Raw genomic sequence first — 64226 nt, 5'->3', positions numbered from 1 at the left:
CTTTATTTGCACCATGTTCTGCAGTACTTGGACCTGCAAAGCATTTATAAATTGTATCAGACAAATGTTGCCACGAATAATCAATACTTGCACAACATGAGATCCCAATGCATATACAGTATACGTATCTATCAGTGCAGCTCTGCACCATTACACTGCTACCACAAAAGCAACTGTAACTACAGTATGCATACATGTTAAATTTAAAAATGAGCCTTAATATCTCTGTAAAGTAAGAAATGGAAAGGCCAGTTTTCAAGTATTGGATTGCATTAGATTGCACAAGTACACATAATGCTGAGTGAAGAGTTCAGCATCCATGTAACACCCTATTTCTTATGAATGTATCAGAAAAGAAACATGACAGTACATCTGTACCTTTTTGCTGCAGAGCGAGCTGCCTTTTGGTCTCAACGCTCTGCAGGGTGGCAGCCAGGTTCCTGGGCAGGCTGCGTGAGCTTTCGGCGCTCAGAAGAGGGCTCTTAAAAGTAAGATGGAGCAGGAAATATGGTCAGATCTTGCGCCATGAGGGAGAAGTGAGTCACTATTGAAGGCATCCCTCCACGGAGATGAAAAACGAGTCTAACTTCGAGCTTGTGTTGCGGCCCAGTGTTGCTGCTCCCTGCTGCAGAGTAGATCCAGACTTGGCTTGATGAGGAGACTGCCCAGGATCACTGTCAAGCTTGGAACGGAACACCTGAAGATGGAGCACAAAACTGGATAAGGAGTTGTAGTTCAGAAACTTGAATATACTGTAATGTATTCGGAATCCACTGTGATAATTGCTCCACCACGGATGAGATGTGGTTAAATAAAATAATGAATCCATATTATAGAATCCACATGTGCATTTTACGATCAAAGAAGCCTGCTGACATGACTGTGTGGTTTAACAAATAGCACTTTGATGCTGCAATCACATACTGCTGAAGTGAACTGCAGTAGCAAAAAAAGAAGCACTGGCACCACACACCCACCCGGCCGCACCCGCGACCACAATCACACCTCTGACTTCTGCATTAACCATTCATGAACAGGATGTGAGACGCATCTTCAAACAACAAAAGATTAACAAAGCGGCAGGCCCGGACCATGTGTCCCCATCCTGCCTCAAAGTCTGCGCGGACCAGCTCGCTCCAATCTTCACTCAGATCTTCAATAGATCTCTGGAACTGTGCGAAGTTCCATCCTGTTTCAAACGCTCCACCATCCTTCCAGTCCCCAAGAAACCTGCAATCTCGGGTCTGAATGACTACAGGCCTGTCGCTTTGACATCTGTGGTCATGAAGTCCTTTGAACGTCTCGTGCTGGACCACCTCAAGAGTGTCACAGGTCCCCTGCTGGACCCCCTGCAGTTTGCCTACCAAGCAAACAGGTCTGCAGATGATGCAGTCAACATGGGACTGCACTTCATCCTAGAACACCTCGACAGTGCAGGGATCTACGCGAGGATCCTGTTCGTGGACTTCAGCTCAGCGTTCAACACCATCATCCCTGAACTCCTTTCATCCAAGCTTCTCCAGCTCAGCGTCTCACCTGTCATCTGCCAGTGGATTTACAGCTTTCTGACAGGCAGGACACAGCAGGTCAGGCTGGGGGAGGCCACCTCATCCACACGCAGCATCAGCAATGTGGCGCCCCAAGGTTGTGTCCTCACTCCGATTGCACCTCAGCGAACCCGACTGTCAAACTCCTGAAGTTTGCAGATGACACCACTGTCATCGGCCTCATCAAGGACAGTGACGAGTCTGCATATCGACAGGAAGTGGAGCGGCTGGAGCTGTGGTGCGGCCGAAACAACCTGGAGCTGAACACGCTCAAGACTGTAGAGAGGATCATGGACTTCAGGAGGCATCCTTCGCCACAGCTGCCCCTCACGTCGTCCAGCCGCCTTGTGTCAACCGTCGAGACCTTCAAGTTCCTGGGAATTACAATCTCTCAGGACCTGAAGTGGGCGACTAACATCAACTCCGTCCTCAAAAAGGCCCAGCAGAGGATGTACTTCCTGCGGCTTCTGAGAAAGCACGGCCTGCCACCGGAGCTGCTGAGACAGTTCTACACAGCGGTAGTCGAATCAGTCCTGTGTTCTTGTATCACAGTCTGGTTTGGTGCTGCTACAAAAAAGGACAAACTCCGACTGCAACAGACAATCAAAACTGCTGAAAGGATTGTCGGTACCCCCCTACCCACCATTGAGGACTTGCACGCTGCCAGAACTAAGACAAGGGCGTGCAAAATCCTCTCGGACCCTCCGCACCCCGGTCACCAGCTCTTCCAGCTCCTTCCCTCAGGTAGGCGCTACCGATCAATGCAAACTAGAACTAGTAGACATTCCAACAGCTTCTTCCCTCTTGCGATCAACTTCTTAAACACCTAACCTATAATTCCATTACAACAAACTGGCAATTTTTTTTTACTTGAGTTCGTTGTCACATTTCTGTGGGGCCAATTATGTACTACTCGTGCACTCACTGTCGTTGTCTCGCCATGCTGCACTATTTGCATATACTGGCCACTCATGCCAGAGTAGCATCTGCTCCATTTGCACACTGATTGAGGAGTATCGGTAAAATTTGCACAACCAACATTGTCCCAGATTATCGCACTAATCGTCACTTTAAACCGCATACACTCCCTGAAGTCTCAGCGCCCCTTGCACAATGGTCATTGCACCGGTCTATTGCAATATTAGTTATTCGAACTGCTCTAAGTGCGAGAGGACTCTGCATCTTTTTGCACAATTGTTTTTTGTCAATGTCTCTGTCTCCAAAGTGTTCTGTAAATTGACTGTCTGTTGGACTAGAGCGGCTCCAACTACCGGAGACAAATTCCTTGTGTGTTTTGGACATACTTGGCAAATAAAGATGATTCTGATTCTGATTCTGATATTTGTGTGCTTGTATTTCTTTTTCTTTTTTTTTTTTACCCCAACACAGCAGATTGTGAGATGCCTGCCGGTAATTGATTTTCATTGTTCCCATGACAGTGACAGCATTCTATTCTATAACCCCCTATTGACAAGCTTTGATAGGTGTTGGAGAATGTTGGCGAATAATTAAAGGTAAAGGCAATGAAGAGTGAGTTTTTATTGGCCAGGGTGGGAAGTTGTTGTTTTCATTGTTTATTTTCGGCTGCAAACCAAACAGACACAATGGGAGTCGTACTGTGAACAGGACATTAATGATGCAGAGAATGATGAGCAGAGCGGAAGCTTCACACGAGGAGGGTTTGATGGGTTACCTCTGTTGAGCTGCTGGGGTGCTACTGACAGACAGGGGAGGGGTGTATGTAAGAGGGAGAGGCTCTTAACAGTGAATTCTCGGTGGAGAGAGCATCTTCACATAAAATGTCAGATACTGTGCAACTCCTGTTTTGATAATTAAAGGTAAAAGTCAAAACAAAAGAAGATGCACAAGTTCTGTTCTGGCTTTGTTGACTGAAATAAATCTGGTGATAGAGTGAAGTAGTTATTTCAAGCAATGGAAAGTTAGACTGCACTTAAAAGTACACTAACAAACCAAATGAATGAAAGAATCATTTGTCACCAAAGCAAAGCTGTCTGACATTTGAAGGTCAGAGTCACTCCAGTGTGTGAGTGTACCTTTTCACTGGATTACTACAACACTAGTAATTAGATTTCGTGTAGTGTCGTGTTTCGAGAAGTTCTCTTTCCTTGCTGACAGTTTTTGGGTGTTACTTCAGCCGTTGTCAGAGCTGTCACGCCGAAACTGTCAGCAAGGCAAGAGAACTTCTCTTTACAAAAAAAGTAGAACAGTGATTCTTACTTCTCGCATGGCTGTAGAGGACTTTGGGAAGCTCTTTCCTCCAGTTAAACTGTGGTACCTTTGTTCCAAATCAGATAGCCTCTCCTTCTCCTGTATCACAAAGACAAATCTTGTAAAGCGATTCCTAAACATATTCTACAGGCCAATGAATAAAGTGCAATGCATTCAAAACTGTAGACATTATTTTTTGCAATTAGCCAGCATTTGAATCATGAACCTTTTGGCGCATTTGCAGCGTGATGGTCCTGTCTTTGGCGAGACGCTCACATTCCTGAGATGCCTGGAGGCCCAGCTGGTTGGCCTGGTTCTCCAAAGCACACACTTTCTCCTGAATAAGCGCAAAATAATGTCATTGGAAGCTACAAACAAAACAAAACAACATAAACTTACGACCAAGTATCTGAATTGGTTAAAGTATGAAAGAACAAATTTAATTGTATTCACTTCACAATACACTTGCTGCTGTTGCACATAATACCCGCTTCCAAAGCTTCTCCATCCTAACAAATGACCACATGTGACATGATGGCCACATGTGACATGATGGGTAAATCACCACCAAGCCATCCATCCATCCATTTTCTGTGCCGCTTATCCTCACTAGGGTCGCGGGCGTGCTGGAGCCTATCCCAGCTATCTTCGGGCGAGAGGCAGGGTAGACTCTGAACTGGTCACCAGCCAATCGCAGGGCACATACAGTGGGTACGGAAGGTTTTCAGACCCCTTAAATTTGTCCCTCTTTGTTATATTGCAGCCATTTGTTAAAATAATTTAAGTTCCTTTTTTCCTCATTAATGTGCACACAGCACCCCATATTGACAGAAAAATAACAGCCATAAGTATTCAGACCCTTTGCTGTGACACTCATATTTAACTCTGGTGCTGTCCATTTCTTCTGATCATCCTTCTACACCTTCATTGGAGTCCAGCTGTGTTTCATTATACTGATTGGACTTCATTAGGAAAGCCACAAACTATATAAGACCTTACAGCTCACAGTGCATATCAGAGCAAATGAGAATCATGAGGTCAAAGGAACTGCCTGAAGAGCTCAGAGACAGAAGGCAAGGCACACATCTGGCCAAGTTTACAAAAAAAACTTCTGCTACACTTCAGGTTCCTAAGAGCACAGTGGCAGCCATTGAAGGCTCACAGTCACAAAACAAATGCAGCATTTGTTTTAAAAGAGGGGAGTATGCATATGTTTTTGCTCATATGAAAACCCATGAAAAGACAGCTGTTTCTCACGGAGGTATGTTTCTGTTTCAAATCCAGTATAATCCATGTATTTTATGTGAATTGAGCTATTTTTTCTTGGTAGGCAAATGATGCCAAAATGAAAATGAATGTTTTCTTTTTAGTATTTAATACAACTCCAATTCCAATGAAGTTGGGACGTTGTGTTAAACATAAATAAAAACAGAATATGATTTTCAAAACATTTTCAACCTATATTTAATTGAATACACTAAAAAGACAACAAAGACAAGATATTTAATGTTCAAACTGATGAACTTGATTGCTTTTAGCAAATAATCATTAATTTAGAATTTTATGGCTACAACACAATATTTTATTCCACTGGTTTTAAACCACAAAATAATCCTGAAATGGGAAAATAACACCAACAGGTTGTTGCAGCCATAAAATTCTATGTTAATGATTATTTGCTAAAAACAATAAGGTTTATCAGTTTGAAGATTAAATATCTTGTCTTTGTAGTGTATTCAATTAAATATAGGTTGAACATCATTTGCTAATCATTGTTTTCTGTTTTTATTTAACACAACGTCCCAACTTTATTGAAAAAAAATTGCCAGTTGGAGTCAAGTTTTTTTTTTAACTTACTCCACTGGCAATTTTGTTTGTACTTATTTCAAGTCAAAATTAGCTTGAAACAAGTGAAAATTGTCTAAAACCAGGTTACTTTTTATGTGATGAGTCTTATTTTAATTAGTTTTGACCATTGTAACATTACTGCTTCTGTAAATTCCCACTGTGATTCTGAGCGTACGACACGAGAGTGGCTTGATGTTGGTGTCTGTGTTGACCATGAATTTGTCAGTCGACAGATCTGGCATGAATGTGCCAGTTTGTAGCAAGCAGAGGAGGACATGGAACTGCTTCTAGCTGAGTAGGATGGTCATGATAATTGAAGGTTGTTGATCCTCAGATAGTGACGTTTACCTTTTATCAATTGTCTGAAAACCTTATGTCTTCCTTGCCTTTACTCTTCCTGTGTGGAAACCAAATTTGACAAGCTGACAGGCTGTTAAATCCTGTCTGTCGATATATGATGTACTGATGTAATCTGTATTGAAAAAAAAAAATACATAAAAATATAGTGTATAGAAGAAGGTGCCAAGATGGAAGTAGACTTGAAATGAAACACTATGACACTTTTTTTTTTTGCTTTGTCAATTTTATTACATGACTGTTACATTTCAAATTGTATGGTACTGTAGTGATGAATTTTATCTACTTATAAAATGGTACGGCACCATTCTAAATGCGCCCACTCACATAGCATTCATTTAATCAGTTATTGGTACCTTGCATTATCCTCCACTTTGAGTTAAAAACATGGATTTGTCAATCCTATTAAAACTGTTACACAACACAGTCTGATTTTCTTGGGTTCAGTGTATTAAAAGTGTTAACACATTTCCAGTGTTGAGGTGAGGAAACAATATTTTTTTAAAAGAAAGGAACACACAGAAAAAGGAAAAGAACATCATTTGCAATCACAGGGATTCCCTTAAAATCAATTCACCAATGGAAAAAAAGTCACATCTATGTTTGATGAACATCGAGTCTTCCAGATGAGAATCTGAGTAGTCTCCTCTATGTTCATTTAAACCTCGTTGACACCTGCAAAGCAAACACATTTCAATTACTATATATGGTCTCCCAGTATGTATTGCATAACCCTAACCAAAAGGATCCCCCTTTCAACTAGCATTACTATTTGAGTTGATTGAAATTAAATTTTGAAATAGAGTGAAATCTCTTGAGGTCAAACAATTGTTTCCAGGTCACTCGTTGACTTCCAATTTGTTGGACTTTTGAAACTATTTCCTACAGGAAACAATACAAATGATCTGATAATCCGTTTAACTGTCACCATAAAACCTTGAATAACTATAGGTTGTTTTATTACCGTTTTAATATAACTGTCATAAAAATGCAAAATACTTGATATTGATGTAGTCAGAACACATACAAAAATAATACGTAAAGTAACAATGTTAACCACTGTCCAACTTGAAGTGTATGGTTTATGGTTAAGCTGTAGGTTTTTGTGTGTGTGTGTATGTATGTGTGTGTGTGTGTGTGTGTGTGTGTATATACACACACACACACACACACACACACATAGAGACATTTTTGGGGGGGACAAGTGTTGCAAAAAGCCAAATAAAAAGCAAACCACATTATCAGAGCTTATTCTGAATTGAGGTCATGCTTTTTCCTCAAGTTGTGTCAAATTACTTTTAGACTTCAGGATTTGAATTTCCACTAAACCAAGCGTAAAACTAAATCAATGTGACTTACGCTCTGCACAGGGGGACGTGTACTCTGTCACGGCCACATCACCTGCAAATAAGATAAGATAATAGTACTTTAAACTTTTGGATACAAGTATGTTCACTTTCTTTTTTCTGCAAAGATTAAGTCACTGGTTGGTAGCAGCAGAGTAAAACAAGCACAATTTTCAACTATATACAAGCCAGTGTTATGACATGAAAGGGGACGATCATAACAGGAGGATCTTACTTGTCTGGTAGTAGTCGTACACTTTGACCACAGCTGCTTTCAGGTTCCTGACAGGCACGTCTTCCTCCAGTGTGACGCTGTAAACCATCGCCTCACCTTTCTTCAGCTGAAAACACAAACCACACGCCAATGAAGCCGCGTTTCGACCATATGGACACAGTTCAACTCGCCATGACACACCATCTCTGATCGGGTATGCGTTTCTACTGCAAGGTGTGTAGGTGGGAGGGTTATAACTGCATCCTCCAAACGAATAGTGTGGCTTCTGAGCAGTACACAGTAAATTGAAGGAAACCGTTTTTTGGGCTCTATTTTCAAATCTGACGTTACGGGTGTGCGTAACTGTACGCCAAGGGCGGGCGGGTTAGACCAGTGTTAGTAATTTGGTAGACCAGCGCAACCTTGGGGATCCTAGAAGGGCGGGCTGCGCCACTGTGGGCGAGTCTCCAGCCAACTTCATTCACAGCCCATCAAAGTGGTTCCTCTCAGCGTTTTCCACGAAAAAACGTGGTTGCCCCCCCCCCCACCCCCTTCAGAAAAAAAGAAAAATTGGAAAATAAAAGAAACCAAAAATCTGGAAAAATAATCACTGAAAAATCTTGCGGACGCCCAACTGCGAAATTTGCGGGGGTCCACTGTAATAATAATGTGTTCAATGAATTGTTTTCTACAATGATTCAGAGGGTTTGAGCCTCACTGTTCTCATATTTAAGAATGGAATACATCTGACATCCACCACAGATGTGCACAGACCTCAGAAACTGTCTGCCTGGCCCTGATCAAATGCACCAAAATCGCATTAGACGAGATGCGCCAAGATTTATACGTGGTCTTACCAGGCGTAAGTTTAGACCAACTTCGTGCCACCAAATTGTCACTCCCCCGGTGCACATCTCCAAAACGAACCCTCACTGCACCGGAACGCCGAGCATAGCGCAGACCGGTCTGCCAAATTGGCAAAGACGCACCGCGAGCCTTGCATTTGCACGGAAATCAAGAGCCACCCGTTTTTGCGCTTCGCTCCAGATGCACAGTCTATGAAACTAGAGCCCTACGTATTAAAATAAAGGGCAAAATTAACAACAGTGAGTCTTCCATGAATATTTACACTTCCTGGTTCAATTAAAATTAGTATTTCAACAGTCCTCTTCATCATGCTGTTCAAATTTCGACATCATGAGACCAAGATGACGCGTAGCAATTGATCAACAGTACTCGCCACTGCAAGGCTTCAAACTGGATTTTTCTCAGAGTGAAGTGGCCACTAAGCTTTTTGAGTGTCACAGAGTGTCATCAGCTGGTTGTCATAGAAACGGACATCATTGGAAATTTTCATGGTTCAAACACCTGTTGTTAATTTTGCCATCCAGCCAACTCCTTGTCCAGTTGGACATGTGCATTCAAAAGTTTCGATGAGGTCAAATGGAGTTTTCCTGTGAAGGGTTGTGCATTTTCGGTCATCCTGCAATTTTAATCCGAAAGACCCCCTAACATCTTGTGAGTAGTAGTATTGAAACTAAAACAACCAAAAATGACAACAGCTAAAGAAGCACTTTTTCATTGATACAGTCCAACTCTGCATTTTATAGAGTATAGGTTTTATAGATTTAAAAAATAATAATCAAATTGTTCCTACCCCGTCCAAGTAGATGTTGATATAACCTTCATCCAGGTCAACGCGCTTCACTGAGCGGTCTTTCTTTAACTAGAACATCACACAGTAAACTGCCATCAGCGCAGTTCCAATGACAACAGGTGACACAAATATGTGAGGGCAGAAGAACAAATGAACCCACCGACTCCAGAGAGCTTTTATCCAAAATGTGTCCGGACAGGAGTTTGATGTTAATGATGACCATGTTCGTCTCCTCTCTCATGCCCTGGTACCTGCAAACACAAGGCAATGGTTTCTCTCTCTCATCATCTCTTGCAGATTATGGACAAAAAGAGTTCATTTGGTTTGGCTATCAAAATATGTATTCATTCATAATACATGAAGGGGCTAAAATAAAAACAGTGAATAAAGATACAACGAAACAAAGCATTTCCTTGTTTTGTTCTTGCACTGAGGGAAAAACGAGAACAAAACTTTCAATTTAGATGGCCTGATAGCAGCAGCATTTTGGAGCCAAAACAAAATCACACTTTCAAGCTTTCCAACACCTCTCAGCTGTGAAAAAAATAACTTTTTAGAGTACTGTACAGTATTAAATGATTATATTATACTGTATCATATGAGACGGGATAAAACAATTAGGCTCAACATGCTTTGGAGGTCATTTTATGCATGCAAATCACATGTTTATTAGACAAGCTGGTCGATGACTGTCGAGGCAAAGACAGATACGCGCACACACTGACCTGACATGGACAAAGAGGATGATCTGTGGCTTGGGGGGGTTGCACTTGGAGATGGTATTAGCGGAGATGTCGAAGGCGGAAAAGTCCGGAGGAGGGGGGATGTTGTAATGCATGGAAATCTGTGAGGGGACAGGAAGGACCAACATGTGCTCTTAAACCTCACTTTCATCTTACAATTGCAGGATGTTAAATAAGACAATCAAAAACAGGGATGTAGGAGGAGTCAAATTATGTCCCTCAATGTACAATCTACACTACAGAACCCTAATGGGCTAATTATTAGACCCCGGGGTACGCATACTTCTACCCAAAAAGGTACAAATACATTCCCAAGCAGAACCCTTTTGGGTGCCGACCATTTTATTAAGCTGCTGTTGTTTTTGAATGCCAGAATGTTGAACAGTCATAACATGTCATAACATAGACCAAATTCAATTTCAATTGAAATCACGTAAAATATTTGATCTGATTAAATCCTTACACGTGACAAACTCGGGCCCGCGGGCCATATGTAATTCTATTTGGCCCAAATATGTGTTCGAGCTGGCCTGTCGGTATATAGCGCATGCACCGCTAATACTACAAATCCTAGAATGCTTTGTTCGTGTGTTGGTGCGTCAGTCGAGACCAGCGAGCGCCCCCCAGTGCTACCGAGGCTTCTCCGTCAAATTTACACCTCCCCACTGACTTGTTTGTCTTGTGTGCAAAGTCAATGTGGCTGTACCGAAAGAATAGAACATATTTGAAAGAATGTTTTCTTTCCACACTTTTTCTACTCCATGGCAGGGACTGTTAATAGTTGAAAGGTTGGATTTTCATTGAAGTACAATATTTGTTGGGAGTTGTTTTGTTATTAGTCTTTGAAAAAAGATTTCCTTGAAAAGCTACAGATGGAAACCAAATTATTTATTTTATGAATCAAAATAAGAAACAAATACCACTGATGTCTTCTATTACAAATTAGAGTTCTTGTGTTTATAATATTAAAGTTTTGCTTATTCCAGATTCAAACGGGATAACATGCACAATCACAGTCAATATTCAATAAATATTGAGTTTGGCCCAAGACTTTGTCCCAATTGAATTTTGTCCCAAATTGAATTTGAGTTCGACACCCTGCCTTAAATGATTTATGTTTTCTCAGTCCAACCACTATTAAATATATCACGGTCTATTTTAGTCATTTCAAGTACTGTCAATTTTGTGAAAATTCACTTTGGGGGTTGCCGTCAAAAAGGTCAATCGGGCTTTCATGTGTGATTGACTTGCAGACATTTCTTTGAGCAATATGGCGATGATAATTTTGGTCATGGTAATCGTGACGTGAAATGTTCATACCATTTCATTTCCAGCTACCAATGAATAAACCTGCTAGGATACAATTGTCGAAGCAAAGTAACTGACAATTATTAGCATGCATTAGCATTAGCCTTGTTAAAAACTGCTAAGCTGCCAGCTAAGATCGCACCTGTGCCAGAACACAGCTCTGTCCCTTTGCTTTGATCGTGTACTCTCCGGGGACTTCGCTCAGCTTCTCCTCCTGGTACAGGAGCCGATTTCTCCGGTCAACTATGAACTGCTTGTTCAGACCTCCTAATGACGTCACCGTCACGACAGTCCTGCCTCCAACGCTATAGGTGGCGGCACCGTATTTAGCCAGCGCTTGGAGGGCCACCACGGTGTCCTAAGGAGCATATGAGTACAGAGTCATTAAGTCTGCCGAGTACGGTAGAAACTTCTCACAATTTTGCCTACCTGTGTTGAAGAAAAACCGCCGTAAGGATTTTGCTGCTGTGTGAGCCAGCGCACAATGCCAGAGCTGTAGCCTAGACCAAAATTTGGCAGGACAGGGCCGGAGAGCAGTGCCAGCAGCACATAGGAAGTGATCTCCACCTCCAGAGAATCCAGTCCTTTCATAGAGGCCCCCGTTCGCTCCCAGTGGCGGGTTCCCCCTGCCGCAAGAATATTAGCAATCAAAATGTATCACAGAAAGGACTGGGAAACATGACATTGAGCTCTTTGCTAACCATTAAGTACTGAGGCTGAGAGCAATAAAAAGTGCAGTATAGGGCAGGGATCAAGTGTGCTGCTGGAAATGATACAATTGTACTTCATTGGTCTAAAAATATTTTTTTCCCTCCAAATAATGCATCTTTGGTCATCTATGACGTATAGCGACAGGCCGAAAAATGAAATGTTCTTCCACTAGATTCCAGAAGGTACATAATTAGTGCGGATACATACATCATTCATAATTAGTATATGTATATATGTAAGTATATATATAAGTATAGTGATGGCCCAATAAACATTTGGAAACACTGGTACAGGGAATGTGGAATTCAGGGTATACTGTAACTGTGGTTTTTTTTCTTCTTCCCAAAACAGGGACAACTAAGAACAACAGAACGAGCGCGACAATTACGTTTAAAAAAAAAATACCGGTCATAATCCTCAATTTTGATGAACAATTTAAGTTCACTATGCCTTTAGTTACAGTGATGTAAAACTGCAGTGTATTATCATGTCAGCTATATATTACCTTTGGTTACCTAATTTTGAGACAAATGCTCGGGTCAAGATGACCACAACGAATCCCATCTCCTACAGGCCTATGTACCATTTGAACAGACACATACTGTACAGCGACTTGCACAATCTAATGAGATATACAGTACAAGAGCTGTATCAAACATTGTGATATTATAAAGGTCAGTTTTGATTGATACTGTCAGATGTAATTCCTCTTTATCACTGTGTTTATAAATTAAGAGTGGAGTATAACTGCAGTGTACATACTTGGAGCCGTTTCCATTCAACAAAAATGAAAGGAGATTTGAAAGGAATCCGACATTGCGTCATGTGTGTAACACGATGATGTACCCATTGTACTGGACTGCTGGTGCAGGTAGCTGACAAGCTTGAGCCTCATCGCCTCGTCCCTAGCCAGAGTGAAGGTGTAGGCCATCAGCGCTGTGGTGTACAAATTGTCCATTTGGCCGGCTGCCTCTTTCAGACAGCCCAAACACCTCTGGATCACAGGATCCTGTCATAAAACACACACAAAGATATGAGGGATTGAGTAGTCTCAAGAGTGAACTCATAATGTGACTGGTGACACCGCCTATACTGTAAATACTGTACATGCTTTTTTTTCCAACTTTCTGGCATCAAATCAGACTAAACATGTTTTGGTCAATTAGGATTACCAAAATTATTTCTATTCGCTAAATGCCCGAAAAATGAGAATGATTTTTTTTATACAGTAACATTACGAGGCCTTTATAAACAATTTGGGAAAAGCCAGACGATGATGTTATTTCTTTGGAAGCTTAATTAGAGCCATATCTGTGGATGTATTTTAACGAGGCACACCTAAGACCCACTGCTTCTTTGTGTGATATCATGAGAAAGTTAAAAAAAAACTAAATAAACGCCCAAGATATCTGGAAGAGAATTGCGGACTTGCACAAACTTGGTTCATCCCTGGGTGCAACTTCCAGATGCCTAAACATGCCATGTTGTGTTGTATAAGCCTGTCCTCTTGCTGTGCTTTGGAAATGATATTATTGTTGGATGCCAATCAGAAGCAGAGAACTTGATGGAATTTCTTGCTTTGGAACGAGAACCATCACCAAACATTTTCAAAAGGTTGCAAAATGTCTATGGGGAAGCTGTAATAGGCTGCAGCACAGTCAAAGAGTGGGTGTCCAGGATCAAAGGCAAAGAACCAGAGCCTAGCACTTAGCCAAGGATTAACCGCTGAAGATGATCTGCCGCTCCTTTGCTTGTCACGGAGGTCACTCCAAGCAGGCTCTTGTTCTTCGCCTTTAAGACTTAACACCCATTTTTCCACTGTGTTGTAATCTATTATAGAGTGATTTCAACCAGGTTGTCAAAGACAATGTTAAGTGCACTGTAATTTGAGATCCCAGGGGTATTTTGACAATACCATGCCACCAGCATATTAAGAATGGGAATTGTTTGTGGAAAAATAATTCATAGAAAACATGTAACTTAGCAATACTTGAATGCAAGCAAGAGAGGTGCTGTTGAATAAATAAATACATAAACTAAAACGCTATCATTAACTTTTCCCCATCGTGAAATTTTGTCAAATGGCCATCCCGAGTTGCAATGAGTGCGAACAAGAAGCAAGCGCTGTTATGACATTTGACCCCTACTGCCTCAAACATCTTGTGTCCGATATACTGTATAAAGTTTGAAGAGGATCTTTTGAGAATCATCAACAGCGAACAGCTACAGTACGAACCCAGCAGGCAAGGCGGGATTAATAAATACAAAAATATGGACGTATTAACCCATTTAAAATGAAGATCAAGCAAAACATGGCATCACAAGAGGTTGGGTTCCAAGTGTTGGATACAAAAGGGGAGCGACGTTTGACTCACTTTTGTGTCGGAGTCCAGTTCTAACAGGGCGGCAACGACGTAAGCCGTCAGGGACACGTCGTCGCTCACTCCTCCCTGATGGGACAGTAAAATATGCATTCGTATTGCTTTGTAAAACACTAAACTAACATACAGGGACAGCAGTGCAAGCATGTCAATGGCCACACTGACATCATTACCTTCATGCCATTGTGGAAGAGTTTCCCCACAGATCTGATGCAGCCATCACGCCCCTGCTTAGAGTACAACCATTTCTTGGCTTCCATAACGTGCTTGGGATCTACAAAGATGTAAGGCCTCGCCCCCCCAAATGACTTCATCACAAAGGCGGTCAGCCTAGAGAGAGACAGACACACGCGCACACACACACACATACACACTTTTGAAAACAAATCAAAGCACAGTGTGCCTGTGGCGGTAACCCCGAAATGAACCCAGCCATATAACAATTACATAATGACCTTGTGTATGATATGAAGCCTCTGTGTCTACAAAAGAGTTCAGCTGAATCAGACAGAGGGGCAGCAATGCTTTTGAGTGCGAACTAAAATATCGTACGAAATCAATGAAATATCCTAACAATGTGAGGATAAGCGGTACGCAAGCTGAATGAATGAATATTGTGACACTCCAGGATGCCACTGCAATACTGTTATGAATGCAGCCAGAAATGAACAGGAATACTAATTCTAGTAGTGTCCATATTAACTGTGTAAACACAATCCCTCTTATGAAGTGAAACACTCCCCGATTCCGCCAGAGTGCTCGGTTTAAGATTACATTCATTTGGGCTGTGACGAGGACGTTTTCCTCAATGCATACTTGGTTGGTGATGTTATTACGATTCAAAATTTGGGGGAGCGCCACAATCGTAATGTAAAGTGGAGTTTGAAGTTATAGATAGTGACATATTCCTGAGTTAAGGAAAATAAATTAATCGTTTTATTAACTTTGGGGGAACCGGCAACCGCATAAAACCCACCCTTTGTTTGATTTAACGCTCCCTGGGTACAATTGGATGTACTTCCTGTTACTTTAAGGTTCAAGCATCTTTGAATCCCTTGAAAGGCGCTATAAGCTATTATTATAATGATGATTATTATTATTATTTGTTCACACAACACCCCCAACTCTTGTAAAGCTGCCTGGTGTGATAAATGTGAACAAACTTGTTTTGCCCTCATTACAGTCCTACATTACTTCAAGAAAACAACACATTCAAGCTGTTTCGTCTAATCTTTTGTCGCAAATATTAATGTGATTGGACACTTGAGTCCTTGTTTCCACAAACAGCCACCCCCATACATACTCGCCAAGTGCCAAACTGCCCGGCATCCTTTCAGCAAAACCAAAACGATTGTTAAATCCCCCCCAGCGATGTGCTTTAAGCCAATTTAAAGGAAATATTAACATTTTCTGGCAGCTTCCTCGTGAAGTAAATGGCTAGGATGTTTTCTGGTGCCAAAAACAGAGATGTGTACGCTTGCCTCATGGGTGCCATTTTTAGTCTCACATCAAATTAAGTGTGAACTTTAAGCTTAATAAAGTCACTGTACAACAAAGTGCTAAGTACTGAAAAATGTTCTATGACATCTGATGCAACTGCACTGTATTGTGTGTTACATCATTTATTCTGGTATTTTTGGTCTTTTCAGATCACCATCAAGGCTAAATGTGACATACGGCGAGAGGCTCAAATACAATATAAATATTTTTGTGACAGTAAAAAGTGAAACAATGCCAGATGAATTAATAAAAGTTTTCAAACAGTCACAATGTAACACCAGTACCACGGATGAAGACCTTAACTGCTTGGAAGGCGAGTCATGTCACAAAGACTAATATCCCTCTGCATATACAATATACTACCAGTCATCTAAGTTAACAGCGAGCCAAGTATAATTCTTTTTTTCTTTTTCCTGTTCATTGTGCTTAACTTTTGTGTATTAAGGTTAAATACAGTGTTCCCTCGCTAAATGGCGGCTTATCTATTGCAGATTCAGTCCATTGCGGATTTCTTTTCATTTTCATATCGCGCCTAATTCACCGCATTGTGGGATTTTGAGTGTATGTTGTAATTTTAAATTGTAAATAAATGTGTAAATAAACAAAAAAAAGAAAAACTGGATTGAGATCTGTTTGTTTTTTTTTTTAAAAAAGAAGTAATTTACATTATATTTTGTATAAATAATGGTGATTTATTTTTCAATTGTTATTGTCTTTTTATACTTGTATGCCTGTTTACATTGTCCAATTGCTCAACAGTTTAAGGTTTTAAGAAGGCGACAGATGGACGCTGGAAAGGATTATTTCTATTTTCAATGGTAAATGGGCTTTCATTTGTATTGCTCTTTACAACTTTCAATATGCTCGATACTCAACACTGTTTCCACAACTGAGCCATGTTTGATTTTTCTTTCAAAATGCCAATCCTTTTTAATTGCTACAAAGCACCATCACTGATTAGCCCCTCTGCTTTTCTACTGACCAGGTGTTGCCAGATTTATCGCTTTTCCCAAAGGCACTGTAGGAGCCATCGTCATGCTTGTAGATGAGCTCCCTTTGGTATCCTGGAACACACATACGCACAAATGCATGTCACATTCTCGATTGTGAACACACGCTGCAGGAAATATGGCCTCATTGTGTTTCACTTGCACAAAATGCCATCTCTCCTCTAGGTTTAGAATTATGGCTGCAAGTTTTTAAAAATGACTACAATTGTATGTCCATAATGGAGAAGTTCTCAAAACGTTTTACAAGTTCCACCCACCTAAAAAAAATACTGAGCTGCAAAAAGTACCACTATCATACCACAAGTAAAATACAGTAGCATAGTAGACCCAGGTGTTCATCAAAAACGAGACACAGGTGACGAGACTATTATTGTAAGCCATTGTGACATTACATACAGTTTCAACATTAACAGTGCACTTAATTATAGGAAACACTGTAATTAAAAAAGCATTCAGTCAAACTGTATTGCACCTAAATAAAGTAAAAAAAAAAAAAAAAGGTTAAATAAAACTTGCACCTAAATAAAGTATTAAAAAAATAATAATAATCCAAATCCAAAATGTTGACGTTAAATACAACTGAACTGTGCAGTGATTCTTTATCATACCACTAGAGGGAGCCCACATACCACTAGTGGTGCACGTACCATCCGTTGAGAATCACTTGTCATAATGTATGCAAACAATATGTGTCTGAATTATGCCACATGTATTCATAATTATTCAAGGTCATGTTAACAAGTAGCAAAGAAATATTTACACATTCATTATCGGGTCGATTTAAACTACCTACTTAGCATAGCGTACTTTTCAAGCTGTTTTGATGATGAAAATGACCTTGCCTTTTTCTGTACCATATGTTGATCTGTTTTGGAAAGTCTTGTTTTGTGAACCCTTCTTTAAAAGTGGGAATGATGACTCACCGCTCTCGAGGAAGCGCGTCGCTTTGTCCAGAATCTCAGCAGTCAGTTGACCTGTGCTTTTCAGGTAGTTGAGAATGAAGATGTTGGGAGCAAACTTCAACATGTTCTGCTCTCCACAGCCATATGGCATTGCCAGGAGTTGGTCCAGGTTCTTAATGGCTCGGCCCATCAGGTCACCTTCAGTAAAAAAATCTCATGAGGGAGGGTTCTATGTCGACGACCTCGATGAAAATGCTGTCTGAGAGCATAACAACAGGTATTTTTACCCAGTACAGAGACAGTGGCTCTGGCAGATCCAGCAACAAACATCTCTGGCAACACAAGAGAGATTTTCTTTTCCACTTGTCCCCCTGAAAACAAAACATATAGAAAACGAGTGAGTGAGTGTCATCACTTACCTTTGAACAAATACTGGCCACTTGTGCTTTAGTAATAAATACCAACAATTTCATCCCATATGGCCAAAAAGGTTTCCATCTCTAATGGGAGAACTCACACCAAGACTCACATTTTCAAAATACTACCATAATGTTGTTGTTCTGTTTCTTTGTGTTGCGGTGTAATACAAGCAACAAATGTACAGCAGGAATTAAACTGCTTTAAGTTACTATAGTAAAGAATAATAATGAATTTAAACAAGAACTGCTACAATCTAAGATCTGGGACGGAGGTAAAGTTTCATTAAGCATTCAAATTTCATCTCGATCCAAAAGGGACAAGATGAAAAATTACAACCTCATCTGATAAGACCGTGTGAAATGGGATTTTCCATGTTAAATTCAAACTGCAGCCAATTGCGTGACTTGCATTTGTGGTTTGTCATTACAGCTTGTGATCCTGCACACAAAGAGCAAATTGTGTTCATATCTGATGAGACGAGACTGCGATAAGAGCGTCTGAACAAGTTTAATTGGATCTTTAAGGATCTTTCATTTATTATAGCCAAATGGGACTCATCTTTTTCCATCAATGTGAGGATTATCCTGATAATTTAATGGGAAGAAATGATTTAATAACTATCAATTACAACCAAAGTTACAAGTTAATATAAAAAACTGTAGCAATTAGGTCGCACACAAACAATAGAGACAAACCAAGTTGCTATTTCGAGACAAAATGACAATGAATATTCATTTGTCAAACTCTCGTGTGTGTAAAACAAGGAGCTGCAAAATGTCAGAGTTGAATTCAAACCCCCAAAATTGCGTCTGAGATTTTCCAAACAACTTGTACATGGGAAAGCTCACCTGCAGGACAGAGGAGCGCGTTGTGACTCACTGACTGAGGCGTTCCTTCAGCCTAGATGGGAGACCGACGTAGAAAATGTTCAACTGGAATGCATTACAGAGACACTCTTCAAATTACACGTAGTTCATCTAGAGGATGATATATCCTTTGTGCACCTTATTAATTGGAGATCATCTGTGTTCAATTCAATTATTATGAACGTAATTATTTTTAAACGGATTGCACTGAAGAGAGGCCATGCTGCTGAAAGGAATAAAACATGTAAAGGGCTCCAGTTTGGGCAGTCATTCTCTGTCATGTTTTATTTTGTTTATGATTATTATTTTATTTCCTGACATTTATCATCAATCACGTATGTAATGTCAGCTGTTTGTGTTCCTTGTCTGTTGAAACTATTTTTTATTGGGTAAGAACTTTGTACTACAGTAGTTGTATTGTATGATAATGCAATAATATTAAGACTGGGTTCGATTTGTTGTGCTTTGAAATGACAATATACAGTACGTTGTGTCTGAGAGGTACTAACCTCCACCAGCAGGCTGCGGACCACGGTGTCAATACGGCCCACGTCAGGGACAGAAGCCACCTCATTGCCACACAGCAAGTTGGTCTTCAGGGCCTCGGCGCTCACCTTCAGGTCGACCTTGCCTTTGTGCAAACAAACAGTCTTATTCAGAGGTCATGTTAAGGCATGCATCTTCAGTCCAGCCTTCAACAAATCCAGTCCAATTTTTTTTTCGGGTTTATCGTGCCCACCTCCTCTGAATCTTGTTTTCTCCCCCAGATTTCTGTCTTATTCACCGTCATTAAAAACCCCATTTGTTTCCTTATAATGCGCACTCTCCCCATACCTCTTTATCTCAGCCCAAAATTGCTCTCACTGAGGCCAAGTACAGATCAGACCCTGAGGAAAAGGTTTCCAAGTGTTTCATCAGAGATGCTACCTGACGTGTTAGTACAAGTGATTGTCAGCATGGCTCGAAGAGGAGATGGAGCAGCACGATTTGACATTCAGCAGCGCCTCGTCCTCATCGCCGCTTGATGGAAGCAATTCAAACTCCTCCGCTATCCGGCCAGCTTGTGCTCCAAATACAACGTTTGTACCGTAATCCATCCAGTTTTGTTTCACATAGTTTTCCCTCGGTACACACGGTAACATACCATTCATAGGGTATAAATGACAATCATCCATTTGTATTTTTTATTTTAATTTTTTATGGCTCAACTCATGGAGAAACATTTGCAATATAATATGGGATATTGCATGTTTTTTTTTCAAATGATCCAAAATAGAGGTGTACTTAAGTACCCTTTTTTTTCTCCTATACTACTTTTACGTCTATGGTGGTACTTGGAGCGCTAGGTATTCTTTGAGGTTGTACATGGTGGAAAATGTTTGCGAACAGCTGCTCGAAATGATTGTGATGACTACTTTTAACTTGAACAATATCAATATCCAAGTAAGCCAGACTAGCCTCAGTGCATGCTGCCTCCACTAATGTACTTTACCTCAATTATAGTTCGGAAACTATCTACAACTTCTTGATATTCTGTCTCACATATCACGTCTTTTCATATCCTTGCTCGTTTTCAGTTCAGATATCGGGTGTATTTAAAATATGATGAGTGCTTTCATATGTTCTAGTTCTTTGTGTGGTGTCCAACCAAAAAAATATATACAGCATAGTGTAAATTGAATTTCCTCTTGAGGGATTATAACTAATACAATATTTTAACATTTAAGAAAATGTTTAAAAAGTTCAAATCAAAGAACAAAATATTCAGAGTCAAGATCGAATTGAATACCACAACCTGTAAGTTCGAATACCATGAAATAATGAAGAATTTACTGGACATCACATGATTCAAAATGAGATGTGGAAGCCAAAATCATTTCAAGTGATGTAGTCATTATTACCAAGGGCAGTTGGAGTGACAATCCAAGTGAAGGTTCTGCTCTCATCACCGCATAGACACACACTGTACTGGCAGCCATCGCAGTTCCTGAAGTTATACATCTCAGACTGAGCGAGCGTAACTTTCACCTGCAGACACACACACAGACAGTATCTGTCAGCAAACAATTACAGGAGAATAAATCAATGAGTTCAGGAGGATCTGGTTGCGCCTTGCGTGTGGGTGGAAAAAGCAAGTTATAATTCCAACAGTCATATGTGGTGCCATAACATGCACACCACCAGAAAAACAGCATAAAATGTGGAAGAATTTTTACATTAGTGTCAATGTTAATGTGTGTGTGTTCATTTAAATAGCCGGTGTATTCGCCGCTATTTACGGAGGGTTTGTCCAGGCAATGCGGTGCACACAGCTTAACACCACAAGAGGTATTGCGGCTGCTCTACCAATGCTATGATGTGCTTAAAAAGTAGGTGATCCAAGAAAGGGATGTTAGATTTCATAAAACAACCAAACTTCAATTATTTTGAATCCTATTCAAAATTGTATTGCTTTTATTCCATCGCTAACTAATTGATGTTTACCATGATGCATTTGGAGAGATAGTTGAAGACGGTGGCTTTTAGAGTAAACACTTCCCCACGGATGACAGAGAAGGGCAGCGTCAGACTGACGAAGAAGGGCTGGAAGACCGTCAGCGCAGTGGTGGGCGCCACACCGAAGCCCACAGAGGAGACACAGAAAGCTCCAGCAGCCCACTTGGTGATGGTGTCTGGGACCGTCTTCTCCACATTCACTAAACCATTGCCTCTATTCACGCGCACACAAAAGAGACAAATAAACAGAAAGCTTTGAGCTCCAACAATATGGCTAGAAAAGTCAAGAAATTATACGGTGACACAGAGAAAACTTGTTAAAATTAAATTAAGTTTTTTGTTGTTTACCCAACAGAAACTAGGTCCCAGATCCACGTCTCCGGGAAGGATGTTCTAATGGTCTCCTTCTTCTCCTCCATATTTTTCTCACCGCTACCAGAGCCTCGCTTCACATTGAAAGCCATGGCAACCGGAAAATTTTCTAATAAGAGAGGAAAAATGTACCTTTAATTGGAGTCCACATTGATCAGCTGTCAGATCACAGTCATTGTCACTACATTTGAATAAATAGAGAACAATATCACTCGTAAATTCAAATACAGCAATTCCCCATTTTCTGCGGGGGGTACTATGCGCTTTGGTGTACTGCGGTGCTATGTTACATGCACCGGCAGTGACTCTTCGGTGTGCTGTATTTCCACAGTGGAAGGAATGAAACTCTGTGCCCCTTTCCAGCAAAGCAGAGCATTTCCAGCTCTTCAGAAGAATACAATTCAATGAAAACAATACATTGTCGGCTTCGGATGCCTTGCTATAAGCAGTGGAATGCGTGAATAAAGATAAACGTGTTCCAGTGTGAAATCCGCGAGCAGCTAGTGCCACAACATCGTGATATAGCTGGGGATTACTGTCTATAGCAAACATACCATCAAAGTAATACTCAAATCTACGTCGTCGGCAGTCATAGGGTTTCTTCACATCAGAATTTGTCACAAGCTTGACTCCGATTTCCTGGAAAAGAGAGAAATATTTGTCAAGTCACAAAACATTCATCTCATCGAAGCATGCCTTGATGCACCTTATTTTGTGCCCTGGGGAACGGTCGCGTTGGAACACAAATGCACATTCTCTAAAGTTCAAAATGTTAATTTTTTCAAAACATCTTTGTTTAACAAAATCCCTTATTGATAAACCAATGAATCTGGTGCGTCACAGTTGGCACCGTGGGCATTTCATATTCCCAGGGTGCCAAGGGAGAAACTGGATGTTGTCGAGGGTCACACCAATATGGTAACCTGATGTGTCACATTAATTTAATATCTTAAAATGGCTCAGGTGGTGAAGTGGTCATCCCCAATCAAATTGCTGTGCCATAGCGTGTAAATGTGTGTTGGTATGACAATAAAATTTCTTGAATCTTTGAAAATATACTGGACATTGACCCCGCTTTGAGCAGCTGGCTCGTTGCTGGGATGCGGAACCGCGTCGGCCGCGTTGATTGTGTTCGATCTGCCTGTAAACTAATGCATGCCAGTGGACTGGACAGAATGCGAGCAGGCCGCATGTGGCCCACGGGCCCTGTACTATACAGTAATTCTATGCGAGATAGGCACATGCCCTCACGTTAAAAGCAGGTCAATGTCAGTACTTAATGTAGCCTACTTGATAGTCAAGTCTTACTTTAAAGACGCTGTAAACATCATTCTTCTGATTGTTTGGCCCAGAGTAAAATGAGCGCTTGCTCCGCCGTTCTGGAGCCACCAACAGCCCAGGTTGACGCTCAGGAAGGCAGGGATATGGCTCGTAGTCTTCAGTCTCATACGGGTATCCTGCCAGCTTCTGCAGAGGGAGCTGACTGTACACCTACACAGAGTTAAACACAACACTATTAATACTCTCACCAAACTTTAAATTAAAGTTTGATTTTTATTGGTAGAATGGGATTTATGCCAAGGACATCTGCTTTTAAATAGACTTTACACCGATCTTTATCGGCTGACCGGTATCGGCCGATATTTAGCATTTCATGCTGATCGGCTGAAATGACGTCATTGATCGGCTCCACAAAAGACATTAACTCCGCGTCGCCGCGTGCAGAGTATATTTGAATCCAAAGGATAGTTTATTTTTAGCCTGTGTGAATGCTGTTTTGTCTGGAAATAGATCTGTTTAAAAAATTCTGCCAAAGCTGAACTGCTGACAATTGGTCTTAGATGGAGAAGACATTTCATCTCTAATCCAAAAGGCTTCTACAGTAATGTGGCCAGTTATTTTTTTCTCTTCTCTTAACCACATTGAGGGAAAATTAGCCTTCTAAAAATTAGTCTTCTCGTCTTCAGTGAAAACACGAAACAGGGGGCGCCTTGGTTTACGATAGAGTTCCATTCTCACAATGTAACCCGAATTTGCAAGCAAGTCAGAATGTGCCATAGTCTATCATCAACACAGTAGTGTTGATGAAATACAGTGAATTATAGTAATAATGCAGGAATTATACAGTAATTTGTATGAGAAAAAAAAATATTATACTTTAAATATAAAACAAGCAAATGAAAAACAGTAAGGACGACAGTAACTGAGCGTGCCTTCTAGTGCCAGTAATCTTACGTCGCTGCGCATCGATACATAGTATGGGTGTACATGTTTTTGGACAGTGGGACCAAGCCGGCGTGCCGAACCAGAATCCCCACAGGCGGAGGGACGCAGGTAAATTCCATATAGAAAGGCCCAAGCCAACAGATTTGAGCCCTGAACCTTCCTAATGTGAGGCGACTTGATTGCTGTGTCACCGTGAATAAAGTCAGTGTTGTAGAAATGAATGTATATACAGGGGGTGAGACGTGTCTCGGTATGAAGTTGAAGGGATCTTACATAGTCAACAGTGAGTTCCCTCTCTGACTTCAGCAGTAGGATGCTTTGGTCAATGGCTCTCACAGAGCACAAAGAGCCTGGCTGAGCCTGGAGTTTCAATGTGGTCTTCTCTGATGGAAGCTCTTGGAGGGACGAGAACTTAAGAGAAACCTGTACAGAGGACAACAGTGGGTCAGTGGCGATAAATCCAGTTTTCGAAAGATCTTAATTCCATTCAAACTCAAGTATTTATCATTTGTTTAATGTGTATTTAAAAATAACACCAGGTACAACCTTGTTCTTGAGACAGAGCTGGATGGGGAAATCCTGGCTGTCTGCCACAGCCTCGCCACCAGGCAACACAGTGTAAACTACAACCTGTGCAAACGGCGCCAGGTTGATCACTTCACGGAGGGATATGGACAACTCTCCTTTGTTCACTGACAGACGTAAGAACAAAATGGGAAATGTTGTAGAATGTAACTAAAAACATTTCAAGCAATAAAAAAGGGTTACTCGTCATGGTTTTCATATAATGGTCTCCATTTACAGAGTTGGCGCATCTGCGACGCAGCGCAAAAACAATTGCAAGACTCTCTGCGCCCATTTGCCAATTTGGCAGACCGGTCTGCGAAAAGCTGAGCGTACTCGCGCAACGAGGGTGTGTACTTTGACATGCGCCAGGCCCATGTGGCAATTTAGTGGTAGAAAGTCGGTCTCAACTAACGTCGGCTGGGGCCACATCTAATTTTTGGCGCCAAGTAGACCGCTGGTGTAACGCGATTTTGTTGAATTTGGTCGAGGCAGAGGCAGAAAGATTCTGAGGTCCGCGGACATATTTAAGTTGTCGGCATTTATCAGCTCATTGTGTAGATTTAATTTAAAGGGAACCCGGTCAGGTTCTCTGTTGCCACACCCGCCAATAGCAGTGACAATACTCCAGTCACGCACAGATCGCTGCATTCTCTTCCGCACGATGATGTCTCCAGGCAAGGCTGTGAATGCGCCATATTTAAGGGGAATGAGGTCAGCTGTGTTGACTCCCACAACGGTGCAGACCGACCGACCCTTTTTAAAAATACGCCAACTTGGACACGTCTGCAAAATTGTGAAAACCCGGTCTAACCCGCCCCACTGGATTAATGCCAGTCACAAAAATCGAGCGCAAGGAAATCAGATTACAGAGCATGTTTGACTGATCAGTAAACAAAATCAATCACTAGACTAAAACCAAGCAAATCTATTCACAATTTACAACTAAAATAATAATAACAAAATTACTCTTAATAATGGTTAAAAAAAAAGGATCATTCTGTTTCAAATCATTTGCTCTATTTTCTGCTCTGTGTCAAGGTCTTATTTGTGTACGTTTCATATTAATGATCCTTAAGTAACTGTTTTGAAATATTTCAGCCTCCTACAGATTGCTCTTGTTATGGTTCAATGCTTCGGGCCACCCCAAAATCCTGAAAAATACTCAACTATTCGCCTTGTCACCTTCAGCAGAATGCTGTGATGTAGCAGATTTTCAAACTAACTATAATGTATATAAAAACAATACATAATTGCTTGATGGATTGCTTTTGGAAGTCGAATAGTTTCCAGGTGGCCCTTTCCTGTATGTGGCCCTCGGTGAAAAAAATGTTTGGCCACCCCGGATTGAGAGTCATTGATTAAACTACCACATCGTTAGAATCCAGCATACCCAGTTACAATCACCCACGCAGGTAGGAAAAAGAAAAAAAAGTGACTATCAAATTAGATTACCTGTACCCAGGCGAACAGCCACTTGGAGATGACCGTGCTGCATGATTGCACCTTTGGACATCACCTTAGAAGTACACACACAATAAGAAGTCAAGTGTGAGTTTTCCCACACAGACATTTGGAACTTGTATGTTCAGTGTACACATTTCTACAAAATTTCTAGTAAGACTGACTTTGCAAATACTGACAGTAACTGGACCCACCAAATAGAAAAAGTCAAGGGTCTCCTGTCCCTTCTTGAGCTCCTCTCCCTGGATGATGTACTTGGCTCTTACTGCGGCACCTTTGTCACAGGAGATCGTCCCGCTGACCTGCATGAGCTTCAAAAAGCTACTACTCTTGGAGTAGAAGGGAGAAACATTGTGGTAAGCTGTCCCGTACTCTGGTTTCCGAATACCTGGAACATATGGCTCATCATCTTCAACCAGTTTGGACTTGGCCTGTTAACACCAAAACAAAACAATAGTGAAATTCATGAGAGGAAGCGTTAACGCAACAGTAGCGACTTGAATTTAGGTTCGGCCAAGTTGACTTAGATACTTCTGATATACTTCTTTCTTTCGAATATATTTTATTTTTAACATAGCAGTGATGAAGACGTCATCATCTCATATTCCTCATGCTGTTCTTGGAGTAATTTCCTGAGTGTGTTTGTCTGACTTCCTCTTTCTGCCTCTTTTCCTGTTGGGCTTTGTGGTAATATGATTGTGTTCCCCAAATTCTGCCTAACAAGTGGCCAGGAGACCATGCGACGAGACCAGGAAAAGGAATCAGGGCAATTGCTGCATCTGCTGTATAGTTACAAAATATATTTCAGTTGCAAAGGGTTTTTTAAAATGAATCAAGATGGTATCTGTTATTTATAGCTGCATTTTTTTTTTTCAAGAAAGTGTCACATCAAAAAGTACAGTCTTACTGTTATTTCCATGGTATACATTTGGTGCTTCAACTAATGTTTTCCTATAAAACACTGATAAGTAGTAATTTCACCTGAACATAATAGCTGCGAAAGCATTTTAATGAATGAGGAGCCTTGCATTACCATGCCAACCAGAGCTACATTGGTGGTGTCTGGACTAGCCTTTTGTGTTGTTAGCCGCTAACAGCTGCTAACATCACTAGCATCAGACAGGGTTTATGATGACATATTTTGATACTGTTGAGCTTAGCATATTTAGCCTGTGACTATGTCGGTTAAAATATTTTTTTATTTCTTCAGCATGTACCACAGTTGCCTAAAACAGAGGAGTCACAAACCTGAAGATTGGCATAGTCCCCCCAGTTGCTGGTGTCCAGTGAAAACGAGGCCACGCCGTCTGTGTTTGTGGTTAGTGTTAAGGTAATTGAGTCTGGGGTGATTAAGTAGACATGCTCATTGGCCACAGGTTTTCTGTCTGCACCAGTCATTTTGACCTGCAAACAAGATGAATGAGGACAAAATGTTTAGTTGGTCAACATTTTATGCGTTCTCCCAGTGGACAAACATTCGTTCACCTTAAAAAAGTCACATAAATACCCTACAAAATGAAATATGTCTACATCGTGCATGTCAGCAAGCTTATATTAGTGATGTGGTGAAGTCTGGTTGGGCCTGGTTAGTACTTTGGTTACTTGAGAGGCATCCTGGCTCCTGAACAGGAGGAGACCGTGATAAGTTACCCCAAAAAGCGACAACTAGCGCGCCACCATCTTGACCTCCTTTGTTTGATCTACTAGCTCCTCAAGAGACTCCCAACATGAATGTAAAATTTAAACAAGATGTTGCTCCGTCACCTCTCTGTAAATACTGTATGTAAAACTAAAACAGCCAAGCATTTCAGTAGCACTATTAGATCACAATAATGGACCCAATCATCCCGTAAAATCACAACAAGACACTACCACAATGGATTTTAAACAATTAAGATGTGATTGAAGTTTAGATTTTCACCTTTTAGAGAGTTCTAAAAAATATATGCTATTTATCATTTCGGAATTGCAGCAAGTACATCTATTTTCAGGGATGCAAAAGTATTTGGATGCAATTGTAAATATTTAATACTTTAACCAAAAACAAAAAACTGGAGACAATGGACGCATTCTGACTTTCCTACCTGGAGATGCTTCGCCTGAACATTGAGGTCACCTTCACTTTTTGTTAGACAAGTAACAAGGATGCGCTACTGGATTGAGATCTGTTTTCTTTTTTGTTTGTTTTTGTTTTTTAATGATCAGCTCATGTGCAACTCAAGACATTTTGAAGGTTCATAAATTCAGATTTTTCAGTTGCCAAGTCAGTTACCAAATCTCAACCCGTGCTTTCAGCATTTCATCCTTGATTGAACCCCAGAGGGGAAAGTCAAAATCAACTTTTCGTGTACTGAAGACAAAAGCAATGCCCACAAACTAGCAGCATCAAGTGAAGCCAACTGAGTAAAACCTTTCAAATTAAAGCTTAAAGGCTACACTTCAATTACATCATAATTACTGTCATTCAAATCCATTACGGTGGTGTGCAAATACTTCTGGACTTTACTGTACTTTAACCACAATTAAGTGCAATTTATCCTTTTGATCATTGGATTGACATTGACATTGACAAAAAAAGTGACTACCTTTCCCTCAAATGGGATGCCAGGCTTGTATGCTTCAGGTACATCTTCAAAAGTGACTGTTCTGATAAGGGCACTGAAGCTTGCCTGCGCTGTACCCTTCAGGATCACCCCTAAACGGGAAATATGATTACAGATTACGCCAAGGCATCGAGACATAGAATGAACATGATGGTAAGTAAAACATTCCACGAGCTTACCTGTGCCATGCTCCTCTAATTCGGCATCCACCTCAAAACTATCATCATACATGTTCTTGTTGAGGGCAAAGTCTTCCATGCTCACCATTTGTGTAGCACAACCGCTGCGATCGGTCTAGAAGAGTGTCACTTTTAGACTCAAAAGCTTCATGGATTTACATGAAGCAACAGTCAACAGTATTATGTCAACTACTCACTCTCAGTTTATATGTCTTGCAGAGGTCTTTCTGTGATATGGCACGCCAGAAATAGTGAAAAGCATTCCTACAAAACACCGCCTTGCCTGAGCCAACAACTGGTTTTCCATAAGTGTATCTGCAGGGAGAAGCACAAGTTAATTTCATACAGACATTTTGATCTTATTATAACTAACATCAATGATGATTGCTGTCTGCTGAGCAAGCAAAACATGAAATATGAGACTGACTACAACAAAATGCGTGCACTACGTTGCTTATACACATACTATAAGACGTATCACTGATGAATCTGAAGAGCATGGCATTACATTAAATTCTTAGTACATTAACATGATTTTCAGACCAAAATTTTTTCACAACCTAAAAGTTCCAATATCTCCCTGTAGCTTTCCTGCCTGACAGAAAAGCGACGACGAAGAGGCAAAGTCACACTAAAACACTCACTTTCCACAAATCTTCAGCGTGACCTGCTGGTCCATGATTGTAATCACACTCGGGAGGTGGACAGTTACCTCAAATTTGGGCAAAACTAAAAGAAAAGTCAAAATAAAGAAACATTAACAAAAAAGGAAGCTTCAATGAATACAGTCGAGCACAACAATTGCATAGCAACTATAGCAGACCATATTCCTTGATGTCAAAGCTGTGGGAGATTTTCTCTCCTTTGTCTGTGGTGGCAGTGATTACATAGGTTCCTTGTGCTGCCTCTGGAATCATGGGATGGGAAAGATCAAGGATTCCAGCGGCAACAAATCTATCCAACCACTGAGCAATTCGATTGGAATTGGGATCCTACATTAAAACAGACAGAAGACAGAAGTGCGCTTATTGACGCTGTAGTGGTCTCGTTTGGGGTCGAATCGTCACAATAACCAAACAACCTGAAGAGGGACAATGTTATTGTTTACTTTCTGTAGCACATGATTGGTGACAATGTCCAGCTTTGTCTCATAGCTGATTGAATGAAAAACTGTTTCCACCGTATGCGGTGTTAAATCGCTAATTGTGTGAGTGAGTAGAGACCATTAGAACACACGCAAGATTCTCCTGGAGATTCATACCCGTGATTCAGTGAAATCCCCCTTGAGGAAACACACCCATTATATCAGGTTTCAAACGCAACAAAATCCCCCTTTCGCTGTGGCTCTCAATAACCACTCAAGCGAACAGAATGTGTCGGTGTGGCTCAAAATGTGCTTCTTACCTGAAGCTCCACCACTGTGTACTGAAAAAGAACAAAAACAAAAGTCAAACTCATTAGTTGCTGGCGAAATATCTCACTACACTTTCAGACATTACTATAAATTCGACAGTTATAACCACAACATTGATCATTCGTGTTGATGTTACCCAGAGTTCATTAAATGTGTGTCTTATTTAACTCTCGCGTTACATGTTTGTTGCGCTTTTCTTCATGAAACCCTGGCTGTGGGTTGTGTGCAACAAAGTGACATCCCGGTCAGCTTTGCGTGATGTTAAAATAAACATTACCGGGCCTACTTTTTCTGCAATCCAAAAGAGCTCCTGTTTACCTCAGCTAACTCATCAGCACCACGATGAAGCAAAATGTTAACTTAACACTGTTGTCACTAAGGAGTGTAATCAGGTTTATAGTAATTTACTGGCCACAGCGTTGTAAATTACTATAAGCACACCTGGTGAGGATAAGCAGTTACGAGAATGGATGGATGGACCTGGACGGTGCAATCCATGAGTTTGTCTGTGATTGAGTTTCCAGCAGGGTAACTTGTAATTGTTACCGACTACATTTCCCAAGTAATCTTTCCACCTTGCGGCTACAATGAGCCAGTACATGCTTGCATCTTTATTTTACTTAGCCAGCAGGCATGAACATTCCAAATTCTCGAGACTAGATTAACATGTCACTCTGGCAGAAAATACCATACGTACACTATAACTAGCCAGTTAGTGCAGTCGCTACCTACAGTAGTTTAAGCACCAGCAACATTGTTGTGTGTTGGTGGTGAAAACACTGGACTTGTCAAAAAAAGAAATAATAAAAAATCACTTTAGGGCCTACTGTTAAATTTGTGTGTGATTCAGCAACCAAACAGGCTTGTCCATATTAAGTTCTGTTCGGCCAATGCGTTGTATGAGGAAAGCAGCTGCTCAAAAACCACTGATGAGCAGCAAACGGGTATTTGAAGCTGCTGGTGGCTCTTGACTTATTATTGCAGTGTATAAGAGCATTGTTAAGGTGATATTAAAGAAGGGCTCCTATGTAAATAATTTGATCGGCAAGGATGCTTTTGGCCGAAAATAGCATTTTTTTTTTTTTTTTTCATCCCCTCCTTGAGCCGTCACCTTGTCGTGGTGGAGGGGTTTGTGTGTCCCAGTGATCCTAGGAGCTAAGTTGTCTGGGGCTTTATGCCCCTGGCAGGGTCACCCATGACAAACAGGTCCTAGGTGAGGGACCAGACAAAGCACGGCTCAAAGACCCCTAATGATGACGACAAACAATGGACTTCGTTTTCCCTTGCCCGGACGCGGGCCACCGGGGCCCCCCGCTGGAGCCAGGCCTGGTGGTGGGGCTCGAAGGTGAGCGCCTGGTGGCCGGGCCTGCACCCATGGGGTCCGGCCGGGCACAGCCCGAAAGGGTAACGTGGTTCCCCCTTCCCATGGGCTCACCACCTGTGGGAGGGGCCATAGGGGTCGGGTGCAGTGTGAGCCGGGCGGTGGCCGAAGGCGGGGACCTTGGCGATCCGATCCCCGGCTACAGAAGCTGGCTCTAGGGACGTGGAATGTCACCTCTCTGGCAGGGAAGGAGCCCGAGTTGGTGTGTGAGGTCGAGAAGTTCCGACTCGATATAGTCGGACTCGCCTCCACACACACCTGGGGCTCTGGTACCAGTCCTCTCGAGAGGGGTTGGACTCTCTTCCACTCTGGAGTTGCCCATGGTGAGAGGCGCCGAGCAGGTGTGGGTATACTTATTGCCCCCCGGCTCGGCGCCTGTACGTTGGGGTTCACCCCGGTGGACGAGAGGGTAGCCTCCCTCCGCCTTCGGGTGGGGGGACGGGTCCTGACTGTTGTTTGTGCCTATGCACCAAACAGCAGTTCAGAGTACCCACCCTTTTTGGAGTCCTTGGAGGGGGTGCTGGAGAGCGCTCCCGCTGGGGACTCCATTGTTCTGTTGGGGGACTTCAATGCTCACGTGGGCAATGACAGTGAGACCTGGAAGGGCGCGATTGGGAGGAACGGCCCCCCCGATCAGAACCCGAGCGGTGTTCTGTTATTGGACTTCTGTGCTCGTCACGGATTGTCCATAACGAACACCATGTTCAAGCATAAGGGTGTCCACACGTGCACTTGGCACCAGGACACCCTAGGTCGCAGTTCGATGATCGACTTTGTGGTCGTGTCATCGGACTTGCGGCCGCATGTCTTGGACACTCGGGTGAAGAGAGGGGCGGAGCTGTCAACTGATCACCACCTGGTGGTGAGTTGGCTCCGATGGTGGGGGAAGATGCCGGTCCGACGTGGCAGGCCCAAACGTATTGTGAGGGTCTGCTGGGAACGTCTGGCAGAATCCCCTGTCAGAAGGAGTTTCAACTCCCACCTCCGACAGAACTTTGCTCATGTTCCGGGGGAGGCGGGGGACATCGAGTCCGAGTGGACCATGTTCCGCGCCTCCATTGCTGAGGCGGCCGACCGGAGCTGTGGCCGTAAGGTGGTCGGTGCCTGTCGTGGCGGCAATCCGCGAACCCGTTGGTGGACACCAACGGTGAGGGATGCCGTCAAGCTGAAGAAGGAGTCCTATCGGGCCTTTTTGGCCTGTGGGACTCCTGAGGCAGCTGATGGGTACCGGCTGGCCAAGCGGAATGCAGCTCTGGTGACCGAAAGAACAAGATCCCGGATACAAGCGGCCGAAATGAGTTTCCTCCGCAGGGTGTCCGGGCTCTCCCTTTGAGATAGGGTGAGAAGCTCGGTCATCCGGGAGGATCTCAGAGTAGAGCCGCTACTCCTCCGCATTGAGAGGAGCCAGATGAGGTGGCTGGGGCATCTGATTCGGATGCCTCCCGGACGCCTCCCTGGTGAGGTGTTCCGGGCATGTCCCACCGGGAGGAGACCCCGGGGACGACCCAGGACGCGCTGGAGAGACTACATCCTTCGGCTGGCCTGGGAACGCCTCGGGATCCCCCCGGTAGAGCTGGATGAAGTGGCTGGGGAGAGGGTAGTCTGGGCGTCCCTGCTGAAGCTACTGCCCCCGCGACCCGACCCGGATAAGCGGTAGAGAATGGATGGATGGATGGATGGATGGATTTTTTTTCATTTTAATTGATGAATGTAATGACAGAAATATGATTATATCTAATATATTAAATATCGTTTTTTTCTGGGTTTTTTATAGCCTAAAATGAGCCAAAATGCCAAAGAAGGAACTGAGGACTTGACGGTACAAAATATCATAAGAATCGCTCTATAACGTGTAAATAAATCATGGTTCAGAGGAAATGTCAAGGCTGAGAAAAGTTCCAGTGCATACTGTTCTGCACATTTTGTTCTCAGATTGGGTTTGAATTTGATGAGCAATGGTGCCGAGAATTTTTTTTTAATTTTTATTATTTATCGATTTTTAGAAATAGCAGAATTCGAACTTCACATTTTTTCCATTAAATATGTTCGAGTTTTACGTTTGTCCTTGGAGGAGTAGATAAGGGATTAATACTATCAAAAAACATCCCCCTGGTTTCTAGCTGGCTGTTTTTCCATTCAAATAAAAGCAAAAGACTGATCTGGTCGGTGAACCGCTATACACCATGGGGGAAAAGGTAAAGAGCAAAACCCAAACTTGGTGCAGTACTCCTAATTCCTTTTGTCAGATGTTAATCATGCACGGCAGATTGTCTCCTCACTAATGGAAAAGGCCTTGAGCCTGTATTGATTCAGATGTTTGGGTCAGATGCAGTGTGAGGCAAATGAACTGACAGCATGTTTATCACACTACTCCACACAGCGCATCACACCCACGCTGGCTTCAAAAACCAACAAAGAGCCCTCCTTTCACATCCCACTGTGCTAAGCAAAAACAGAGGCTTGTACTTGACATTTACCAGAAATCACAACGGACAAAGTTCACCTTTGCATTCAGTTTAACAACCCCTTGAAAGACAAAAACGAATTGAAAACTTACCATCCGGTCCACAGGGATGAAACCGGAATCCATGGAAACGATTCGGAATTGCACTGTACAGGAATGTAGGAAATTAATAAGAAAGTCTTCAAGCATTGCTTTAAATACATGACATAAAGTTAAAATATCAGATTAAAGCAAAAAGGAAAGAGGACATTTTTGTCCGTGTTATGCCTCAAAACATGGTTCTCAAAGAGAAAATTACCGTGCAAAATGCATTTGTCTAACAAAGAGCAGAATAGAGGATGAGAGTAAAAAGGAGCCAAAGGAACTATTATTCTGTCTTCTGCCTTGTGAAAAGACATACTGTACAGCTATGGGCCCCAACCTTTCTTTCACCACAGACAAGTAACACAATAATTACATGGACCAGTGTATTACGTAACACATTTCACAATGTATTTATCATGAGAATGTAATAAATACACATACAGTAGACTGTAGTGTATATTATTGCATTCAAATTATTCAGAGCAATCGGAAGAAAATCCCATGCATTTCATGATTTTTAATCTGTAACATAATTATGTTGGCTGTTCTCCATTATACACTGTAAGTAGCAAAAATACAAATGAAACAAGCTGAGTAACAAAAGTGACAAATAAATAGTTTGTCCTAGAAAGCCATTACGCAGATGTGAAAGTCACAAATATGTCCGTCATACCTGTTCAAAATATCAAGTATATATTTCATATGAAAACATATACATCCAGTAGTTGCTATGAAAAGAGATCTACGTTTCTGATGCTAAATATATCTTGGTGGTTTGTGGTGTGTTTGTCTTAAATACTGCACATCGCTGTAAATTTTGACAGTCCTGGAATAAAGTGGAATAATATGTTTAATATCTTACACCTTCCTCCAAGTCAAGGAGAGGGTTAATTCATATTAATAATAATTATTTAAATTATTTTTTTTAAATATTAATTAATTATTACTTATTATACATAATTCTAAATGTTAACTAGTTTATTAATTATATAATAATACATTAATAAATTGAGGCTACAATCGGCTCTTCTGGCTCAGAATTATTACAGAATTACTACTATTGTAAATGTCTTGTTATACAGTGTAGAGATAGGCTGGTTATACAGCAACGAGCTATTCTACCTCAAAACAGTTCTCAACTCTGAATATTTTGATTGTGGTGATACTTACCGGTCTGTCCAGGTTTGTAGACAGTTTTATCAGTCTGGATAATGTGGATAAAAGCGGCGGGCACAATGAGGATTTTGGTCTTCTTGTTCATGGAGTCACTCTTCCCTTTAACAGTGACATTTATGGTTGCCACAGTATTAGTGCGCACTGCTGGGACCTACGGCGCCAAGAATCACACACGTCAGACAGAGAGGACAACAGAGAGATTGTAATTTCATTTTAATTTTAATTTAAATGTAATTTTTATTAAAAATTTTAATTGCAAAAGGCCCTGTGTTGTAACAGCAAACCACTTTGCGGGGTCAACTATGAAATCACTCTATACTCACAAGCATATGTTCACTTGTTTTCACAATGCAAATGAGGCTGTTATTACATAACAAAGGATAGCTCCCAAAATTTGTGAGGGGCGCTTTTTGGTTTCAAAACAACTTGCTGTGGTGGGACACAGTCCAGAGCAATTATTTGCCAAAGAGCCGTACTGATAGCTTTTCATTCATGGCGCCAGATACATAATTTGGTACATAATGATGGATAAATGGATAGCTGGATAGGTAAATAAATATACTTGGGTTGATGACAGACCTGAAAGTTCGTGCACTGGTAAAAGTCCTGTTTGACCTTCTTCTCCAGGATGACAGTGCTGCCAGAGTCCATGTCCAAGGTGACAGTCAACGTGACGAGCTCCGTGGGGCCCTGGATGACGGCGCACAAGGTTTCCTGCGCACCTCCGCTCACCTGGGAGCTCACAGTCACCGCAAAGATGCTGCACGGATGGAGAGAAGACAAAAATTGCGCTGGGAAACAACTTCGGTGTCACATAACCTGAATATTTTCGAGACAGTAAATTTAACAAAATATTGAAGAGTGAAATGTCAGACATCTGTTTATCGTGTACAATTGAAAGAAACGTGTCACGGGGAGAACATGCAAACTCCACACAGGCGAGGCCGGATTTGACAAAGTTATTTCTCATGTTTTATTTCCCAATTGTAACCACAGCCTCAAATCACTGGACTTACACGCTGCTGCCAATGAGAAATAAAGGACATAGTGAATTAATTCGGTTTGAATTCGTGTTGCATTGAATATTGAGGCCCTTAACTAAGTATATGACAAACTTGATTGGTCGGTACTACAATGTAAACTGTCGATACAAAAACGCCAAATTACATGATAAAATAGAGGTCAGTCAACTTTAAACGTACACGTCGTGCAGATAACAAACCTCTGATGATTCCATGGACCAGTCGCGTCTCGATTGGCTCTACTTACGTGTCACTGAGAGGACCCGATGACGCACTTTGCAGAAAGACAGATGCCAGCATGAGCGCCAGCATTTGAAGGACAGGTGCCATGTTTGTGTAGCACACACAGCGCCTTGTTCCGACGGGGCCGAGAGACTTCTGCACCAGAGGACTTGGACACTGATGAACTGGGTGCAAACCTTTTGGACTTCGCTTTTTTTATAGTTCTCCCCCCTGCATTCTTTGCTTTTTTTGCACTCTCCACCATGCTGCCAAACGAGTTTCACTGCCCAAAAGTTCAAAACCGGACTGGCCTGCTGTCAGTTGTCCACTCCAACAATTCATGAGGAATTTGAGAGACGTGGGTGGGGGAATCGCCAATGGCATCTTTTGTGTTGCTCCTGTCGCAATTTTCAAGCATACAACATCACCTAAGAATACTTCAAAATGATTGATCACATACGTTATCGTAATTCCTGAGGCTGTCAATGTTACAAATTCACTACTGACTCTGCCAATAAATCGAAAGGAATGCTGACCAACTCATTCATCTTCCTGTTAAAGCAGTGGCGGTTCTTGAGGGAGCAACAATGCTGTGGCGCATCCCCCCCAACGAAGATGATAACCAAAGCAAAGATTATAAAATGAATCAATACAGTTATACTATAAAATTCACTTTTAAATTGTTATCCTGCACTCACCAACACAAAAAGCGGAACTAATGCGTGTGGCTCAACTTTTTAGATGGATCTGTTGGATTTTCTATAAAGAGTTAAATAGACAGCATGAGGAATTTCATGTTGCAAGTTTTCAACAACACTCGGGCAACATCGGTGTCGTGCATGTTGTAGCCGGTGAAGTCAGGGCTTCAAAATAAACGCACAACAGTAAAATAAACACAGGATGCTTTCGTGCGGCCATTTTTAAATAGCGGACTGCGGTGGTCCGGGCCGAATCAAGGTCGAATGCGGACCCACTGTCAATTGCCGTCAATTAAAGACAATGAGCGCTGTGTTTTTTTTCTCCATCAGGCCGCTGCGACAGGCTGTGTATCACAGGATTTTGAATGTATGCTGTAATTTTTGGGTGGTAAAATAAATGCTTCCCAAGCCAAAAAATAAATAGAAAATTCATTAAAATACATATTACAAGGAATAAAATGTACATAGTGTACAGTACTACTGCACATTACTCTATGTGTAAGAGTTTAAAATGTGTTTAAGAGTATAAAAAGTTTCTAAAAGTATGGTTGAGGTTAATAGGAGTTTGGAGAAGTTTCATAAAGGTAGACATTCCTGTAAAATCTACAGTTACCACATACCACATACATTACAGTAAAATACCTTAAAGTGATTTTACAGTAATTAACTACAGTTTCCACTGTATCATGGGATTTTGGTTGAAGTCACACAGAGAGTTATTGTATTTTGCGTGCAGCAGAATTGTGAAGCCGTGTGCTCCCAGCATGCATTGCGCCATAAAATGTTGAACTGTTACCGTAATGAAGACGTTAATCCTTAATGTTCATGAACGATAAGGGTTCATGTAACATTGATCATGTGTGTTTACATTACTCGTAGTTCATTGAATGTGTGTCTTATTTAACTCTCGCGTTACATGTATGTTGCACTCCCCCCCCCATGAAACCCTGACTGTGGGTTGTGTGCCATAGAGTGATATCTGGGTCAGTTCTGCTGTGTACGAAGTGAAACTAAAGTAGGTGTTTCCTGGTCTACTTCTTAAGCAAGTCAAAATTTGCCTTGTCCATCTCATCAGCACCACATTGAATAGAAGCATTGATTTGATGCTGTTTTCTGTAAGTAAATCTGCAAATACTGTTTTTTTTCAATATCAAGTATTTTATTTATTTATCACTATCAAATGTATTTGTGTAGCACTTTCAAATTTATTTATATCGCACTTTTCATATTAATCCAAAGCTTTTACCCACTTCATTTGGGTCAGCTGACCTAATAGCCTTTTGAAAGGTAATGTGGACATAAAATGCTTCTTCGTCTCGTATCTACAGTACAGCAACTCACTGCATGTGTATCACTATTTAAATATTCATACATTTCCCATACCGCCTATGCTCTTTGGGTCGCTGGAGCCTATCCCAGCTGACTGGGCAAGAGGCGGGCTACACCCTGAACTGGTCGCCAGCCAATCGCATGGCTCCTATAAACAAACAACCATTGGCACTCACATTCACACCTACGAGCAATTTAGAGTTTTCAATTTACCGACCATGCATGTTTTTGGGATGTGGGAGGAAACCGCAGTACCCGGAGAAAACCTACACAGGCACGGGGAGAACATGCAAACTCCACACAGGGGCGGCAGGATTTGAACCCGGGTCCTCTGCTTGGACCCGTTTCTTCACTTCCTGACCACACCCTTTGGACTGCTGACCCCAAGTATTTAAAGACCTCCACCCTTGCTATCTCTTCTCCCTCTTGTCTCATTCTTCCCCTCCACCCCTCTCATTTATGCACATATATTCTGTGTCACTTCGACGAATCTTCATTCTGCATGCCTCCATCTTTCTAACTGTCCTCCACCTACTCCCTGCTTTCACTGCAGATCACAATGTTATCTGCAAACATCATGGTCCACGGGGATTCTAGTCTAACCTCATCTGTCAGCCTATCCATCACCACTGCAAACAGGAAGGGGCTAAGGGTTGATCCCTGATGCAGTCCCACCTCAACCTTAAACTCCTCCATCACACCTCACCACTGTGCTGCTGCCCTCATACATGTACTGTATTATTCTAACATACTTCTCTGCCACTCCAGACTTTCCATCTGTCCAGCACACTACTGGCACCAGTCAACAAAATTTCCCTCTCTTTCCTTCATCAACCTAACCTGCTGCACATCCTTCCCATCTCTAACCCTCTGTCTGGCCAACCTGTATAGATCATTTTCTCCTTCTTTAGTGTCCAACCTGCCATACATATCATCATATGCCTCTTGTTTGGCCTTTGCCACCTCTACCTTTGCCCTACGTCACATCTCAATGGATTCCTTTCGCCTCTCCTCTGTCCTCTATATGTCCCACTTTTTCTTAGCTAACCTTTTTCCTTGTATGATTTCCTGTACTGTGAGGTTCCACCACCAACTCTCTTTCTCTCCTTTCCTGCCAGAAGATGCACAAAGTACTCTCTTGCCTGTCTCCCTGATCATCTTGGCTGTAGTGGTCCAGTCTTCTGGCAGCTCCTCCTGTCCACCGAGAGCCTGTCTCAGCACTTCCCGAAAAGCCGCACAACACTCTTCCTTTCTCAGCTTCCACCACATGGATATCTGCTCTGCCTTTGTCTTCTTAATCTTCCTCCCCACCACCAGAGTCATCTTATACATCACCATCCTATACTGCCTAGCCACACTCTCCCCTACCACTACCTTACAGTCGGTAACCTCCTTCAGATTACATCGTCTGGATAAAATGTAATCCACCTCCGTGCTTCTACGTTCTACATGTCCATTGGGATGCTCAGAGTCTTCACTTCACCTACGGGCAATTTAGAGTCTTCTCTTAACCTAGCATGCATGTTTTTGGAATGTGGGAGGAAACCGGAGTACCCAGAGAAAACCCACGCAGGCATGGGGAGAACATGGAAACGCCACACAGGCAGGGCCGGGATTTGAACCCCAGTCCTCAGAACTGTGAGGCAGATGTGCTAACCAGTTGACCACTGTGCCGCCACTTAGCGAAGTCTTTCTTTGAAATAACCCTGACTCCATTTGTCTTCCCATCTACAACATGGTAGATGGAACCTCTACCCTTAATACCTTTCCACCTGGTCTCCTGGACACACAATATATAAACAGCTGTATTTTGTGCAAATGTATTTAATTTGACTTTCATTTTGTACATGCAGTTTTTATGTTTATGTTTCTTCATAAGATGGTCTGAAAGGCACTTTGAGCATAAAAGCATGTTATGGTTACAAATATTATTTAAATGTCTATTTTTGAACACTATATATTGTTTTTTTACTGTGCCAAACTTTTATAAAAGTGGATCGCATCTTAAAAACTAGATAGTAGAGCAATGTCAACTGCTCTACTGCACAGAGAATCTGACCACACCCATGCAAGCATGCAAGGAGAAATGCCAGAGTGATGGGGCCTCCAAACGGTGTTGTTTTGCTTGTCTCCATTAGAAATGAAATGAAGATTGGTTTGGTCTCAAGTAGAAGTACGGGTTTTGAAGCCCAGTTCAAGCATGAAATGTTTGCTAAAAACATGACTAAATGAAGCATTTCATTTAATTTATGAACAGTATATGGAAGGGAAATCCCAACTATCTTTAAAAGTTAAATCATCAATGAGGGGAACTCTTGCGTTCATTTTATTTATTAATAATTAATTACAGACATCAAACACATTATTGAAGCAACACAATGTTAGATATTTGAGGAAATACAGTCATTTGACCCCCTCACTGAGCCGTCAGCATATTATGGTGGAGAGGTTTGTGTGTCCCAGTGATCCTAGGGGCAAAGTTGTCTGGAGCTTTATGCCCCGGCAGGGTCACCCATGGCAAACAGGTCCTTGGTGAGGGACTAGACAAAGCACGACTAAAAGACGAATGAAATAAATGAATCTTGGTTTCCCTTGCCTGTATGTGGGTCACCGGGGTCCCCCTCTGGAGGTGGGGCTCAAAGCCGAGCACCTGGTGGCCGGGACGAGAGGGTAGCTTCCCTCCGCCATCGGGTGGGGGGACGGGTCCTGACTGTTGTTTGTGCCAATGCACCAAACAGCAGTTCAGAGTACCCACCCTTTCTGGAGTCCTTGGAGGGTGTGCTGGAGAGCGGCCCCGCTGGGGGACTTCAATGCACATGTGGGCAATAACAGTGAGACCTGGAAGGGCGTGATTGGGAGGAATGACCCCCCTGATCAGAACCCAAGCGGTGTTCTGTTATTGGACTTCTGTGCTCATCACGGATTGTCTATAATGAACACCATGTTCCGCCATAAGGGTGTCCATACGTGCACTTGGGAACAGGACACCCTAGGCCGCAGTTCGATGATCGACTTTGTGGTTGTGTCATCGGACTGCAGCCACATGTCTTGGACACTCGGGTGAAGAGAGGTGTGGGGCTGTCAACTGATCACCACCTGGTGGTGTGTTGGCTCCGATGGTGGGGGAAGATGCCGGTCTGACCTGGCAGGTCCAAACATATTGTGAGGGTCTGCTGGGAACGTCTGGCAGAATCCCCTGTCAGAAGGAGTTTCAACTCCCACCTCTGGCAGAACTTCACCCTCATCCCTGGGGAGGCGGGATGAGGTGGACTAGTGGCCCATGTTCTGCGCCTCCATTGCTGAGGTGACCGACCGGAACTGTGGCTGTAAGGTGGTCAGTGCCTGTTGTGGCGGTAACCCCCGAACCTGTTGGTGGACACCAGCGGTGAGGGATGCCGTCAAGCTGAAGAAGGAGTCATATCGGGCATTTTTGGCCTCTGGGACTCCTGAGGCAGCTTATGGGTACGGGCGGGCCAAGCGGAACGCAGCTTTGGTGGTCACTGAGGCAAAAACTCGTGTGTGGGAGGAGTTCGGTGAGGCCATGAAGAAAGACTTCCACACGGCTTGAGGAATTTATGGTCCACCAGTGCACCATCAACACTGTGTATAGTGGGGATGGGGCGCTGCTGACGTTGTGAGTCTGTGGGGAGAATACTTCAAAGACCTCCTCATTTCCACCAACACGCCTTCACATGAGGAAGCAGAGTCTGGGATCTCTGAGGCGGGCTCTCCTATCTCTGGGATTGATTTCGCCAAGGTGGTAAAAAGCTCCTCGGTGGAAAGGCGATCCATCCGGATCTCATCCTCTGCAACATCGCGTGGGCATCGGGGACAGTGGCTCTGGATTGGCAGACTCCTTTTTAAGAAGGGAGACCGGAGAGTGTGTTCCAGCTAGAGGGGGATAACACTCCTCAGCCTCTTCGGTAAGGTCTTTTCAGGGGTCCGGAGGGTCCATCGGGAAGACACATCTCAGATTCAGGAGGAGCAGTGTGGTTTTCGTCCTGGCCATGGAGCAGTGGAACAGCTCTACACCCTTGGCAGGTTCCTCGAGGGTGCATGGGAGTTCAACCAACCAGTTTACATGTGTTTTGTGGGTAAGGCGTTCGACGGTGTCCCTCTGGGAGTTCTGTGCGGGGTACTTCAGGAGTATGGGGTACCGAACCCCCTGATACAGGCTGTTTCGGTCCGTGTACGACAGGTGTCAGAGTTTGGTCCGCATTGCCGGCAGTAAGTCAGATTCGTTTCCAGTGAGGCATGGACTCCACCAAAGCTGCCCTTTGTCACTGATTCTGTTCATAACTTTTATGGACAGAATTTCTAGGTGCAGCCAAGGCGTAGAGGGGGTCTGGTTTGGTGGCCTCAGTATTGCATCTCTGCTTTTTGTAGATGATGTGGCTCTGTTGGCTTCATCAAGCCGTGATCTCCAATTCTCACTGGAGCGGTTTACACCTGAGTGTGAAGCGGTTGGGGGGAAAAAATCGGCACCTCCAAATCTGAGACCATGGTCCTCAGTCGGAAAAGAGTGGAGTGCCCTGTCCAGGTCGGGAATAAGATCCTGCCCCAAGAGAGGGAGTTCAAGCTTCTTGGGGTCTTGGGAGTGAGGGAAGAGCTGGATGAAGTGGCTGGGGAGAAGGAAGTCTGGGTTTCCCTTCTAAAGCTACTAGCCCCACGACCCGACCTCGGATAAGCGGAAGAAAATGGATGGATGGATGGATGGACGGTCATTTGATTATGATTGTCCTTTTCATGGTTTAATTTAGTTTCATGTTTTTCCTATCCCATATTAATACCTTCTTCTTTCTGGAATGCTCTCTCGTTAGTAGTTACACCTGTTTTCTGTGTGTTTCATCCTGTGTCTGCCATGCTGCTTGTTTTTACCTATCAACTGTTTGCCCCAACTTATCTCCTGTCCAGCAGTGTATCGTGCTAGTAGTCTGAGTGCATTTAGTTCCACTGCTTCAGTTTACTTTTGTTGTTTCTTTTTTATTGATTATTCTTGTTTGCATTTGCCCCCACATCATGCATTTGTGACCACCTGCAGTAGCTCTTCCATGACACAAAGCCTTTTCCATAACAATCTACTGACCAACAAATGATTTAGCAAAAAATGTTTGTTCTTTGTCTGTCTGCGACAATTTTGCCAGCCATCAGACGGTGACCTGGTTGCACAGGGTCAGCTGGCTCAGCTTGTCGTTTGACCAGGCGTTCAGGTCCCGCATCGGGGAAATCCCGAAACTTGTCGCAGCCCCACTGTCAGAGGAAGGCGGTGACATTACCCTGAGGCAGACAGCAAGCCAATGTCATCTATCGGCCAGACCAGCTTGTGTGACCGGCTGGGTCGGGGAATACCAACCCAGTCTACTCTTATTGGTTGCTTGTGGGGAGTGGGTTCCATCAGGAAATCAACGATAACCTTTTATGTAATGCAAAAATGGTTTTGCATGGAGAAAATGACGAAACAATGTAATTGTTGCAAGGAAAAACCAAACATACTAGGAAACAAATTCAAAATTATTCTTTATTTGCAATAACGTTCCCTTAGGTTTTTGTTTCCTTTGTGCAATGTAAAATGTATGTTGCTATAATTCTCCATTTCCTTCATTTCAATTATTCTTTGCTGTTGCTTTATTCACTCCAGTGTGTTTTTGTGATTTGGTATGTGTGTTTTGGTGGGATTGGGGGGGACAAAGAGGGTCTCACACAGGGCCCCATTCATGCTAAAACTGCCACTGACCATACCACACCAAAACATGAACAGAAAGTGTAGGAAACCATTTTTGCTTATGAAACATATTCAACTTTATTCCCCTTTATGAAGAGAAATTGTATGACTCTTTTGTTCTTTTTAACATGAGCAAAGCTCTATTAAAAAAATCAAATTCATCAGTATATTTAAAGTGAAACCAAACAGACCAAAAAAATGCCTTACATTTTGACACATCACAGAAAAGAGGCTTGTTAACAAGATGGACGATGAATGAAAGGGTAAAGAAATTATGTCGGTGAAATCAGGCTTCAAAATGGAAATTCAGCAAGCCGTTAATCGAGGAGAAGGAGGAGGGCGAAGTAGTCAACCAGGCTGTGGCTGCCGAGGTGCTGCCTTGGCAGCCACAGCCAGATTATTTTTTCTCTCTCTCCTCCTCGCTTCGCGATGTATGCGGCTGACGGTCTTTACGCCATTGTTCAGAACATCCGGCCCCCACTGCCTGGCAACGCGAAATAACACAAAGCACATTACACTTCAGAGAAGATGTATTTTTCTGAGTTGTGGGCATAGTTTGATGGCCAATTGCACACAATATTGGTAGTACTGGGTCAGGTTAAATGATGAGGAAGTGCAACTTCCTCATTGGTCATTGCCTCAACAGAACATAAAAAGAGCTGTTTGGTTTTCAGCTGAATAGTTAACATTGTTTTTATTTTTATTATAACATTAAATTGGAGCATCCCTCAAGAGAGAGAGAGAATGTGAGTGTATATCATGATATTTCCATATTGTTTTGTTTTTAGGGCTCCTCCTCCTTAATTATCACCCTGTCAGGGTCTAACATGCTCATTTGGCTTCCTGTTAAAATAATTAATTGGAATTTAGTATATGTGTTTCTGTGTTTGTGCTCCTGCGTGAGTGTGAGCCTGCTGCTCTGCAGCATTTTAGAATAAATGCTTTAATTATTATGATGACTTGTTTTGACTGTCTCTCAGTGCCCAGTTCCCCATCACAAAGATGAAAGGAGAAAGTGACTCACTCTCCTCAGGGAACACTTATCAAAACAACATGACAGCCATCATTCAAACACAGCCCTTTACACCTGTACAATCTTATACGTCTCCAGCCTCTTGTTTTTTTTAATTCCTTATTGTTTGTCCCTTTTTTTTTTTGGAGACGCATCCTCAAACAACAAAAGATTAACAAAGCGGGAGGCCCAGACCTTGTGTCCCCATCCTGCCTCAAAGTCTGCGTGGACCAGCTCGCTCCAGTCTTCACACAGATCTTCAATAGATCTCTGGAACTGTGCGAAGTACCATCCTGTTTCAAACGCTCCACCATCATCCCCGTCCCCAAGAAACCTGCAATCTCGGGTCTGAATGACTACAGGCCTGTCACCTTGACATCTGTGGTTATGAAGTCCTTTGAATGCCTCGTGCTGGACCGCCTCAAGAGCATCACAGGTCACCTGCTGGACCCCCTGCAGTTTTCCTACCGAGCAAACAGGTCTGCGGATGATGAAGTAAACATCAATATCAGAATCAGAATCATCTTTATTTTGCCAAGTATGTCCAAAAAACACACAAGGAATTTGTCTCCGGTCGTTGGAGCCGCTCTAGTATGACAACAGACTACTTCATAAAGACATTGAGAAAAACAGTCACTGGGCAATAAAAAGTTTCAAGTAATCTGGTAATGCCGGTAAAATTTTTATTTTTTTTGACAATTGTGCAAAAAGGTGCAGAGTCCTCCAGTGATTAGAGCAGTTTGAATGACTAATAGAGCAATAGCCCACAATGACCATTGGCAAAGGGTGCCAAGACTTCAAGAAATGTATACAGTTTAAAGTCACTAGTAGTGCGATAATCTGGGACAATATCGATTGTGCAAATGTTTCAGATGCTCCTCAGGCACATGAGTGGCCAGTATTGGTCAACAGCAGATATGGAAATAGTGCAACGTGGCGAGACTACTACGGTGAGTGCACGAGTAATATATAATTGGCCCGACAGAAATGTGACAACAAACTTTGACCAGGCTTTCAGGTCCCGCATCAGGGAAATCCCAGTCCGTGCCCAGGGGCCCGAAACTTGTCGCAGCCCCCCTGTCAGAGGAAGGCGGTGACATTACCCTGAGGCAGACAGCAAGCCAATGTCATCTATCGGCCAGACCAGCTTGTGTGACCGGCTGGGTCGGGGAATACCAACCCAGTCTACTCTTATTGGTTGCTTGTGGGGAGTGGGTTCCATCAGGAAATCAACGATAACCTTTTATGTAATGCAAAAAAAAACATACTAGGAAACAAATTCTAAATTATTCTTTATTTGCAATAACATTCCCTTAGGTTTTTGTTTCATTTGTGCAATGAGAGATGTATGTTGCTATAATTCTCCATTTCCTTAATTTCAATTATTCTTTGCTGTTGCTTTATTCACTCCAGTGTGTTTTTGTGTTTTGGTATGTGTGTTTTGGTGGGATTGGGGGGGGGGGGGGGGGGGGGGGGACAAAGAGGGTCTCGCACAGGGCCCCATTCATGCTAGAAATTCTGAGATTTAAAGACATTGAGAAAAACAGTAATCTGGTAATGCCGGTACAATTTTTATTTTTTTTGGACAATTGTGCAAAAAGGTCCTCTCGCGATTAGAGCAGTTTGAATGACTAAAAGAGGCTAAGGTTGCCGAGACTTCAAGAAATGTATACAGTTTAAAGTCACTAGTAGTGCGATAATCTGGGACAATATCCATCCAACCATTTTCTGAGCCGCTTCTCCACACTAGGGTCACGGGTGTGCTGGAGCCTATCCCAGCGATCATCGGGCAGGAGGCGGGGTACAACCTGAACCGGTTGCCAGCCAATCGCAGGGCACATTCAAACAAACAACCATTCGCACTCACATTCACACCTACGGGCAATTTAGAGTTGTCAATCAACCTACCATGCATGTTTTTGGGATGTGGGAGAAAACCCACGCAGGCACGGGGAGAACATGCAAACTCCACACAGGCGGGGCCGGGGATTGAACTGTGAGGCAGACGCTCTAACCAGTCGTCCACCCTGCCGCCGACAACAAACTCAAGACAAAAAAAATTGCCAGCATTTTGCAATGGAATTGTAAGTTAACTGTTTAAGAAGTTAATGGCAAGAGGGTAGTTTGCTCGGCAGGAAAACTGCAGGGGGTCCAGCAGGGGACCTGTGACACTCTTGAGGTGGTGCAGGATGGGGCGTTCACAGATGTCAAGGCGACAGGCCTGTAGTCATTCAGACCCGAGATTGAAGGTTTCTTGGGGACTGGGAAGATAGTGGAGCGTTTGAAACAAGATGGTACGTCGCACAGTTCCAGAGATCTATTGAAGATCTGTGTGAAGACTGGAGCGAGCTGGTCCGCGCAGACTTTGAGGCTGGATGGGGACACAAGGTCTGGGCCTGCCGCTTTGTTCATCTTTTGTTGTTTGAAGATGCGTCTCACATCCTGTTGGTGGATGGTCAACACAGAAGAAGTCAGAGGTGTGACTGTGGTCGGTGGTGCGGTTCGGTGGGTGTGGGTGTGAAAGTGTCCTTTTCAAAGTCTGCTCTGGTAATCTCACATACAGTCTGAGCACGTGCTCTCATTTACAAAATAAAAGTAGGGCTGCATTTCACAATTAGAGCAAGTACCGGGTAAAGAAGGAGAAACGTGTTCAAATAAAATGCTCAACTTAAGAAAAATAAAGTTTGTGTTTCCCTTTTTCTGTTTGCATCTTGGCACAACAGTGACGTCTCAAACAATTTCACATATTTTAATTGAACAAATCTTAACAACTGAACCGTTTTAGAGGTTATGTTTGTTCAAAAACATACTTTTGTTTCATAATGGCGTTTCACAGTGGGAACTTCCCACTGAGAAAGCAAAGCAAAGCTAAGCTAAGCAAATGTATTTATGTAGCGCATTTCATACACAAGGTGTATGAATGTAAAGCACAATGTGCTTTACATGATTCAACGCATTTGAAAACAAAGAAAGGAAAAACAGCTTAGAAACATTTAAAACTGGAGTATATTTAAACAGTACCGAAGTCTGAATTCTTTTGAGAGGACCAAGTGTTTTGAGATCAGTAATCAAGCCAACCATCTTTTCTTTGTATTTTTCATCAAAGGAATTCCTTCAGCCATTTGTGCGTTTATGACGGTTTTCCTTCTCTTGTCAGACAATAACCTGTCTTTGGTTTACAACAGGGGTTCCGGTCTTCAAAGAGGACTGCTTTGCATCTTACAAGTTAAGGGTACTATTTGTTCACCTGCCCAGTCTGTTAGACGCCAGCAGGCGGGTGTGGGTACAGAGTGCCACCTTGTGGCCAGCAGAACACTCCAAATATGGTCATGTGGAGCGTCCACATTCCGGTTAAACCCAGGGGCTGGGTTAATTCCACGCCCAGATAATTAAACCTTTATAAACTGGCATCCAGGAGTTTCGGGGGCTTTTTTCTTTGTTCTGGCTTTGTAAGCAGCTGCTATGACACTAAGGCTTGTTCAATAAATCTAATTAGCCCAAAAGCCATGGTGTCTCGAAGTCTTGATTCATTCTTGCCCAACGGAAGCCGGTGTTCTCCCGGGGACCATCGACTCAGAACCACAGGCGAAAAAATCCACCGCAAAACATCCATCCAGGGCAGTTGCATTTGAATGAGGAGGACAGATCCGCTTGTATTTGTTGTTGACTTGGTTAATAGAGATTTTTGATCGCTCACACCTTGTCATGTCTTATATACAGTATTGTATAGCTTCTTACTGTGTTCAAAGTGTACAAACTGTTACTAAAATAGGGACTCTTGCGGAGGCTGTAACCAATTATTCAGGTTGACATTATTTCTTATGGGAAAATGATGTTCAATTTACAAACCTCGTTCAAGAACCAATTAAATTTGTAAATCGAGGCATCACTGTACCTGGATAAATTATCTGGTGTGCAGGCGGAGTTGTTCCCCGTGGACACACTGGTGTCCATACTGTCAGAGCTCTCCAGACTCAACGTGTCGTAGGGCTGCTCTCCGGCTGATGCTGGATGGTGGTGTAGGATGGAGTGTTGGACCAGAGGATGGTGGCCTGTAGACCTGTGACTCAGTGTGGGACTGTAGGACATGACTGGGGAGTAGGAGGGCCTGGGGTTTATGAGTTGAGGCTGCAAGCGATGGAGCGCATCCCACTGGCACTGAGCTTCTGCCGCTGCTCTCTGCTTTAGCTCAGCCAAAAGACGTCGCTGCTCTTCAATCACCTGTTGACCTGAAGAATGTGAGATATAAATGGGGTGTTTTTCTGCTTTAGAATATTGGTAATACACCATCACAAAGGTTAAAGTACACGATTCATATCATGCTGCTGTGAATTTGGTGTTAGACACACCTGGGAGAGGCCCAATGGCACTTAACCCTTAAAGATTGTAAACATGCATGATTTATTCACCACCGAAGAAAACCAGCAAGGAGAGAAGATGAAAAATCATTTTTGAGAGTCAATGACACACCAGGCATGGAAGAGACTGAATGTCAGATGGATAAATTAACACCCACCTACAGTCTAGTTATGGTTAACATTGCTGTTGACTGATAAGTCTAACAGTAACACCATGGTTTTTTTGAGGTCACACTGTTTCAAAGGCTACCTGCTGATCTTCCTTCAATGCGTGGCTGACTGGAGGTCTGAGGTTCTGAAGACCGCAGACAAAGACAGACAAATGTAAAGAATCTGTATATGCTACTGTACACTGGATATAAAAAGTCTACACACCCCTGTCCAGATGCCAGGTTTTGTGATACAACAAGAGAACAAGTGAAATTATTTCAAAACATTTTCCACAATAATGTGACCTATTACTTGTACAACTTAATTGAATGATGAAAAAAATATTTTTGAGTGAGAAAGTACGAAAGAAATACTGAAATACTGTGGTTGCACAAATCTGCACACCCTCTTATAACTGGAATGTGGCTGTGTTCAGAATAAACCAATCACAATCAAACTCATGTTAAATGGTAGTCAGTCCACACCTGGTAACATTTAGAAATGTCTGGAAAAGCCTACGAGAAGAGCTGAAATTAATCAGAGGCACTTTAATTGGTAGCAGGTGTGTGGTTGACTCATTTACATTCTCATTCATTATTTCAGTTCATTATTTTTACTACTTTCCAATTGAGCTGTACAGTTTATAGGTCATATTAATGGTGGGAAAGTTTTTAAATGATTTATCTTGGGATAATTGTTTTATATCACAAAAACCTGGCATTTGAACACTGGTGTATCAACTTTTTATATCCACAGCACATGCACCAGTGTAAATGGTGTCAAACTGCACTGTATTAATGACTAACTGGCTCATAGTAGACATGACTAGCACAACCAACGACTTGATTTATCACCAAGCTTTATGTGATCAATCATCGTGATTGTTACGTGTGAAGACGATACACACAAAAAGAAGACCCATATAAAAATCAAGTGCATAGCATGAGCCCTTCTAATTGGGTATCTTTCAGTCCGAAATTTTTTTCCTGCTCAAATGAATTCCTTCATTTGCACCATGTTCTGCAGTACTTGGACCTGCAAAGCATTTATAAATTGTATCAGACAAATGTTGCCACAAATAATCAATACTTGCAATACATGAGATCCCAATGCATATACAGTATACGTATCTATCAGTGCAGCGCTGCACCATTACACTGCTACCACAAAAGCAATTGTACCAACAGTATGCATACATGTTAAATAAAAAAATGAGCCTTAATATTGTTACGTGTGAAGACGATACACACAAAAAGAAGACCCATATAAAAATCAAGTGCATAGCATGAGCCCTTCTAATTGGATATTGTTGGATTTATCTTCCATCCATCCATCCATTTTCTGAGCCGCTTCTCCTCACTAGGGTCGCGGGCGTGCTGGAGCCTATCCCAGCTGTCATCGGGCAACACCCTGAACTGGTTGCCAGCCAATCGCAGGGCACATAGAAACTAACAACCATTCGCACTCACAGTCATGCCTACGGGCAATTTAGAGTCTCCAATTAATGCATGTTTTTGGGATGTGGGAGGAAACCGCAGTGCCCGGAGAAAACCCACGCAGGCACGGGGAGAACATGCAAACTCCACACAGGCGGGGACGGGGATTGAACCCCGCACCTCAGAACTGTGAGGCTGACGCTCTAACCAGTCGTCCACCGTGCCGCCTGGATTTATCTTACCCAACATTATAAAAAATAGACACAAAAGGAATGAAGACGCTGGTTTCTTTTTCTCATGAGGAGGGCGTATGGGAGATTGTTCAGATCACAGCCTCTCAACACGCTCTAAACAATCCCCCCCCCTCGCTCCTGCTTTTATTTGAAATAGGAGGGATTTACAAATCATAATGTTCTAAGCAATAAGACACACCACAAAATATTTGATAATAAGAGGGTTTTTCCCAGACATAGTATTCTAAGTAATAAGATACAACACATAATATTGAACCAACACCTGTCACGACCCGACCACATCCGATCACGTCCTTGGTCCAGGCGCCCTTCCATCGGATGATGCTGAGTCTTCTTTTTGAAGGCGAGACATCTAAAATTGTCCATTATACTAATGCAAGCTAAGCAAATAAATGATAACTTCTACAATTTATCTAACATTTCCCTCCTGTTTATCATGTATTTGCACAAATTCTCATATCATCTTACAGTCACTTCATTTCGATTTTTAACTGTAGAATCATTTTTATGAAACAAATACATTTACACTCAGAGTAAACTTGTCATATATGAATGTTGTAGTTTAAACATTGTAATCATCTGTATCAGGTAACAAATCAGGTAAAGCAAAATCATCATTATCATCATAATCATCATTATCATCATACAGTATACATCAGCTCCATACGATTTCTCCATCGGGGTTATGGCTGTGGTGATTAATTTACTGATTAATGCCAGAATGCATGGGATACAACAACATCCACATAATGTCAGAATGGCTGCAAAAACAGCAATTGATATCAATATTGGTGTAATTAGGGTTTTATATTTACCAAAAACGTCCATTCGAGCTGTCCCACAAGGAGTGTTGATTGAGGGTCCGTAGACCATCGATGGCTCTGGTCAAGCTGCCATCTGAAGCAGTATTGTTTGTTCTCCAAACATACCGCAAACACCTCCCTCTCTTGCGAGGAGCATGTCGACAGCTATGCGGTCTTTGGAACGTCCTTGAGCTGCTCGTGCACAGCTTTCAACCCACTCTGAGTCCAATTTCCTAATCTCTGTACATTGAAGTGGATGTAGTTTATCCCATCAACATTTTTATTAATCGTACACCACCAGCATATGAAAGACTCAAATCCTCCTGCAACCTGGTCACCCAATTTGTATTGATTAGGAACCCCCACGAGGAACACCTGGCGTTGATGTATGTTGGATTATTTTGCCCCTGCCATGACAAATCTCTTTTTTGTATATGTTTTTAGATTGGACAAAAACATTGGTGCCCTTTCCATTAAATCTTGAACAGGCATAGGGTATACTGACACATGCAATATCAAAGTGATAATAGCGCATAATCTAGATATATCTTTAGGTAATCTATCAAACAGTCTATCATCTCCGCACCACCACCAGATGTCGCTCCGTGACACTGGCACAAAATTTGGTTTGACTTTTAAGATTACTTTAACTGTGTGTCGTTCAGTGGTCCTAATTTTTTTTCCTTTATTAATCATGTTTATACAAGTGAAATTATTTGGTGCTACTAAAGTAGAAAACATCGGTTTGTGTTTATCTGCTTCTTTTACGGGATATATAGGATCCCATGATTTACAAGGAACCAATCATCAGTAGTCCATCCATCCATCCATTTTCTGAGCCGCTTCTCCTCACTAGGGTCGCGGGGGTGCTGGAGCCTATCCCAGCTGTCATCGGGCAGGAGGCGGGGTACACCCTGAACTGGTTGCCAGCCAATCGCAGGGCACATAGGAACAAACAACCATTCGCACTCACAGTCATGCCTACGGGCAATTTAGAGTCTCCAATTCATGCATGTTTTTGGGATGTGGGAGGAAACCGGAGTGCCCGGAGAAAACCCACGCAGGCACGGGGAGAACATGCAAACTCCACACAGGCGGGGACGGGGATTGAACCCCGCACCTCAGAACTGTGAGGCTGACGCTCTAACCAGTCGGCCACCGTGCCGCCTCATCAGTAGTTATGTTGTTAAAATTAAATTAAAATTTGTCCACCTTTCTTTGAAGTTTTCAATGGCATTTTTGGTTTAACACTGTTCCTATAACACAGTACACAATATACAATACACAATATAACACAAGCCGTTTTGCTTAGGTTAAACTTCTTTCTATGTTCTTTTGCTGTTTTTATTTTTTTATTTTTTTTGACCAACTGGACCAATCATAACTTGTTTCACCAATGAGGTGTTCCCATCCAAAGCCTATAGTTGCATACCAGTCATATCCAAATCCCCAATTCTGCCCATTCTCTTGAGCATCATTGGTGAGAGCCGCATATGGAATTATGATTAAAGCAGCTTGATTTTGGGGGGCACAAAATATTAAACCTTTTTGCCGCGTTTGGAGGCCATGTCCACAATTTTGATCATCAGCTGTACTCCTTTTGATACGAGTTAATGATTTGAAATATTTTTTTTTTTATTATTGGGTTTGTCATATTGGTCCAGTTGGTAGGTGATTTTCTATCTAAAAAATGGGTTTTATCATTGAGGGTGGGACGTCCCATGTACCACAAAAACAAAACCAACATCATAGTAGCCAAAGTTGCTACGTAACAACTTAGCGAATCTCATAACCAACGTGGGTGTGCCTTTCTGCTGAGTTCTCACTAAAAGGGTTGGTGTCTTTTTTCTTCACTGACCAGCAAGCGTTTTCAGAATCTACACATCTGCTCCCGCTCCGTTATCAGACTTTTGCTCACCTTCCCTGTTTGAGTACTCAGCTGAAATGACTCTTTTACAGTGTGTTAAATGAACCCACGTGTTTCCCTCTGCTATTTTTTAGGGCTGTAAAGTGTCAATCTATCTGTGCCACCATCCCTTTTTTTTTTTTTTTTTTTTTTTTCTTTGCTAATGTAAATTTCATTTTGTAGTTTTGCACTTTGTTTTTCACAATAATTACGGTCTTGTTGTGGAATACTCATATTGGCTATCAGTATAGATTGTACCATCTTTATTTATCATTAGTTTGCATGCCTCGGTTAATGCTACTAATTCAGCAGCTTGTTCAGCCAATTCCTGTCAATCATGCTGCGTGCCTTCATCAAGTAAGGGTATTAGTGTGGCTGGATTTAAGGTTGTGAGAGCAGACACTGTATGTGGGACCTTTAGGGTGAACTGCTCTCTAGTTGAAAAATAAGCTATTGGTTTTAGCTTATCACCATATTGTTGTGTAAGTATGGAGGTCATGCAATAGCTTTTACAATCTACCATTTGAATGAATGTTTTATCATTAAATTTGGAAGGCCTAGCGCAGCACTGGACACCAAATGTTGTTTAATGTCACAGAAGGCCTTTTCTGCCTCTGTACTCCATTAAACAGGTGATGTCATTTTAAGGTTGTTTCTATACATTAATTTTGACAATGGTGCAACAATTTCTGCATAGTTTGGAATCCATGCTCTACAATAATTTGTCAGACCTAAAAATGATTATTATATGTTTCTTCGTCTGTGGTTTAGGATTTTTTAAGACTATAGCTCTCCTGTCTTCTAATATAGTCTTTCCTCCTATACTTAAATTATGGCCTAGCTATTTAACTTGTCTTTTACATCATTGCAATTTATTTTTTGTTAACTTTATGTCCCTCTTCTGTTAGATGATGCAGTAAAGTCAATGAATCCTTGCATGTCTCTCCATCTGTAGATGCCAGAAGACATGCGTGTTGTCATAACTTGTGAATAATTAGTTAGACTTTCACAGTAACCTTGCGGTAATCTAGTAAAAGTATATATATATATATATTTTATTTTTTTTCTCAAATGTGAATGCAAACCAAAATTGACTGTTATTTTCTATTGGTACTGTAAAGAATGCATTTCTTATGTCCACTACTGTAAACACAGTAGCGTCTGGTCTTAATGAATTTAACAATGTGCGTGGGTTTGGTACGCATGCTGCTCTCTGTATTACTGCAGCTCATCACATTCTTTTTTATCTTCTATTTTTGTGATAAGCTGCAAGGCTGCAGACAACAGGGCCTTTCCCACGTTTAACGGTGGCTTGTCTTTTATTTTTTATATAATTTGATTCCTGCAACGCGGCTATTTTTTTGTGTATTTAACCAACCATTAAAGCCGTGTTTGGTTACCCCTGTCTCTAAATATTAAATTTTATCAGGATCCTGTTTTTTTTTTTCTTTTAAATTTAATTTAATGAACCTCCAACCTTTACACTGCAGTGTATTCCTGTTTTTTATTTTACTACTTCCTTTCCCCCATTTGAAAGAATTTGGTTCAGTGTAATACTACCTAGGGTAGTCTAGAACACTGTTTCTTTTCAGGAGGATGGTGATTCAAATTTACTTTCTGTGGTAATTCTCACTTCAACTCTTTCGAGTGGAGAAATCTTGCCTTTGCATCCACAAAAGTCCACCGTTTACTTTCCCACTGTTTTGGTATGGAATGAAAAACCTAGTGGTTTCCCATTTTCCATTTACACTCTCATTCAAACAGTTTTCATTCACATTGGCTCGTCAGAGGACTCCGCCGTCCTATACGGAATTTAACTACGTCTGTCAACAGCTCATTAGAGGACTCCGCCGTCCTATATGGAATTTAACTACGACGCCACGAAACTTTCCTAGTTTCTTTATTCATTAAACACGGAATTTAAGTACGTACAGGACTCCGTCGTCCTCGCGGTATTTGTCGGACTCCGCCGTCCCTCCATTACTTGCCAGTGACTAGTATTACACAAGGTTTATTAAACACGGAATTTAAGTACGTACAGGACTCCGCCGTCCTTGCGGAATATGTCGGACTCCGCCGTCCTTTTTCCTAAAAAATTTTTTTAAATTTAACTCACCAGTCGTCTTCAATCCTGTGGATTGTCGTCAACATTCAGATCCCAGTTGAGGAGGACGAAGACCAGTCCCGTAAAGGGTCTTACTTGCCGTGGCCACGGTCTCTTAACTGGAAGTCGGCTCCACAACTGGAATCCTTGGGTGTGTTGACATCAAGCTCGAAGGACCAATTTAATGTTGGATTTATCTTACCCAACATTATAAAAAATAGACACAAAAGGAATGAAGACGCTGGTTTCTTTTTCTCATGAGGAGGGCGTATGGGAGATTGTTCAGATCACAGCCTCTCAACACGCTCTAACCAATCTCTCCCGTCGCTCCTTCATATATTTGAAAATAGGAGGGTTTTTCCCAGACATAATGTTCTAAACAATAAGACACAAAACATTGGACCAACACCTGTCACGTCCCCGACCACATCCGATCACGTCCTTGGTCCAGGCGCCCTTCCATCGGATGATGCTGAGTCATCTTTTTGAAGGCGAGACATCTAAAATCGTCCATAATACTAATGCAAGCTAAGCAAATAAATGATAACTTCTAGAATATATTTAACAATCCCCAAATCCACATGTGAAGAACTTGTTTCATCATTCCCGAAAAGACTTTTGGCTGTATTAGCTCAAAAGGTTGCTTCTACTCAATACTGAGCAAAGGGTCGGAATACTGATATTTCAGTTTTTATTTTTTAATAAATCGGAAAACATTTTAACAATTCAATTTTTGTTGATTTATTAAAAAAGAAAAACTGAAATATCACACAGCCATAAGTATTCAGACCCTTTGCTGTGCCATTAATGTATTTAACTGGTGCTGTCCATTTCTTCTAATCATCCTTAAGATGGTTTTACACCTTCATTGGAGTCCAGCTGTGTTTTATTACACTGATTGGACTTGGTTAGGAAAGCCACACACCTGTCTACATAAGACCTTACAGCTCACAGAGCAAAGGAGAATCATGAGTTCAAAGGAACTGCCTGAAGAGCTCAGAGACAGAATTGTGGCAAGGCACAGATCTGGCAAAGGTTACAAAAACATTTCTGCTGCACTTAAGGTTCCTAAGAGCACAGTGGCCTCCATAATCCTGAATTGGAAGACGTTTTGGACGATCAGAACCCTTCCTCGAGCTGGCCGTCCGGCCAAACTGAGCAACTGGGTGAGAAAGAGCCTTGGTGAAAGAGGTAAAGAAGAACTCAAAGATCACTGTGGCTGAGCTCAGAGATGCAGTCGGGAGATGGAAGAAAATTCTAGAAAGACAACCAAAACTGCACCCCTCCAGCAGTCTGGGATTTATGGCAGAGTGGCCCAACGGAAGCCTCTCCTCAGTGCAAGACACATGAAAGCCCACATGGAGTTTGCTAAAAAACATGTAAAGGACTCAAAGATGGTGAGAAATAATTATAATTAAAAAATTATAAGAATTATTTGGTCTGATGAGACCAAGATAGAAATTGTTGGCCTTAATTCTAAGTGGCATATTGTGGAGAAAACAAGGCACTGCTCATCAACTGTCCAATACAGTCCCAACAGTGACGCATGGTGGTGGCAGCATCATGCTGTGGGGGTGTTTTTTCAGCTGCAGGGACAGGACGACTGGTTGCAATTGAAGGAAAGATAAATGTGGTCAAGTACAGGGATATCCAGGATGAAAACCTTCTCCAGTGTACTCAGAACCTCAGACTGAGCCGAAGGTTCACCTTCAAAAAAGACAGTGACCCTAAGCACATCAGAATCAGAATCATCTTTATTTGCCAAGTATGTCCAAAAAACACACAAGGAATTTGTCTCCGTTAGTTGGAGCCACTCTAGTACGACAACAGACAGTCAATTGACAAATAACACTTTTGAGACATAAAGACATTGACAAAAAACAGTCACTGACCAATAAGGGGTTAATAGTTATCTGGTAATGCCGGTACATTATTATTATTATTTTTTTATTTATTTATTTTTTTGACAATTGTGCAAAAGATGCAGAGGCCTCTAGCACTAAGAGCAGTTCGAATGACGAATATTGCAATAGTCCGGTGCAATGACCATTGTGCAAAGGACGCCGAGACTTCAAGGAGTGTATGCAGTTTAAAGTGACGAGTAGCGCGATAATCTGGGACAATGTTGGTTTTGCAAATGTTGCAGATACTCCTCAATCAGTGTGCAAATGGAGCCGATGCTACTTTGGCAAGAGTGGCCAGTATTGGTCAACAACAAATAGTGCAGCGTGGCAAGACTACAACAGTGAGTGCACGAGTAATATATAATTGGCCCCACAGAAATGTGACAATGAACTCATCCATCCATCCATTTTCTGAGCCGCTTCTCCTCACTAGGGTCGCGGGCGTGCTGGAGCCTATCCCAGCTATCATCGGGCAGGAGGCGGGGTACACCCTGAACTGGTTGCCAGCCAATTGCAGGGCACATACAAACAAAGAACCATTCGCCCGCACATGCACATCTACAGGCAATTTAGAGTCTCCAATGAATGCATGTTTTTGGGATGTGGGAGGAAACCGGAGTGCCCGGAGAAAACCCACGCAGGCACGGGGAGAACATGCAAACTCCACACAGGCGGGACCGGGGATTGAACCCCGCTCCTCAGAACTGTGAGGCTGACGTGCTAACCAGTCGGCCACCAAATTGCCAGCATTTTGTAATGGAATTGTAGGTTAGGTGTTTAAGAAGTTGATCGCAAGAGGGAAGAAGCTGTTGGAATGTCTGCTAGTTCTAGTTTGCATTGATCGGTAGCGCCTACCTGAGGGAAGGAGCTGGAAGAGCTGGTGACCGGGATGTGGAGGGTCCGAGAGGATTTTGCATCCTCTTGTCTTAGTTCCGGGAGCATGCAAGTCCTCAAGGGTGGGAGGGTGGGTGGGTACCGACAATCCTTTCAGCAGTTTTTATTGTCCGTTGCAGTCGGAGTTTGTCCTTTTTTGTAGCAGCACCAAACCAGACTGTGATAGAAGAACACAGGACTGATTCGATGACCGCTGTGTAGAACTGACTCATCAGCTCCTGTGGCAGGCCGTGCTTTCTCAGAAGCTGCAGGAAGTACATCCTCTGCTGGGCCTTGTTGAGGACGGAGTTGATGTTGGTCGCCCACTTCTGGTCCTGAGAGATTGTAATTCCCAGTAACTTGAAGGTCTTGACGGTTGACACAAGGCAGCTGGACAACGTGAGGGGCAGCTGTGGCCAAGGATACCTCCTGAAGTCCACGATCATCTCTACAGTCTTGAGCGTGTTCAGCTCCAGGTTGTGTCGGCCGCACCACAGTTCCAGCCGCTGCGCTTCCTGTCGATATGCAGACTCGTCACCGTCCTTGATGAGGCCGATGACATTGGTGTCATCTGCAACTTGAGGAGTTTGACAGCCGGGTGCGCTGAGGTGCAGTCGTTCGTGTAGAGAGAGAAGAGCAGCGGAGAGAGGACACAACCTTGGGGCGCCCCAGTGCTGATGCTGCGTGTGGATGAGGTGGTCTCTCCCAGCCTCACCTGCTGTGTCCTGCCCATCAGGAAACTGTAAATCCACTGGCAGATGGCAGGTGAGACGCTGAGCTGGAGAAGCTTGGATGAAAGGAGTTCAGGGATGATGGTGTTGAACGCTGAACTGAAGTACACAAACAGGATCCTCGCGTAGGTCCCTGCATTGTCGAGGTGTGCAAGGATGAAGTGCAGTCCCATGTTGACTGCATCATCCGCAAACCTGTTCGCTCAGAAGGCAAACTGCAGGGGGTCCAGCAGGGGACCTGTGATGCTCTTGAGGTGGTCCAGCACGAGACGTTCAAAGGACTTCATGACCACAGATGTCAAGGCGACAGGCCTGTAGTCATAGCTAAAATACCAAAGGAGTGGCATCAGAAAAACTCTGTAACTGTTTTTGAATGGCCCATTCAGAGCTCTGACTTAACCCCAATTGAGCATCTCTGGAGAGACCTGAAAATGGCTGTACACCAATGTTCACGATACAACCTGACAGAACTGGAGAGGATCTGCAAGGAGGAATGGCAGAGGATCCCCAAATCCAGGTGTGAAGAACTTGTTTCATCATTCCCGAAAATACTTTTGGCTCTATTAGCTCAAAAGGTTGCTTCTACTCAATACTGACCAAAGGGTCTCTTCTTCTTTTCCTTTCGGCTTGTCCCGTTAGGGGTCGCCACAGCGCGTCATCCTTTTCCATGAGAGCCTATCTCCTGCATCCTCCTCTCGAACACCAACTGCCATCATGTCTTCCCTCACGACATCCATCAACCTTCTCTTTGGTCTTCCTCTAGCTCTCTTGCCTGGCAGCTCCATCCTCATCATCCTTCTACCAATATACTCACTCTCTCTCCTCTGGACGTGTCCAAACCATTGAAGTCTGCTCTCTCTAACTTTGTCTCCAAAACATCGAACCTTGGCTGTCCCTCTGATGAGCTCATTTCTAATTTTATCCAACCTGGTCACTCCGAGAGCGAACCTCAACATCTTCATTTCCGCCACCTCCAGCTCTGCTTCCTGTTTTCTCTTCAGTGCCACTGTCTCTAATCCATACATCATGGCTGGCCTCACCACTGTTTTATAAACTTTGCCCTTCATCCTAGCAGAGACTCTTCTGTCACATAACACACCTGACACCTTCCTCCACCCGTTCCAACCTGCTTGGACCCGTTTCTTCACTTCCTGACCACACTCACCATTGCTCTGGACGGTTGACCCCAAGTATTTAAAGTCCTCTACCCTTGCCATCTCTTCTCCCTGTAGCCTCATTCTTCCCCCACCACCCCTCTCATTCATGCACATATATTCTGTTTTACTTCGGCTAATCTTCATTCCTCTTCTTTCCAGTGCATGCCTCCATCTTTCTAACTGTTCCTCCAGCTGCTCCCTGCTTTCACTGCAGATCACAATGTCATCTGCAAACATCATGGTCCACGGGGATTCCAGTCTAACCTCATCTGTCAGCCTATCCATCACCACTGCAAAAAGGAAGGGGCTCAGGGCTGATCCCTGATGCAGTCCCACGTCCACCTTAAATTCTTCTGTCACACCGACAGCACACCTCACCGCTGTTCTGCTGCCCTCGTACATGTCCTGTATTATTCTAACATACTTCTCTGCCACTCCAGACTTCCGCATGCAGTACCAGAGTTCCTCTCTGGGTACTCTGTCATAGGCTTTCTCTAGATCTACAAAGACACAATGTAGCTCCTTCTGACCTTCTCTGTACTTTTCCATCAACATCCTCAAGGCAAATAATGCATCTGTGGTACTCTTTCTAGGCATGAAACCATACTGTTGCTCGCAAATACTCACTTCTGTCCTGAGTCTAGCCTCCACTACTCTTTCCCATAACTTCATTGTGTGGCTCATCAACTTTATTCCTCTATAGTTGCCACAGCTCTGCACATCACCTTTGTTCTTAAAAATGGGCACCAGTACACTTTTCCTCCATTCCTCAGGCATCTTCTCACGCACTAGAATTCTATTGAACAAGCTGGTCAAAAACTCCACAGCCACCTCTCCTAGATGCTTCCATACCTCCACAGGAATGTCATCAGGACCAACTGCCTTTCCATTTTTCATTCTCTTTAATGCCTTTCTAACTATCATTTTCCTCATTCATCAACTCCTCGAAGTATTCTTTCCATCTACCTAGCACACTGCTGTCACCTGTCAACATATTTCCATCTCTATCCTTAATCACCCTAACCTGCTGCACATCCTTCCCATCTCTATCCCTCTGTCTAGCCAGCCTGTATAGATCCTTTTCTCCTTCTTTAGTGTCCAACCTGCCATACATGTCATCATATGCCTCTTGTTTTGCCTTTGCCACCTCTACCTTTGCCCTGTGTCGCATCTCAATGTATTCCTTTCGCCTCTCCTCGGTCCTCTCAGTGTCCCACTTCTTCTTAGCTAACCGTTTTCCTTGTATGATTTCCTGTACTGTGAGGTTCCACCACCAAGTCTCCTTCTCTCCTTTCCTGCCAGAAGATACACCAAGTACTCTCCTGCCTGCTTCTCTGATCACCTTGGCTGCAGTGGTCCAGTCTTCTGGAAGCTCTTCCCGTCCACCGAGAGCCTGTATCACCTCTTCCCGAAAAGCTGCACAACACTCGTCCTGTCTCAGCTTCCACCACATGGTTCTCTTCTCTGCCTTTGTCTTCCTAATTTTCCTCCCCACCACCAGAGTCATTTTACACACCACCATCCTATGCTGTCTAGCCACACTCTCCCCTACCACTACCTTACAGTTGGTAACCTCCTTCAGATTACATCGTCTGCACAAGATGTAATCCACCTGTGTGCTTCTACCTCCGCTCTTGTAGGTCACCCTATGTTCGTGCCTCTTCTGGAAAAAAGTGTTCACTACAGCCATTTGCATCCTTGTTGCAAAGTCTACCACCATCTGTCCCTCCAAGTTCCTTTCCTGGATACCATACTTACCCATCACTTCTTCATCACCCTTATTACCTTCACCAACATGTCCATTACAATCTGCACCAATTACGACTCTCTCTCTGTCTGGGATGCTCAGAACTACATCATCTAGCTCCTTCCAGAATTTCTCTTTCACCTCTAGGTCACATCCTACCTGTGGGGCATAGCCACTAATCACATTACACATAACACCCTCAATTTCAAATTTCAGCCTCATCACTCGATCTGATACTCTTTTCACCTCCAAGACATTCTTAGCCAACTCTTCTTTTAAAATAACCCCGACTCCATTTCTCTTCCCATCTACACCATGGTAAAATAATTTAAACCCTCCCCCTAAACTTCTAGCCTTACTGCCTTTCCACCTGGTCTCCTGGACACACAATATATCAACCTTTCTCCTAATCATCATGTCAACCAACTCCCGAGATTTTCCTGTCATAGTCCCAACATTCAGTTCTAGGCTCTGTGTTTTCCTCTTCTCTTTCTGCCGAAGAACCCGCTTTCCACCTCTTCTTCTTCTTCTTCTTTGACTTCGACTTCGACCAAAGGGTCTGAATACTGATATTTCAGTTTTTCTTTTTTAATAAATTGGAAAACATTTCAACAATTCCATTTTTTTTCTGTCAATATGGGGTGCTGTGTTTACAACACCAATTCCAATGAGGTTGGGACGTTGTGTTAAACATAAGAAGAGTGCGGGTACGAGACTGGCCTGCCTGCAGTCCAGACCTGTCTCCCATTGAAAATGTGCAGCGCATTATGGAGCGAAAAATACAACGGAGACCCCGGACTGTTGAACAGCTGAAGCTGTACATCAAGCAAGAATGAGAAAGAATTTGACCTACAAAGCTTCAACAATTAGTGTCCTCAGTTCCCAAACATTTATTGAATGTTGTTAAAAGAAAAGGTGATGCAACACACTGATAAACATGACAATGTCCCAGCTTTTTTGGAACGTGTTGCAGCCATAAAATTCTAAGTTCATGATTATTTGCTAAAAACAATCAAGTTTATCAGTTTGAACATTAAATCACTTGTTTTTGTAGTGTATTCAATTAAATATAGGTTCTATTTCTATTCTATTCTATTTTTATTTGTGTAACACAACGTCCCAACTTCATTGGAATTGGGGTTGTACATTAATGTGGAAAAAAAATGAACAAATGATTTTAGCAAATGGCTGCAATATAAAAAAGAGTGAAAAAGTTAAGGGGCTCTGAAAACTTTCTTTACCACTGTATATTTGGGTTTGGCACTAAATAAGCTTGATACACAGTGTGCCCAGAACACCTCAGCAGGGAGAGGTTCGGGAGGAATCCTAAACGGAT

At 42.6% G+C, this 64226-nt stretch overlaps 1 protein-coding gene across 1 annotated transcript; it reads right to left on the bottom strand.

Moving 5' to 3' along the window:
- Nucleotides 1-6195: 6195 nt before the first annotated feature.
- LOC133482570 (alpha-2-macroglobulin-like protein 1) lies at nt 6196-36885 on the bottom strand. Its single transcript, XM_061782845.1, has 36 exons — nt 36732-36885; nt 36042-36222; nt 35457-35613; nt 34296-34348; nt 30348-30368; nt 29767-29935; nt 29588-29672; nt 29141-29258; nt 28944-29058; nt 28747-28856; nt 27410-27565; nt 26356-26592; nt 26153-26216; nt 24680-24825; nt 24407-24556; nt 23216-23398; nt 22462-22546; nt 21884-22016; nt 21524-21749; nt 20941-21067; nt 19549-19670; nt 19022-19073; nt 18041-18124; nt 17775-17951; nt 16824-16905; nt 14515-14671; nt 14336-14410; nt 12807-12969; nt 11679-11875; nt 11392-11607; nt 9924-10042; nt 9359-9449; nt 9199-9267; nt 7563-7668; nt 7341-7382; nt 6196-6656 (listed from the first exon to the last, which is right to left on the bottom strand). The coding sequence occupies exons 1-36, from the start codon at nt 36812-36814 to the stop codon at nt 6640-6642; spliced, it is 4368 nt and encodes a 1455-aa protein (XP_061638829.1). The 5' UTR covers nt 36815-36885; the 3' UTR covers nt 6196-6639.
- Between the last annotated feature and the right edge of the window lie 27341 nt (nt 36886-64226).

The sequence above is a fragment of the Phyllopteryx taeniolatus genome, chromosome 8 (genome assembly GCF_024500385.1).
Source record: "Phyllopteryx taeniolatus isolate TA_2022b chromosome 8, UOR_Ptae_1.2, whole genome shotgun sequence".
Classification (NCBI taxonomy): Eukaryota; Metazoa; Chordata; class Actinopteri; order Syngnathiformes; family Syngnathidae; genus Phyllopteryx; species Phyllopteryx taeniolatus.
This window is presented reverse-complemented; position numbering and strand designations above follow the sequence as displayed.

Coding starts and splice junctions, on each gene's coding strand:
- LOC133482570 (XM_061782845.1), bottom strand. CDS start 36,814: ATGGCACCTGTCCTTCAAATGCTGGCGCTCATGCTGGCATCTGTCTTT. Junction 19,671..20,940: donor TGTCACTCCAACTGCCCTTG/GTAATAATGACT, acceptor GTTTGCACAAAG/GCAAGGTCGACCTGAAGGTG. Junction 7,669..9,198: donor TCAACATCTACTTGGACGGG/GTAGGAACAATT, acceptor TTGTGTTTTCAG/CTGAAGAAAGGTGAGGCGAT.